Consider the following 72,089-nt stretch of genomic DNA (forward strand, 5'->3'; position numbering starts at 1 on the left):
GAAGCCCTCAAAAGATGAAGCTAAAAAAGAAAAGGCCAGTGATAAATTGCCCAAAAAATTGGCAATTGGCATAGATCTACATTAATTTTTAGTAAATACGTTAAAAAACAACCCTAGGGGCAGAGCGATGCTGCTGAAAATGGAACAAAAATTATATTTCACTGGTAATAATGAATTTCCATGTAAAAAAATGGCCCCAATAACATCTTACCATAGGATGTTATTACAGAGTAGCTGCTTACTTTGGATTAGACCACAGTGTTGATCAAGAGTGGGAATATAAGAATACCTGATCAGAAATTTAATGAACATATTAAGGATGATAGAGGTGAAGACTTTAAAAAATGATATATCCTTAAGAGAGAGAACTCTAGCTTTGACAAAGATGATAACCAGATGAAAATACATTTGAAAGATAAGAGAGGTACATCTATAGAAGAAAGAAGAGTACCAGAAAGCTAGAGACTGAATATTTTTCCAAGATTCCTGAGACAGGAGGGTTGCACAGGTTCAAAGCCAGCCTCAGCTACGTAGTGAGGCCCTCTGCAACTTAGTTAGACCCTGTTTCAAAATAAAGAATAAAAAATAGGGCAGAGGGTGTAGCTCGGAGGTAGAATGCCCCTGAGTTCCATCCCCACACCTGCAAAAAAATAATAATAAATATAAGCTTATTTAATCTACAGATAAAGATAATTTCAGTTCTTTTCCTATTTATATTCCTTTGATTATCACTTTAGCTAGTTTCCAGTACAGTCGTGGAAATGAACGCTGACAGTGAGCATCCTTGTCTTGATTATGATTTTAAAGAGAGCTCTTGCAGTTTTTTCTTTTTAATATGATGTTGACTTTGAATTTATTGTATATTGCCTTTATGAAGATAAGTTACTTCTATTCATATTTCCTGTAGTGGTTTTGATATGAACAGATGTTGGAGTTTATCAAATGTTTTTGCAGCATTTTGAGATAATCCTACACTGCTCATCCTTAATCCTACCTATGTGGTGAATTACCTGCATTGATTTGTGCATGTGGAACCAGCCTTGCATCCCTGGAATGAAACCAATTTGGTCATGATGTACAAATTTTTTTAAAGATAATTTTTATACTTTATTGGTTAATGTAATATACTCATAATGAGATTCAAAGTGACACAAACATATACATCACTTGGTATGCTTTTCATTGTACAAAATACTTCCAGAATAATTTTGTTTTCAGTTATCTTGTTGCATTTTGAGTGATTACATTAAACACTGCATTGTAGTCATACATCTTAATGAAGTACAAGATGGTAGAGGCATACACGCATATATCACCCAATTAGCCCTTACCCAATTCCCACTCATTTGTGTTTTTTTATTTTTCTATTTTATTTTTTTGGTCCATTTTAGTCATACATCTTAATGAGATAAAAGACTTGTGGAGACATACATGCACACATCACCCAATTAGCCCTTACCTGATCTCCACCCCTTTCCCTCCCCATCCCTCCTTCCCATGCTTGCTTAGTGGTTGACTTTGATATGTTTAAGTACATCATGTGCTTTAGAGAGTGTCCCTCTTCCCCCTCCCATCCCCTCAGTTAGGTTGCCTTATTTGCTCCTCTATAGGATCTCCTTCTTCATCTAGAGTTCCTCCTGTTACTCATTTCTCTTTAGCTTTTGCATATTAGAGAAAGCATCCGATTTTTTATTTTTTTGTGACTGACTAATCTCATTTAGCATAATGTCCTCCAGTTGCATCCATTTCCCTGTAAATGATGTAATTGTGTTTTTCTTTTTTTAAATTTATTTTTATTGGTGCATTGTAATCATACATCACATTGGAATATAAGACTTGAGAGGATATACAAGCACACATCATCCAATTAGCCCTCATCCAGCCCCCATCCCATTCCCTCCCCTCCCTCAATCCCATGCTTGTTTGGTGATTAACTTTGATACATATGTTTATGTACCTCCTGCTTTTTAAAGAGGCTCCATCCTCCCCTATTCCATACTCTCTGATTGGTCACCGTAATTGCTTCACTATAGAGCCCTTTCTATAGCTCGACCACTTCCTGTTGCCCCTTTCCTCCTAATTATTGCTGATTAGGGGAAGCATCTGGTTTTAATTTTCTGCGATATTTCTCTGTGCATGCTGCGTAAGTACCGATCTCACTCTTGATGGCCCCAGTTGTGGCCTGGCTACCCGGTGGACTGATCCAGACCTCACTGGCTCAAGCAGCGGCCTTGCCTCATGGGAGGCCCCGGTTCTGGCCTCACTGGCCCCAACACTGGCCTAACCCCTCAGCTGGCTCCAATTCCGGCCTCAGAGACCCCAGTTCCAGCCTTCCTCACAGCAGGCTCCGATGTTAGCCGATGGCCCCGGCACCGGCCTAACCCCTCGGCAGGCTCTGATCCCAGCTTCGGAGGCCCCAGCACCGCCCTTGCCTCATGGCAGGCTCCGGTCCCGGCCTCGCTTGCCCCAGCACCAGCCTAACCCCTCAGTAGGCTCCAATCCCGGCCTCGCTGGCCCCAGTACTGGCCTAACCCCTCGGCAGGCTCCGATCCCAGCCTCAGAGGCCTCAATAGTGGCCTTGCCTCATGGAAGCCTCCGATGCCAGCCGTTGGCCCCGGCACCAGCCTAACCCCTCGGCAGGCTCCAGCACCGGCCTTGCCTCACGGCAGGCTCCGATCCCAGCTTTGCTGTGTCTGTCGCCGGCCTCAACCCTCGGCAGGCTCTAACCCAAGCAGCCTCTTCTCCCAACTATTTGTCCCACGTTCTCGAGGGTGTGTGGTGGTGGTAGCATTCTGCCTCTGGGGTCATTACTTCAAAGGTTCCAGGTGTAATGCATCAGATTTCTGCCTCCCCTGAGTACTGGCCACTGCCATTGCCATTGCCTCCACCATTTCAAATCTTTCCCAAGCTCTTTTTCCACTCTGAATGTTGTCCAGTCTTCCTAAGCATGCGTGATGGTAGCATTCAACCTTTGGTGTAATTTCTCAAAAAAAAAAATAAGGTTGGTAGGCTCCGATTTCTGCTCTTCCTGAATACAAGTCTCCACCGCCAACGCGGAGACCACTTTCAGCACCGCCTTTCTCCTTGGTCTCCACTAAAGTCTCTCTCTTTACAGGTGATGTCCAAGATTCTTAACAGTGTAGAGAAGAAACAGTCCTCCTTAGCGGGGAATTTTTCCAATAATTCCAGTTCATTTGGATAAGTTTTGTCTGCATCTCCAGTATCCTGGCATCTGCCACCTCCTTGACCCCTCTCCGATATTTTCCTTTTTTCTTTTTCTTTTCCTTTTTTACAGGGTCCTTCCAGGTGGAAAGGGGGTCACCTAGGGGTGTCCCACCAGCGTCTGCCCACCCGCCCAGGGTCGGGGCCCGGGGGCCCGGACCACGGGGTCCTTCCGGGTGGAGAGGGGGGTCGCCTCGGGGCACCCCGCCAGCACCTGCCCACCCACCCAGGGTTGGGGCCGGGGGCCCGGACCATGGGGTCCTTCCAGGTGGAGAGGGTGGTCTCCTAGCTGTGTTTTTCTTTAGTATGATTTTAAACACCTATCATAAATATTTTGTTTAGGGTGTTTGTGTCTATGTTCATCAAGGATATTGATCTGTAGGTTTTTTTCTTTTTCTTTTTCTTTTTTTAGTTATTTTATTTGCCTTTGGTATTAAAGTAATACTTGTTCCAGAGAAAAAGTTTGAAATAATCCCATATTTATTTCATGGAATAATTTGTGAAAGATAGGTTTAGTTCCTTTGTAAAGGTTTTGTAGTATTCATCTGGGAATCCATCTGGACCTAGACTTTTCTTTAATGAAAAACTGCTCATTGCTGTTTCTATGTCTTAACTTGCTACTTGTCCATTTAGATTTTCTATACCCTCTTGGTTAAATTTAGGAAAATTTTATGTTGATAAAAGTGGGTGTGACTACATTTGGGGCATAAATGTCTACTATCATCTTCTTTTTAGATAATTTCTTTTATCAGGGGAGAGATTATACCATTCTGTGCTTGGGGGATAGGGGCTGAATTATTTAGCCCCAGGGATACCCCTGCTGCTCTGGAAAGCTGTGATCATGTTATACCTTGTTCACCATGGTGCTGTGGTGCCTGCAAAGTAAGAGTTCATAGCCTTACGGCCTGCAACATAATTGGCTAAGTCATTTCATCCCTCAGAAATTACTTCTGACAATCCTACAGTAATCACTGGAGACTGCCTCAGAGTAGGGTGGACTGCTGAGTTTAGGTCCTCACTGAATGTCCCTGGGGACAGTCTGCTAATTATTATTTCTGGTATTTCTGATTATAGTCCCCACCCTCACCTCTAGAGGAATGGTTTGTAAACTCACAGATTTCACAGGTTTGATCTTTACCACACATGCCGCTGAAGCCATGAAGGCTTCCCCTGGTATAGTCCCAATAAGTTCCATTGTAGCTGTTTGGATCCCTGTAAGAAGGGTCTATACTTTATCAGTGCTGACAAGGTCAGATACAGCCCCAGGAGTTCACTAGGTGAATTGACTGGATAGTCTAAAGACTTACATTGGTCATGATGAGTTCTGTTGTAGCCACTCAACTCCCTGAAGGAAGGATGTATAGTTTCTCAGTCATGACCAGTTCACCTACAGCCCCAGGAGTTAGCTGGGCAGTTTGGCTGGGCAGTCTGAAGGTTCATAGTCTTGAAGTATTCAGTGTAGAGATGAGAATGTGATTGCATTTTCGTGTTGGTTTTCTACAACTACTGGCTGGACAGGATTTGGCTTCTTCCTTGCTGAAGTTTATCTCTGTAGGCCAATGGATTTCAGCAGCTTCTGGCTCCGGCACAGAAGCACCAAGATGCCGACTGCCTCAGCTCTTGGCTAACCAGTTGAGATGCATGGAGCTCTTTTCAATCCTCTTCTCTCTGCCTCTAATTCAACCACATTTTGACTGTCTTTTTTTTTCTGTTGAGTTCTAACTGCTTTTCTTCTTTTGCCAAAAAGTAGTCTTTTTTTTTTTTTTTTCAGTTCAGGGGATTGAACCCAGGGGCATTCTACCTCTGAGCTACACTTCCAGCCCTATTTTTTATTCATTTTGAAACAGGGTCTTGCTGGGTTGAAAAGGGCCTCACTAAGTAGCTGAGACTGGCCACAAACCTAAGATACTCTGGTCTCAGCCTCCCAAATACTGAGATTACAAGCATGTTCTAAGAAGCAGTCTTCCTGCTGGTTGAGTCCCAATCTCGGGGCAACTGAAACATGCTCCCACCCTCTTTTCCACCATCTTGAATCCTTTAACTATGTTTTCATATGCATTATCTACCCTGTCAGTATCCCTCCACCTCCCTCCACCTCCCCTTCCCATCCTCTAGTGACCTCTTTTCTATTCTCTACATCTATGTACTCAATACTCTTCAGCTTCCAAAAAAATAGAACATATAGTACTTGTATCTCTGCCTAGCTTAGCTCACCTAACATTATGTATTACAATTATCGCAAATGACATGATTTCATCATTTTTAGGGATGAATAATGTTCCACTGACTATGTATGTATGTATACATTTTTGTCCTTTTCTTTATTTTTAAATTTTTATTGTTTTATTATAATTATACATTATAGTGAGATGCATAATGATATATTCATATAGGCACATAACATTATTAGAGTTGTTTTCCTCCATATCTCTCCTTTCTACCTTACTCCACCAAGCCCCTTCTACTACTATATTCTTTTTTCTCCTAATTTTCATGAAATTACTTTTCTTTCTTTTTCTCTCTCTCTAACATCTACATAGGAGAGTAAACATGAGATCTTTGATTTCCTGAGCCTGGATTATCTCATTTAGCATGAAGTTTTTTCCATTTTTATTCATTTTCTTTCAAAAGACAAGATAATTTTGTTCTTCTCTACAGCTGAGTAAAACTTCGTTCGTAAATATAGCACATTTTCCTTATCCATTTATATATTCACTGGCATCTAAGGTTGGTTCCATGATTTGATTATTGTGAATTGTGCCACCATAAACATGAGTATGCAGGTATCACTATAGTATTCTGATTTAAATTCTTTGGGAAAGAGCAGAAAGAGTGGTGTACCTGGGACATAGGGTAGTTCCATTCCTAAGCTTTTGAGCAAACTCCATATTGGCTTTACTAATTTATAATCCCAACAGTAGTATATAAGTGTTTCTTTCCTTCACATACTGGTCAAAATTGTTGGTTTTATTTTCTAAGTCTTGGGTATCTTATTGAAGAAGTTCTACCCGAGCCCCTATATTGGAGGGTTGGTCCTATGTATTCCTCTAGTAATGGCAAAGTTTCTTGAATAATTTCTAGATCTTTAATCCACTGTGAATTAACTTCTGTGCTGGGTGGTAGACATGAACATAGTTTCATTCTTCTACAAATGAATATCCTGTTTTTCCAACACCATATGTTGATAAAGATACCTTTTCCCCAACATATGTTTTTGGCAACTCGGTCTTTGCTGCTGTCTGTAACTGTAGTTTTGTCTCTGAAACTTTTATTCTATTTCATTTGTATATGAGTTTGTTGCTATGCCAACACCATGCTTTTTTAAAATATAACTCTGTAGTGTAATTTGAAATCAGCTATTGTGGTGCCTCTAGCATTGTTCTTTTTTTTAATTGGTACACTGTAATCATACATCTTAATGAGATACAAGATGGTAGAGGCATACATGCACACATTACTCAATACTCATTTAGGACTTTCCCAATTCCCACCCCACTCCCTCCCCCCTCCCTTCTTCTCATGTTTGTTCTTTATTTTATTTTATTTTATTTTATTTTATTTTATTTATTATATTTTTGGTGGTACTGGAGGTGAAACCCAGAGGCTTCTAACTCCGGGTTATACTCCCAGACCCATTTTATATTTTATTTGGAAACAGGGTCTCTAAGTTGCTGAGAGCCTCACTAAGTAGCCGAGGCTGGCTTCAAACCCGTGCGATCCTCCTGTCTCAGCCTCCCAAGCGCGGGGATTACAAGCGTGCACCACCACGCCAGGCTTCTTCTCATGTTTGACTTATTGATTGACTTTTTATTGCTCAGAATTGCTTTGGTTATTCTGTGACTTTTGTCCTTCCATATGAATTTTGGAACTGTTTCATTTTTAGTTTGGTGATGAATGTCATTGGTATTCTGATAGAGACTGCACTGAATCTATAGATCACTTTTGACAACATTTAATCTCTTTATCCAAGATCATAATGTTTTGAAGTATATGTGCATGATGGCATGGCTAAATCTAGCTATTAACATATGTATAAATAACAATTATCATTTCTTTATGGTAAGAGCACTTATCAACAATTAAGCATTCTTCAAAATACAACATAATGTCATTAACTGTATTCATCATTCTCTACAATAGATTTTGATGATATCTTTTGTGAACCTGTAATTTTGCATCCTTTAAAAAACTTCTTGCCATCCAGCTCTCATGCCCAACTTTCCCAGCTTATGGTGTCTGCCATTTTACTCTATTTGTATAAGATCAACTTTTTAGATTCCACATATGAGTGAGACCAGGTAGCATTTGTCCTTTTTTCCTGCTTATTTCATTTGACATAATGTTCGCCGGGCTCATCCACACTGTTACCAGTGATGGGTTTCCTTCTTTATTTATTGCTAAGTAGTATTTCATTGCACAGTACACTGTTTCTTTATCTATCCACCCACTGATGGTCAATGATTTGTGCTGCAATAAACTACTGTGCCGATATCTTCTTGACATACTAACTTTATTCCTTTTGGATATATACCATGTAATGGAATTTCTGGGAAATATAAATAATTCTTGTTTTTTCTAAATTAACTTGGCCATTCCTAATTTAAAGATTAATTTGGAATCATATTTGGAAAATTTTCCCCAAAACAACCACTTAGTGTAATTACTTAAGTTTATGTATTGTTTGGGGAAATTATATTAAACCACTATAATTGTAAGTGAATTTACTCATCCATTATATTTTTGGCAAGTTTTGCAGATATAGAAGAAAAATCTTGACTTTTTTTTTATCATTTTTCTCTTCTTTGGATCAACTCTTGGGAACTCTTAAAATTGTGTTACTTTCATGGTGGTTGCTTCTGACTTTAAATTTCTGGGATCTTTTGTGCTGGAAAAGACAAACAAAATCAAGATGTAGATTATGCATATATTTTGCATTATTGAAGACAAGTGGACCTACTTGCCAGCTTTATAACCCAAGATTCCCTAGATGTTGGCACTATTGTGCATGGAAAGACCTTAGAATTGGAGCATAGCTGAGAAGAAAGTGCTCACTATTAATACTCTCGCCATTGTCTTTTTAGACATTTGGCCAATGATACACTTGAAAACAAAGGGAGAATCAAAATTTCTAAGGATTGTCTAATTCTTCTTTTAAATATTTTTATTTCCTAATTTTGATCTCCCCAAGTTTTCCCTTACTTATAGCAATATATTTTGTTAGATCTTACAAGATTCATTTCCTTTGGATGTGTTGTCATCTTTGCAAGGAAAATTGTTCTGTGTTTCAGTTCCGTAATTTTTTTCTTGACCAAAGCAATAATCAAGTTTGTATGTATGAGGCAAGTACACTTCCTTCCAATAATATATCAAGTATTCATTGATATAGTGGATGATAAAACCAGAAGTATGCCAGGTGTAGTGGTGCACGCTTGTAATCCCAGCACTTGGGAGGCTGAGACAGGAGGATTGTACGGGTTCGAAGCCAGACTCAGCTACTTAGTGAGGCTCTCAGCAACTTAGTGAGACCCTGTTTCCAAATAAAATATAAAATAGGTCTGGGAGTATAGCCTGGAGGTAGAAAGCCCCTGGGTTCCACCCCCAGTACCATAAAAAAAAGAAGTATAAAAATGGGACAATTGAGTTTTAGCTTACTTCTGAGAAAATATCAAGACCAGTTGTCTGACATGAAATAGACACATTGTTTATTGCCATAAAGGCAATTAAAAATATGTGACATTCATAAAAGGCCTAATTTTGGCATTTTTTGCTCCAAAACTTACTGATTTGAAATAATCTGTAGGTTATAAAGAGACTCACAAGATGTCATACAGCTTTGTGGGTAGTGTTGAGGCTGCCACTGAACAAAGGACAAGGAAACAAATAGCCACAATGTGAGCTTCCCTGAAGGACAGAGGGCACCAAATGGTCATCTACTTCATCACTGATTTACAGAACACAACCGCTTCCTATCTGGGTGGTCATTAAAGGATTCACTTACTATTTTTCCATATCTTGGATGGTGTCAATAAGGGGCTGGTTTCTGGTTTCTGGAAGATAGAAGACAATTAGGCCGGCAAGGATGGCAAAGACTGCATAGAGAATCCATGGCAGGTGGGGAAAATGCACCATTAACATCATCAGGAGAGAAGCCAGTACTGCCCCTATCCTACCAAACATTAAAGTGAGTCCTCCAATCGTTGACCTAAGGATGAAAAAAATGCAAAGAAAATCATGTACAGGTCTGTTTATGTAAGTTTTTGTTTATCATTTTCATCTCATTTTAAGGGACAATATAGCAGTTGTTAAATACATAGGCGTTGACACCAAGCTTTCTTAAAAATTTTTATTGGTGCATTATAATTATATATAATATTGGTATTCATTATAGCATATTCATATATTTACAAACCATGATATGGTCTATTTCATTCACCTGTACCCTCCAATGACCTCACCTTCAACCTCACCTATTCCCTGTCCTCAGGTCTACTGGTATCACTTCAATTTTCATGAGGTCCTCTTATTTTCTTTCTTTTTTTCCTCTCTACCTTCTACATGTGAAAGAGAACACATGACCCTTGACTGCCACAAACTCTGGTTTATCTCACTAGTATGATGTTCTTCAGTCACATCAATGTGTTTTTCTACAAAGGCAACAATTTGATTCTTTTTTATGAACATCAAGCTCTTAATTATCATCTTTTCCTTTACTGATCATAACTGATCACTTTCATTATGACTAAAATTAGGATGCTCATAACACCAATCCTATAGAGTGGTTCTTAAGATTAAATGCATTAAAGGAATTGGCACACTGCAAGGCATAAATTTTGTTTAATAATTGTTGGCCAAGAACTACTGTTCTAATTTTCATTATGATGTATTTCTTTGACACCTCAATAATCTCAGTTTTACTTCCAGAACATATGTAAATGAGTTCAAAAAGTCTTGTTTGAAAACCAGACAGATGGTCTTTGAGCTCTTGTACCTGAATATGGTGGGGATGATCTCATTGTGGTGGAAAGCACAACCGCTCATGGCAGCAGAAATCGCCCCGGTCCCTAAAACTGCTATGGTCACTCGCAGAGTCTGCATTTCTGGAGAGGGGAATACCAGGAAGAATCAGAAAATTTTGGCCGGCGAAATCTGTTCACCCCAACTAATTGTGAAAAGATTCTCTTGTAGTTAAGTGATAAACATGTGGTTGACAAATTGCAACCTACCAGAGAGGATGTTTGACAAATTACAACCTACTAGAGACTATGATTGGTGAATTGGTGGATACAGGACCTAAAAATTGAATGAAAGGCTCTAAATCAGTTGCTCCAACTGTCTGTGTATATATGAATATTGCCACTAATCGTGTGGGTAGGGAGAGTCAGAAAACATTTGTTTGTTCTGTCTAATCTTTTCTTGTTACTTTCTGAATGGCCTAGAGGTAGGTGTGTGTGTGTGTGTGTGTGTGTGTGTGTGTGTGTGTGTGTGCGTGCGTGTGTGTGCATGCACACATGTGTGTCTGTGTGTGTATCTGTATGTATATATATATATATATATATATATATATATATATATATATATACATATATACATATATAATCTGAGAAGTTTATAATCCTTTTCTTGAGTAGTTTAGAACTAAAAGTTCCACCATGTAGTAACAAAAGGACTGGATTTATTTAGGAGTGGATAATGTGAAGAGATACAAGTTCTAGATAATATTTCAGAATTTAAAAATATAATATTAAGGTACTTATTTAAAAATAAATAATATATCAGAAATCACCAACAGTGAAATTCCAACCCTCATATGTAGAACCTAGAGAGAAATTGGAACTACATACAAAAGAAAAGAAACCTTACTGGAGTAAAGAAGAATAAGAATAAGAATAAGAATAAGACCACCTAATTAAGGAATATGGAAAGAGGAAGGAAGTCTTGAAGAGGGAAACACCTCAATGCTTATGATAAACATACACAAACTTATCAAAAGTAATTCATGTATTGAACACTGGGAGGTGGGAAGGGAGAAAAAGTAGGGTGGGCCCTGGAAGAGGGCTCAAAAAGTACTGTGCATATATGTTTCTATTGCCCTGAACTTCCTGGAATTAAGCAAAAATAAAGATATAACATATCGGACTTCTGGGAAGATGGCAACAGAGAGAAGCAGTGCTTATGAGTCCTGCTGACACTGAATCTCCATTGCCTCAGAAAAAGGGCTTTACATAACTAAAAAATATTATCAGTACAGGAATAAAAACTGTAAATACAAGGGACATAAATACAAGGGATAGAGAAAAAGAAGACTAGAAGAACAACCAGGGAGCAGAAAAGAAACCCCCCCATCTTGCAGTAGTGGGCGCCATGCCAGCACCATCTTGCCTCATGGCCCCATACTTCAGAGGCAAAAAGAAAAATGAAGCAGAAGTGAGCAGTTGCAGATCAGTCAGTTGTAGTTAATCAGTTCTTCCTGCGCAAAGATCGGCTAAAACGTCCAGCAACCAAGCTCACCATGCCCTCCAGGGATCCAGAGCAGAGGTCAACACCAGAAAAAAGAAGAAACCTCCAGCATCATGACCAAGGGTGCCACAGTGGTGCCATCTTGCCAGTGGCGGCCAAGCTCACCATGCTTGCCAGAAATCCAGACCAGTGTGCACCAAAATCATAAGTGAAACTGTGGTTCCACAGGAGAACTCCCAGCGCCATGCCCCCAGGGACTTGCGCAGCTGTGATAAACTCCCTCAGTCTGAGATCTTGCAGTTCAACCCAGTAAAGGAGTAGTTGTGGCAGGGATTACCACACCCTCTCGGAGACCCAGAGTGGTGCTTATAACACTTTAAATTAAGTCGCAGTTCCCCAGGGGAAAATGCCCAGCCTGGCACCCTCAGGGTCTCCCGCAGCCATAATTAACTCCCTAATTCTGAGACTTTGAGATACAACCCAGTGAAGGAGTAGTGGCAGCTGAGATTACCACATCTTCCAGAGATCCAAAGTGCTGCTCAGTAACACCATAAGTGAAGTCACGGTGACCCAGAGAAGAACCCAGAGAAAGTGGGGGTGAAATCTGCTGTTGGACATATAAGCTCAAACACACCCAGGCTCTGATCAGTGGAAAGTGTGGAGAAAGACCTACATTTAACACTAAACCCAATTAGTAGAACCTCCAAGAACACCACAGACCTCCGAATCGTGGTGAACAGGAAGAAGTCAAACTAGCCCAGCCCTAGATGTGGAGAACAGAGACTCCTACATTGAGTTCAGTATCAGAGGCATACACCACTAACAGAGGCAGGCAGAGACTGTGGAAAGCATGGAGGGTGACCTTCACTCAATACTAAATCCAGCTCCATTGATACCATCTACATAAACTGAGAAAGACTCAGAGAACCAGACTCACAGTGGGAAAAGTGCCAATGGAACTCAGCATCTACATAGAGAGAGACTGCAGAGGATCTATCTGCTGAATAGTCATTTATTTGTAGAGTTGCATTAATTTGTTATTGGGGTTGTTTTGTTCTTTGTGTGTGTGTGTGTGTGACAATGTATGCCTGACTGTTTTGTTTTCTTTTGTTCTTTTGGTTTTTTTTAACCCTTTTCACAAACCCTCTCCCAAGCTTCTTCCCTTATACATAACTACTCTCTTCTCTCTATCCCTTTTCTATCATTTCTCTTCTTTTTATCACTCCATTGTCTTGTATTAAATCCTCTTCATATCACTATACCAGAAACTCTACATTGGTTACTATAATGCTACTACATTTGTACTATCTCTAAGCTCTAGTATATAGTACCTTACCAAACTCATATACTCATACTATTCGACTCTAGCTGAGACCTTACCCTATTCTTCCATTTACTCCTTCACTTCCCTCCTTACTCAACCCTCACTGTTGAATACGATACAACTTCCTCTTGAATATACCAGCTGACACCTAGAGACTTAGAGAAATCTAACAAAAGCAACAGGTACAAACTTCTGAAATCATGGGAAGGAGGAGCAATGAGCTCCCACAACCTCACAATATCAGAACCTGATAACACAGAAATGCAGAGATCTCCAGAAGATCAAATCAGGAATGTAACTGTAGAAATAATACAGGACTCCTGAAAATAACTTAGAGGGAATCTGAATGAAATGAAGAGGGCAATCACTGCAATAAAGGCATAAATTCAAACTATAAACAATTAGACCACATGGAGAATAGAATCTTGCTCCTAGAAGATGATCACTCCAAAAACGAATGCATAGTTTATAACTTAGAAAAAACAATTCAACAGCAGGAATTGGACATTGAAGAAATATGGGCCCATCTTAAGAGAGCTAACCCAAGAATAATTGACATAGAGGAGGGAAAAGAAGGTGAAACCAAAGGTATCAACAGTCTCTTTAAAGAAGTAATAGCAGAAAATATTCCAAACATAAAGCAAGAGATCAATACATAGGTTCAGGAACTTACAGAACTCCCTTTAGACTCCCTTTAGAACTCCCTTTAGACAGAACTCCTATATCAGAGAAAAGGTTCCCCATGCCACATAATAGTCAAAATTACCTTTATAGAAGCTAAGGAGAGAATCTTAAAGGCAACAAAAACAAAAGGCCAGTGACATTCAGAGGCAAACCAATTAGAATCACTCCAGACTTCCCAAACCAAGTCATAAAATCCAGAAGGGCCTGGAGTAACATATTCCAAACTCTGAAAAAAAAATTCAGACAAAAGTTTCCTACCCAGAAAAACTATCTTTCAAATTAGTCATTTTTTACTGGTGAAAGGAACAATCCAGCAAGAGGAAATAATAATAATCAGCATTTATGCCCCATATGTACAGGTAATTTCATAAAACAAACTCTTTGTGATATTAAGTCACACATAAATCCCTATAAATAATACTGGGAGACTTCAACACACTTCTCACAGAACTAGACTGATCTTCTAGACAAAAGGTCAGTAAAGATACCTCAGAACTAAAGAACACCATTAATCAAATTAACCTGTTGGACACATATAGAATATTTCACCCAACTATAGCAGAGTTCACATTTTTCATAGCTGCTCATGTAACCTCCACCAAAATAGATCACATCCTGGGCCACAAAGTGAGCACTAGCAAATTCAAAAAATGTGACATACTTCCCTGTGTCTTTTCAGACCATAATGGAATGAAACTAGAAATCAACTATAAGAAGACCCAGAGAAACAGCATAAACATGTGGAGACTGAACACCACACTTCTGAATGAAGAATGAGTCATAGAAGATGTAAAAGGTGAAATCAAGAAGTTTGTAGAAACAAAAATAAAGATACAACATATCAAAACCTCTGGGACACTTTGAAGACAGTATTAAGCGGAAGATTTATATCACTGAGTGCCCACATAAGAAAAACAGAAAATTATCAAATAAATAACCTAATGATACACCTCAAAGACCTTGAAAAACCAGAACAATCTAACCCTAAAGCCAGTAGAAGACAGGAAATTATTAAAATCAGAGCAGAAATTAAAGAAGTAGAGAATAAAAAAAAATATACGGAACATCAACAAAACCTAAAGCTGGTTTCTCAAAAAAAATTAATAAGATAGATAAATCACTAGCCAACCTAACTAAAAAAGAGAGAATCAATTTAAATTATGAAGATAAAGAGATGAAAAAGGATATTACTACTGACAGAGCAAAAATCCAGAGGATTATCAAAAGCTACTTTGAAAAACTGTACTCCAACAAAATGAAAAATCTGGAGGAAATTGACAACTTTCTAGATATATACAACCTTCCTAAACTAAGTCAAGAAAATACAGAAAATGTAAACCAACTAATATCAATCAAAGAGATTTAAACAGCAATAAAAAGCTTACTATAAAAAAACAACCCAAGACTAGATGGTTTCCCAAGTGAATTCTATAAAACCTTTATAGAAGAGCTAATCCCGATACTCCTCAATCTATTTTGTGAAATAGAAAAAAAGGGACTCTCCTAAATACATTCTATGAAACCAACATCACATTAATACCAAAACCAAATAAACTCAAGTCAATGGATGAGAACTACAGGCCTATATTTTTGATGAAGTTGGATGCAAAACTGCTAAACAAAATACTAGCAACACACATTCAAAACCACATCAATGACTATGACCAGGTAGGGTTTATTCCAGGGATGCAAGGTGGTTCAACATATGAAAATCAGTCCATGTAATTCATCATATAAATAAAATCAAAGGCAAAAATCACATGATAATTTCAATAGACATTGAAAACCATTAGATAAAATACAAAATCCATTTATGATAAAAGTGCTGAAGAGAATCAGAATAGATGGAAGATATCTCAACATCATATAGGCAATCTACAATAAACCTACAGCCAACATCATATTAAACTTTGAGAACTCCCTCTAAAAACAGGAACAAGACAAGGATGTCCATTATCATCACTTCTCTTCAATATAGAACTCAAGACAATAGCCAGGGCAATAGGAAAAGGAAATCAAAGGAGTACAAATAGGAAAAGAAGAATTCAAACTTTCACTATTTGCAGATGACATGATACTATACTTAGAAGACCAAACAAACTCAACATAAAGGCTTATAGAACTGATCAACAAATTCAGCAAAGTGTCTGGATACAAAATTAATCTTAAAAATCTGAAGCTTTTCTGTACACCAACCATAAATCCACTGAAAAAGAAATTCAGAAAACCTTTCCACTCAGGATTTCCCACAAAAAAATAAATAAAATACTTAGAAATAAACTTGACCAAATAGGTAAAAGTCCTCTACAAAGAAAATTATAAAACATTGAAAAAAGACATCAAAGAAGATCTTCAAAGATGGAATTTTCTTTCATGTTCATGGATAGGCAAAATAAATATCATCAAAATGGCCATACTTCCAAAAGTGATCCACAGAATCAATGCAATGCCCATTAAATTACCAAGATTATTCCTCACAGACATAGAAAAATCAGTCCTTAAATTCATTTGGAACAACAAAAATCCTAGAATAGCCAAAGTAGTTCTCAGCAACAAAAACCATGCAGGAGGAACACAATAGCTGACTTTAAACTATACTGTAAGGCTATTGTAATAAAAACAGCATGGTACAGGCACAAAAACAGATACATAGACCAATAGAGCAGAATAGAAGACCCAGAAAAAAATCCACACACCTATAGCCAATTGATTTTTGACAGAGGGGTCAAAACATACACTGAAAAAAATATAGCCTGTTCAACAAATGGTATTGGCAAAACTGGTTAACCATATGCAGAAAATTGGCAATTAATCCCACTCTCTCACCCTGCACAAGAGTCAATTCCAGATGGATCAATGACTTGGAAATTAGACTAGAGACTTTGAGGCTCCTTGAAGAGGGCACAGGTCCAACACTGCAACACATAGGCACAGATAAAAACTTTCTCAACAAGACTTCAAAGGCACAAGAAACTAAAATGCAAATCAATATGTGGGATTGCATGAAACTAAAGAGTTTCTGTATAGCAAAGGAAACTCTCAAGACCCTCAATCAAGAGCCTACAGAATGTGAGAAGATTTTGCCACCTACTCCTTCCATAGAGGACTAACATCTAGAATATAACAGAGAACTCAAGAAACTCAGAAACTAAGAAAACAAATAACCCAATAAAAAATGGGCAAGTGAATTAAATAGACACTTCAGGAAAGAAGAAATTCAATGGCCAATAAATGCATGAAAAAATGCTCAACATCATTAGCAATCAGAGAGATGCAAATCAAAACTACCCTGGGATTCCACCTAACTTCAACTAGAATGGCAATCATTCAAAACACAAACAACAACAAATGCTGGCGAGAATGTGGAAAAGTGGGGACTCTAAAACATTGTTGGTGGGACTGAAAATTAGTGCAACCACTTTGGAAAACAGTATGAATTATCCTCAGAAGAATGGGATTTAGTTCTATTTTCTTCTGTCATCCCCTGGTCCTGTCTTCTTCCAAATGAGTCAGTTAAGAGGTTTTGTCTGTGTGTAAAAATGAGAACTGCCTGGCTCCCTGTCTCCATGGACCACTGGCTATGGGAGAGTAAGGAAAGGAAAAGGAGAATACCTAAGTCCTTCTCCCTTCCCACATTCTACCGACTGCAGACTCACTCGATTAAGGGGTGGAGACAAGCAGCGGTCTCTTCTTTCTGGACAACACTAGACTGGGAAAAGTCTCTGCCTTAAAGATTCATTTAGCAAGGGAAGCACCAGTTTCTGAGGGAAAGGAAAATCACACTCTCTCATTAGTAAGGGAGAAAAGAAAAGAGCCAGTCTACAGTTCAGAAGGTTGCTTGTGTGGCTTTCCTCCTGTGAATAAGATTTGTAAAAAGACAATTTTGGCTGGGGCTCTGCATTTCATCTCTATGATCAAATAAAAACAAGCCGGGCGTGGTGGTGCAAGCTTGTAATCCCTGCGCTTGGGAGGCAGAGACAGGAGGATCATGCAGGTTCAAAGCCAGCCGCATGCGCTGGCTTAGGAGACCCTGTTTCCAAATAAAAATGTAAAAATAGGTCTGGGAGTGTAGCCCGGAGGTAGAAGGGCTTCCAGGAACCTCAGTACCACCAAAAAAATAAAATAAAATAAATAGATAAATAAATAAAAACAAAGTGCTTCCAATCACCCCAGCAATCCTCACCTGTGGAAATACCTGCCTCTTGACCCTGTTAGCATCTATATAGAGATAAGGAAAATAACAAAAGTATGGATGGTAAAACAAGACTGTTAAACTTTTCTAAGAGTTGTGAGAAGTGCCCCAAATCTCTAGAGCAAAATTTCCAGGCATATTCTGATATGAAGCTGCTTTAAAAACACTGATTTGACAAAGAGCCTGGACATTTAAAAAAATTGGTGAGTAAGAGGGGAAAGTGACATTAACCCTCACAGCTAAATTATGTTCCCTTTAAAGTATGTAATGCCTAAAAAGAATCAACACTAGAGCAAACATGTTTTGATTGGCTGCCTCCGCAAAAGTATCCTAAAAAAAGAGCTCCCGCTTCAGCCCTGGACAGAAGTTGACAGTGAATACTATTTTATCCCTCTCATATGACAAAACTTGCTGTACAAGTTAAATTTTCATCTACTCTTTTCACCTGAAAAGCAGTGCATTATTTGCAAGTACTACTGGAAGATGTACTCTGGTCCTGGGTTTTGTTTACCAACCAGTAAAGAAAAACTACTCACTTTAGGGGAAGTCTTTGGAAAAAATAAGTAGGGCCAAATGAGACAATGGGAGCCTATCTAATGGGACAATAGGTCAACACTATCTCAATCAGTAATTACTTAAGGAATAGCCTTTCCTAAAGAGACATAAGTCATTATGTCCCAAAGAGTCATCTTTAGGAAAATGACATTAGCAAAGATCCAGAGTCTTTCGTGAAGATTTTTAAAATATAAGTTGATTAACTTTGTCCATTCCCCTATACCCTCCTGACTGGTGCCAGGTAATTATGGCTAGTTTACAGTACTTGACTTAAAAGTTATATTCTTCTGAATCATACTTAAAAGGAGTTTCATTTTAAATATAACCTCCCAGTATTGATGGGCTATTTTATATCAGAGATTTAAAAACTTCTCTGCTCTGTTTAATAAAAACCTACTGAAGGACTGGAAAAGTTGCAGCTGGACCATGGAGTTCTTTTATAATATGTAGATGACGTGCTTATAGCCAACCTAGATTATGAACACAGCTTTCAATAGAAATGCCCTTCTACTGGTACCAGGCAAGGAAGACTGATATAATTTCTAAAGAAAGAGGAAAACCATACTCCTACCATTCTCACCTTGGGACAAATAGGTGTTGATTAGAATGGAAACTGCGACTGTGAACAGGAACAGCATCTGGCTTGTTCGACGACCCATATGATTCAGTGTAAAAAGGGCAAAAAATCTGCCTATGATCATGATCAGTCCAAAGAGAACCTGTAACAGGAAGATATTGCTTCCCAGATGCTGCAGGTTGAGTACCAGGCCAAAGAAGGGTACAGTGGCTGCCATTCTGAAGTAAAAAGAGTGAGAATAAGAATAGTCAATAAGTTTCTGAACCTAAGAAACACCCCTAACGTTTTGAAGATGAGTACTACAATGGATGATAATAGTGGCTCAGGTGACCTGTGATCAGTGTTCAAAAAAAATGGTTTCTTCTGTTTTATCAATAGTTCTTTGTAATACAACATCCTTAAATTGCTATAAAATTATTGTGGAACATGATGCTAAAACGGGCATTCTATTGTCAAAGTTTTAATAAGACCAAAGGGAAAGGAAGGTTGAAAATACATACATACTCCATTAAAAGTATTAAATGTACCCATGCCAGAAAAGGTAATTTGAAATCTGAGTTTACTATGCAATTGGAGGGTGTTACCAATGCTGAGACCTCATCTTCCTATTAGCTCCTCTTACCCTGCTCTAAGTAGATAGAATTCGGAAACCTGGCCTACAGGTTAGAAAGCAGAGGTGAAATACAACACAGTTAAATGAAGACACTACCAACAATATCTTCTTCTTGTCACCCTATAAAGCCACACAGCTGCCAAGGCAGGCCAGAACCAGAGAATCAGTGAAGCTCTTTCTCTGAGTAAAAAACCTGAAGTATCATGTTTGTCCTTGTCTGAAATACACTATTTACTAACATGAAGCCATTCACGAGAGTGAAACAAGGGGAGATTTTTATTACTGAGAAGAGTAGATGTCATATGGTTTATTGGAGGTTTCATCCAGGCATGGGGAAAGAATCACAGATCAGATTTAAAAGAAGAATGGGGAGGGATAAAATAAAGATTATAATTTTTAATGATTATACCCTATATAATTTGATTATTCAATATGAATTTTTGTGATAAAACTCAGATAAAATTTAAATAAAAATGCAAATTTTAGAAAATACTATAATACATACATAAATTTCATCAATATGAAAGGATACCGCATACTACTTATACATCACCACCAGGGTAGCAAGTTATAATGAAAAGATTGTGAATGAGAAAAATCTCTGGAAAAGAGAAATTAATATGTTTACCAAAAAAAAAAAAGTTCTCTTTCCTTGTTTAGATCATTTTTTAATCTTGGTAATGAGTGTATAGATGTTTACTTCATTGTTGTTATGATAGACTTAATATTTTATATGCCTTAAATAATGTATGCCAACCAAATTAAAAGTTTATATGGAGCCAGCATATATAATGGGTAGTCTTGATTCTTTTTTTATCGATGCATTGTAACTCTACATTGTAGTAATATATATCAAAGTGATATAGTCACGCATGCATACAACATCCCTTCCTGTGTTTTCCTCTGCACCCCTCCTGGCTCACTCCTCTATTCCCATGCATGCTAGTGAGGTTGGTAGCAGTGTGTCTACAAATGAATATGACATTATGTGGGCTCTTTCCTTCTGCTCTCCTTTTCCATGTCTCCTATCTATCCCCTAATCCACATCAATTTGTTTAAGTTGTCTCTCTCCTCATTTTCATGAAGTCCTATTTTATTTCTGTTTTCTCTCTAGCTTTATTATATTATTAAAGTCATATGACCCTCATTCCCTGAGACTGGCTGATCTTAGTATAATGTTCCTTAATTCTGATTATTTTCTTGAAAATGTCATCATTTTGTTCTTTTTTTTTTTTTTTTTTGGTAGTACTAGGGGTGGAACCCAGGGGCTTTCTACCTCCGAGCTATACTCCCAGACCTATTTTATATTTTATTTGGAAACAGGGTCTCACTAAGTTGCTGAAAGCCTCACTAAGTAGCTGAGGCTGGCTTCGAATCTGTGCGATCCTCCTGTCTCAGCCTCCCAAGTGCGGGGATTACAAGCATGTGCCACCACGCCCAGCATAATTTTGTTCTTTATAGATGAGTAAAACTCTGTTGTGTATTTTCTTTATCCATTCATCTGTTGATGAACACTTAGGTTGGTGCCATATTTTGGCTATTGTAAATTGTGCTACTATGAACATGGATATGCATATATCACTATAATACTTTTTCTAATTTTTAATTTTTTGGAAAGATACTGAGGAGAAGTACACCTGTGTCACATGGTGGTTCCAGTTCTAGTTTTCTGAGGAACCTCCACACTGATCTTCATGGCAGTTGTACTAATTTACAGTTTTACTTAACTGCATACAAGTGTTCTTTTTTCCCTAGATCCTCAGCAGCATTTATTATTGTTTGTATTCTTTGATTTTCTTTCTTTTTTTTTTTTGGGTATTGAACTCAGGGACATTCTACCTCCAAGATACACCCTTAGGACTTTTTACTTTTCACTTTGAAATAAGATTTCACTAGCTTTCGCAGAGTCTTGGTTCGCTGCTTAGGCTGGCCCCAGACTCACGATACTCCATTTTCAGCCCCTAAATACTGAGATTAAAGGCATGTCCCGCTGCACCTGGCTTGTATTCCCGATTATTACCAGTCTAACAAGTTAGATGAAATCTTAGTGTAGTTTTGATTTACAAAATCATGATTGCTAATTATGTTGGACATTTTTACATGTTTGTTGGCCATTTGTATTTCTTCTTTTGAGAAATATCTATTCAGCTCAAGTGGAGTCAGAAATGAACAACCACAATGACAAACTAAATATAGCATTAAACACTAAGTATCAATTATGACATCCACACTAGTCACCTCAACAACATGAATGCTATGGGAAGATATTTTATAAATCACATCTTTTTTGTGTGTGTGTGTGGTACTGGGAATGGAACCCTTCTACCTCCGGGCTACACTCCCAGACCTATTTTATATTTTATTTGGAAACAGGGTCTCTTAAGCCAGCTGTGGCTGGCTTCGAACCTGCGCAATCCTCCTGTTTCTGCCTCCCAAGCACAGGGATTACAAGTGTGCGCCACCACACCCGGCTAAATCACATTATTTTAAAAGATTATAAATATATAGTTTGTTAACAGAAAACAAAATGGGAATGGAAGGCAAAAGAAAGGTGAAAAGAGAAAAATCAGAAAAGAGGTAGCAAGTGAAGCCCATAAAAAAGGAAGACAAGCCGGGCATGATGGTGCATGCTTGTAATCCCAGCATTTGGGAAGCTGAGACAGGAGGATCATGGTTTGCAGACAGCCTCAGCAACTTAGGCCCCAAGGCTGAAGGTGTAGCTTGGAGTTAGAATGCCCCTGGATTCCATCCCCAGCACTGCAAAAAAAAAAAAAAAAAAAAAAAAAAAAAAAAAAAAAAGTAAAATAAAACTAAAAGGAATCAAGAAAAGGAAATACAGAGAGAGAATTCTAGACTTTGACTCTTAGAAGGAAAACAAGATGTGGCAACAAAAAAATTCTACTAGCCTATGAAGAACCCACTAACAAATAGTACCAGAACAACAACAAAAACATCCTCCAAGAAAGTCAGACCACGAAGGTGGCTGCAACTTGAGATGAGGACAGATATTCACTTCCTATGCCGGATTCCTCTTCGTTGAATTTCTTCTTGGGCTACGCATCCCAAGAGAGAGTAAGGGTTGAGAATATTAAACCCTTCCTGCTTTTGTGTTGATCACAGGGCTGCCACCTAGAATGGAGTGTAACTGAAGCTGGCTGAAATGGTGCCCAGCTTCCCTGCTCACCAGGTGAAGGTAGGATGGAATGAAATTCCCTGTCTTCTGCAGTTTTGTCCTGACAGACTAGGTCCGTGTACTCAAAAGTGGCACCGATGCATAGTTCTAAATGGGAATTTTCATATTATGGTTTAACCCACTGAACCCTTTAATAATTTAAAGGGATTAACTGGGTGATAATTAGGCCAGAGAAGTGTGGCTGGATGAGATAGGTCACTCAGGTGTGGTCTTGGGGACTATATCTGTCCCTGGTCACTTCCTCTGGTTTCTGGCTCTTGTGAGATGTGCTCCTGTCTCCTCCCACACACCATGCCTCCGTGATGCCTGCCTTGGAGTCAGCTGACTATGGGCCGTACCTCTGAAAACATGGACAAAGGAACATTTCCCTCTGTATTGTCTTTGTTCAGATATTTTTGGTGACAGTGACAGAAATGCTGACTAAGACATTCTAGCACCTCAGCTCTAACTCTGACCAGAACCTTGCTGTGTGGAGTTTCTTCTGGAGAGATTATATCACACACCCCAAGAGATGTGCACATGCAGATCACTGTGGGGCATCTGGATCTCAGATACCTCCTAAGGATTGTACTAGTTGGAAAGAGTAATCAACTACTACTCTGTGTGGAAGGGGCATGGTAGGTCCTGTGCACTGCACAACCCATTGACTATGGCCATCTGAGGCTCAGTCTCCAAATGTAATCAAGCCTTCCTGTTTGGTTTCCTGACCCTCTTCAGCTGGTTGCAAAAACCACCAAGTTCGGGTGTATTCATTTGAGTCACCCCTCCATGCCAGTCTGGTATGGAGCTGTACCTATCCTCTCTGTATTTCTATCTTTTAAGAAACTTCTTTAAATCTAAAACAACACCAAGTTCAAAGGAGAAGTGAGTTGCATTCCACTCTGTATCTCTGACCTGAATGCCCCCTGGGTACAATCTTCTTTGTGCCTATTTCAATGGTGTGCATCCTAGGCCATACAGTAGGTGCTGGCTGGGAATGTGTGATATGTACTAATATCTCCTGGGCTCTTGAGGCAGGAAAATCTGGCATGACCTCACACAAGATGGCTACTCCTTTCATCTTTCTGCTCATAAAACAAGAAACATGAAGCACCTTATAAACATGAGCTTCCTGTGCACCTCTAGTTAGATAAATTGATGCCATCTCTCTATTCTACATGTATCTGTCTCTCTGCCAAAATTGTCTGTTGTGTTTTTCTCTCTCTTTCCTTTTGTATTACCTTTCCCTCTGAAGTGACCCAGTGCTGCTGCTGCCACCATCTTAGTGAAAATGTGCTCTTTCTTGTTTGAAACACAAGAATGTCTGGGTCTCTCTGAATTTATGACTGTTCAATATTGCATTTCAGTGAATTCCCTCAGTCACCTACCTTGCAGACAAGGACTCCCACCACTTCAGTTCTGATCTGTGGAGAACCTGAAGAGTGTGCCTTCTTTCTTCTCCACAGTATTTGTTCCTGATGACTGTTTTTTGAAAGAATAAAAGTGGTTGCATCTCCACCAAATTGAACTTACCTCATAAAGCATATGGCACAGATTCTCAGACACAGTTTGGGTACATATAACAACTGAAAAATTGATGTTCTGATTTGGACTGCATCCAACTCTTCCTGCATGGTGGATTTCACAAACTTCAACAAAAACAGGCATGTATGAGATGTCAATAATGTGCCAGGTATAATGGTATGTGCTCAGAATCATATAAATATGTTCACTATTCTCAAGGAAATCTCTATCTAGGGAAGACACTGAATAATTTATATTATATAGGGAGACCTAAACATGTATAAGGATAAATGGGAACTCAGAGGAATTATGAAGGAACAAAGCCAGTTTAAATATTGAGCTCACCAGAATTAAAAAGTACTAACAAAAAACTTACCCTATAAATAAAAAGCAATGAAAGATATTTATTCAAGTGTTCTGGGTTTTGTTCCTTTCCACTGGGAATGAGAGATTTGTTTCTCTCTTGTTATAATAGGAATTTGCATCTTTCTATGTTAATGACTTTTCTGAAAGTTAGGTATATTTTATGATTTGGTTCTGAGCAATCTTTTTCTAGGCATAACAGGAATGTGGTGCCTCCGCTCATTATGGGAGTGCACAGTTAAAGGCAGGAAAATTATTTATTGATCATTACTTGCACCTAAATCAGATGACATGACAAATAAAAAATAGATAAAATTCCAAAGGAAATATAGTTGGGAAGAGGTTAAGTTTGAGGTTACACAGACCTGGTATCAACTTTAGACCTGCCACTTAGTATACTACTTTATACCTCAGGAAAGATTGTTCAATAGGTACCAAATTATAGTTAGATAAAAGAAGTAAAATTTGATGTTCTATTGCACTGTTTCTTATCTATTGATAAATGATAGCATATTGTATACTCCAAAAAACCTAGAAGAAAGAATTTTAAATGTTCTCACAGCAATGATAAATGTTTGAGGTAACAGGTATATATATGTACACTGATATGAAGATCACAATTTATTTTTTTAATTTAATTTTTATTTTTTATAAGTGGAACATATTGAAAATGGTGTACATTTACATTGTGCTTCATGCCCTTCCCCCTCCCTTCCCCTCCCCCCCAATAGAGAGTGTCCAGGTTAATCATGTTGTATTTATGCTATTACACATATTCGTATGTAGCTCCTCCATTGAACAAACTCAGCTTTCTTTCTCTCCTATCCTTCATTCAAGCTTTGCTGAGATTTCCCCTCCATCATCTGGAGTCCCTCTGGTATTACCACTACTCCCTAGCTTGAACATATTAGAGAAAATATATGCCCCTTCTCTTTCTGTGCATGACTAATCTCACTTAACATAATTTTCTCCAGTTCCTTCCATCTTCTTGAAAATGCTATTATTTTATTTTTCTTTATAGCTGAACAGAATTCCATTGTGGGTATTTCCCATAATTTTGCAATCTATTCATCTGTTGATCTAACCCAAATCAGAGTGGCAAACATAAAGAAATCAAAGAACAACAATTGCTGGTGAGGATGTGGGGAAAGAGGAACTCTTTTACACTGTTGGTGAGAGTGCAAAGTAGTTCAGCCACTATGGAGATCAGTATGAAGATTCCTGAGAAAACTTGGAACAGATCTACCATTTGATCTGGCTATACCACTCCTGGGTATCTTTCCAAAGGGGTTGAAACCAGAGAACAACAGTAACATCTGCATACCCATGTTCATAGTGGCACAGTTTGTAATAGCCAAAATATGGAACCAACCTAGATCTCCCTCAACAGATGAATGAATTGAAAAATTATGAAGATCACAATTTAATGGCTCTTCTAAGGGGCTATAAATGTATTTTAAAAATGGTGAAACACTGGTGGTGGTGAACTACCATTATAGAGACTATTATACTGAGATCAGCCAGTCTCATAAAGTGAAGAAAGGTCACATATTTTTCCCTCATATGTGAGAGCTAGAGAGAAATTGGAAAATAAAACAAACTCCAGATTAAAAAAAAAAAAGACCCAGTGGAGCATTGGAGGGGTGCTACCGCATCTCATGCAGATCTTGAGAAAGCTCAATCAGGGGATCCGCAACGGCATAGATCCCCCATGAAGAATGTCTAGCATTTTTTTCTTCATAAAATTATTTTAGGATTATTTGGATTAATATGTATAATTGGAATTTTATGTATAAACATTATAACTAAAAACTGATGGGCAGCGGCTTGTGAGAGACTCAGACAGCAAGGATTTTTTCCCAAGGATGAAGGTATTTGGTCACACAAATAGTTTAAACTGACCTTAGTTAAAGCCACTGTATAAAATTAAGATTGAGACAGCCTTGTGAAGTGAGACAAAATATATTATGTCCAGCACTCTTGCCCTAAACTTTATAAAAAATAATAACTTTTACAGTCCTTGACAATCCTGCTTGCATGACTATGCTCTTGCTTTTCTGCCAAAAAATAAAGTATAAAAACTGTAACTAATCCTGAATAAAAGGGAGAAAGATTGAGGGAGAAGATTGATCTCGTGTGGCAATTCTTTTCTCATTTCTACCTCGGCTCTTTTCTCACTGGCACACGGACCTCGACTCTTGCTAGGGCTGGACCCCGGCAGAGGGGTGTCTGAGGAATGAAGTGGTGGAGGAGGAGATTTGATGAAGGAAACACTTAAAATAAAGCTATGTATATGTACAAAAATTGTCAGTGCCAATCTCAATAACATGTAGGGGGAAAGGAGGAGAGTGGGGTGGGATCTGGAGGGAAACTCACCAGGTGCTGTGTGCGTTCATGTTCCTATCCCTCTGAACCTCATTGTGATGTGTAATTCACCAATACTGAATTGGAGAACATTATGCCAAGTGATTTTAGTCAGTCAAAGAAAGTAAAATATAGGATGCTGTCCCTAATATGCAGAAGCTAGAGAGAAAAAGGGTCATAGGAGGAAATCTAGAAGAAGGAGAAATCATAGATGAGCAAATAAGGTGACCTAACTGAGGGGGATGAGAGGGAGTAAGAGGAAAACTCCGTAATGTACATGATGTACATTCACAAGCATATCAAAGTCAATCACTAGGCCAAACATGAGAAGAAAGGAGGGGGAGGAGGAATTAAAGGAGGTGGGGATTAAGGAAGGGATAAACGAGTGATGTGTGCATGTATGCCTCTACGATCTTGTACTCCATTAATATGTTTGACTACAATGCACCAATAAAAAAAATTAAAAAAAAGAAATCCATGCATGGTGGTGCACGCTTGTAATCCCAGTAGTTGGGAGGCTGAGACAAGAGGATCATGAGTTTGTGGACAGCCTCAGCTACTTAATGAGGCCCTTTGCAACTTAGTGAGAACTTGTTTCAAAATAAAGAATAAAAAATTATGCTGGGGGTATAGCTCAGAGATATAATGCCCCTGGGTTCCACCCCCAGTACTTCAAAAAAAAAAAAAAGATTACATGACATATTTGTGCATAAAAAGAATTATTAAATACGTGTATGGAAGGGAAAATCATACTTCTATTGCCATCTTCTGTACTGTCATTTAATTGTTTTTTCCATTGGTTTTCTTGTTTCCCCAAAAGGGATCCTGATTCATTTAAATACAGGAAAAAACTGTGTTTTGATTACTTTCCATTAAATTCTGTCAGTGAACTGCGATATCTATATTCAGATCCTTGATAAATGAAAAGATAATTTTTTCAATGACTCTCTTTCTACAATAATGAATCCATTGGAAACCAGGACAAAGATGGAAGACATCATTCACAGAATTCTAATTTTGGGTTTAAGTCACCCCAGAGGCCCAGTCTATTGTGATTGTGAGATTGTGTCATTTCATCTTAGTAACCAGTTGCCCATTCCACATTACCTCAATGGTCAAAGTCTCTTCAGTCTTTCCTTTTCCATTGATGCGTGCAACTCTTCTAAGCTCCCTTAAACACTTATCTGGCTGATTTTGGGTAATTAGCCACCGAGCAGACTCCACCAGCTTCCTGATAAAAGAACAAACTGTAGGTATAGTAAATGCTCAAGTACTTATTTTCTTATAACTATTACTATGAGATTTCTCTTCCCTTCCAGTTAATGTAGGTTTTTATAACTTATACTACAGTAATTTCTTACTAATTCTGCCTCCTCCACTGGACTGGTCTTCCTAAAAGGAGGTATGTATCTGGCCATTAATAAGTGTTTGTTAAAGCAATTATAGAGAATAGTGAGTAATTAGGAAGTGATATAAATCATCCATTTGCATTTTCTTTCTTTCTTTTTCTTTTTTTTTTTTTTTGTGTGTGTGTTACTGAGGATTGCAACCAAGCGGCATTCTACCTCTGAGCTACACACCCAGCCCTGTATTTGAAATAGGGTCCAAAATGTGAAGGGGTTCACTAAGTTGCTGAGACTGGCTACTTGCAATCCTCTTGTCTCAGCTTCCCAAATAATGAGATTAGAGGTGTAAATCACCACATCCAGCTCATTTTCATTTATTGTTGAAATGTAATCATAGGTACATAAAATTAATATTTTTAAAGAGTGTCTTGTCATACTCAGTGGGAAAGACTGAAACATTTTCTTCTGAGATAAAAGGGCAAGGATGTCCACTTTGACCAAGTGTACTCAACATAGTACTGAACATTATTGCCTGAGTAATTAAGCAAAGACAAGAAATAAAAGGCATCTAAATTGGAAAGGAAAAAGGAACAGTATCTTTTTGCTGATTAGATGACCTTCTGTGTGGAAAATCCTGAAGATTTCACAAAAACCCTCCAGAAATAATAAATAAATTCAGCAAAGTAGCAGAATGTAAAGTCAACCTGCAGAAACCAGTTGCATTTCTACGTGATAAAATGAGCAATGTGAAGAAATTTTTAAAATTCCATTTACAATAACTTAACAAAAAACAGTTATGAATGAACCTAACCAAATATTTGAAAATTAAAACTACAAAACATTGCAGAAAGAAAAAAAAAGACACAACAAAGGGAATATTCCATGTTCATTGGTTGGAGGACTTAATATCATTATGAAAGCAATGCTACCCAATGTGATCTACAGATACAATGTGATCCCTTTCAATACACCAATGATGATGTTTTTGCAGAAATAGAAAAACACATTCTAAAATTCATATAGAATCTCAAAGGGCCCTGAATAACCAACATTTTTTTTTAAATGAACAGCATTAAAGATAAACAGAGGATTCATACTTTGACTTGAACATTTATGGCAAAGCTACAATAATCCAAATGTGTCACTGTCATGAAGACATTCTTGTAGGTGTAATAGAAGATATATTCTAGACACAAATCCTAACATATGTGGTCTATTTTTGACAAAATAAGATCCTTCAATAGGAAAGTGACTGTCTTTTCAACAACTGGAAGAATTGAATCTCAAGCAGAAGAATGAACCTGGGTTTTTGCCTGATGCCATATACAAAACTTAAATTGGATTAAAAACTTAAATTTAAGATGAAAACTATAACACTTTTAGACAAAAAATAAAAATTTCCATGTCACTGTATTTGTCCAAGATATCTTGGATATTAGAACAAAGGCACGAGCAACAGCACCAAAAATATAGGTGAATTAGACTTCTTGATAAAGTCTTAATTTGCACATCAAAGGAGTCTATTGATAAAGACAGTCTACAAAATGACATAAGATATTTTCAAGTCATATATTTTAGAGAAATAATAATCTAAGTATATAGAGAATGTCTAAAAGGCAACAGCAGCATACACCAAAAAAAAAAAAACCAGCCTTATTTTAAAAACTGGGCAAAGATATTAAATAGACATTTATCCAAGGAAGATATACAGGCACCTGAAAAAATATCTATTTATAGTCTTTCCAAATGTAGATTTCTTTGTTGACAAATTTTTCTTTCACCTTCTCAGTGTATAATTCCACTGCCTCTGGCCTCTATATTTTGTAATAGAAATCAACTATTGAGGACTTATGAGAAGATGGCGATGGAGAAAAGCGGGGCTTATGAGCCCCGCTAACAACCAATCTCTATTACCACAAAATCAGTGCCTTTCATAGCCAGAAAACACCATCAGCAGAGAAATAAAAAATGTAATTGCAAGGGACAGAGAAAAAGAGGGCTTGAAAAACAAGACACCAGAAAGAAACCAGACCGCAGTGCTGCGGCCAGAGCCACAGAATGGAGTGGGGCAGGCGCCATCTTCTCTTGCAGCATTAGGCCCCAGAGAGGAGGGGTACTCAGAACGGAGCTCAGAGCCAGAGAGGAGATACGCCGGCCTCACGCCCGAGGACACGGCAGCAGCGCCTTACTGCCGCCGGTAGCGGCGAGTTCACTGGATGGCTCCAGGCCAATGCACTCAACAGCCCACCAGGCTCCAGAGAGGAGCGGCGGGCAGTGAGCCGAGGTGAGCCGCTGTGGAACAGCCAGGCGGAATCGGCAGATTTTTCAGAGCAGGGAGCATCTAAAGCTCCCAAGGGCTGGACTCAGCACACCCTACAGGGACTCAGAGCAGAGCTCAAAACCAGAGAAGAAATACGCCAACCTCACAGCTGAAGGCGCAACAGCAGCACCATATTGCCACTGGTGGCAGCAGCAGCGAATTCACCAAGTCCACTACAGCTCCATCAGCGCACTCAACAACAGTGAGTCAAATTGCAGCCCCTAGAGAAGAAATCCCAGTACTGCACTCCAAGGGACTTGACCCAGTAGGGGAGTGGCGGTGGCAGAGATATCACACCATAGGAGAACGTGCAACCTGGCACCCCCTATAGTTTAAAGCAGCCTCTATTGATTCCCTGGGTCGGAGACTCTGTGATACAACCCAGTAAAGGAGTAGTGGGGTCTGAGATACTACTGACTCGAGATCCAGAGCACCTTAAGTGAAGTCATAGTGACCCAAGGGAAGAACCCAGAGAAGGCACAAACTTCCGAAATTATGGGAAAGAGGACTAATACTGGAGCAATGAATGCCCACAACCCCACAACATCAGAACCCGATAAAACAGAAAATCAGAGATTTCTAGAAGATCAAATCAGGAAAATAACTGTAGAAATAATAGAGGTGCTTCGAAAAGAACTCAGAGAGAGCCAAAAAGAGATAAAGGATGCAATTAATGAAGTAAAGGCCTCAATTCAAAGCACAAACAACCGATTAGACCACATGGAGAACAGAATCTCGCTCTTAGAAGATGATCATTCCAAAAATGAACGCATAGTTTCTAATCTAGGAAAAAATATCTGACAGCAGGAATCTGATATTGAAGAAATATGGGCCCATTTTAAGAGAGCTAACCTAAGAATAATTGGAATAGAGGAGGGAAAAGAAAGTGAAACCAAAGGGATCAACAATCTCTTCAAGGAAGTAATAGAAAATTTTCCAAACATAGAGCAAGAGGTTGATACACAGATCCAGGAAACTTATAGAACTCCCTTTAGACAGGATCAGAAAAGAGGATCACCACGCCAGATAATTGTCAAAATGACCAATGTGGAAGCCAAGCAGAGAATCTTAAAGGCAACAAAAACAAAGGGCCAAGTGACATTCAGAGGCAAACCATTTAGAATCACTCAAGACTTCCCAAACCAAGTCATGAGAGCCAGAAGGGCTTGGAGTAACATATTCCAAACTCTGAAAGAAAACAACTTCCAGCCAAAAATTTTCTACCCAGCAAAACTTTCTATCAAATTAGATGGAGAAATAAGAAGCTTCCATGACAAACAGAAACTGAAGGAATTTATGTCTTCAAAACCAGCGCTAGAGAAAATACTCAAAGAGATGAACTACAAAGAAGAAATAGGTAACACACACCAGAACCAGAGAAACAAGAGTTTCCATCCAACAGACAACTAAGATTGGTTATCTGTGGAGATTCATTATTTATGTTAGTCTTTTACCTATCTCTAAATTGTATTGTTTGCTTTTATTGTTGCTAATTTTTAGGATTTCTAGTTGGAATATTAATATACCTTCAGATATAGCATTTGGAAATATTTTATCCCATTCTATCAGTAACTTTTAACTCTGTTTACATTGTCTTGGATATACATTTTTTTTATTTTTTAGGGAGTTTGTATACTCTTCTGTTGCCTGTGCCATTGAAATCATATCTAAGAAATAACTGCCAATTTCAATGTTGTGAGGTTTAATGACCCAGATTTTCTTCTAAAAGTTTATAGTCTTAAGATTTATATTTAGGTCTTTTATCTATTTTGAGTTAATATTTGTATATGGTGTTAGGTAAGGGTCCAATTTTATTCTTTTTCATGTAATTATTATTTTTAAACCATATTTAGTTAAAAGATTATTATTTCCTCCACCAAATGTTTGTGGAAACCTTGTCAAAAATAACTTGACAATATATGGAAGAATTTATCTCTAGGATTTTATTTAACTCCAATGGTTTATATATCTGCCTTTAGAACAGTACTACACTGTTTCAATTATTGTAGCTTTATATGGTTTGAAATCAGAAAATATACATCTTCTAGCTTTGTTCTTTTTCGAGATCATTTTGGGTATCTAGAGTCTATATTCCATATTAGGATAGATTTTTTTTCTGAAAAATAAATGTATGCTAGTTTCACTTAAAAAAAGAAAAAAGAAAGAAATATTCTCTGGTAAGAAAGAAAGCAAAAAGATATATTGAAATGTTATCTTTAAGTCATCGAAAGCTTGGTATCAGACAAATGAAACTGTTATGTGAGATTATCATTGGTAATTTTGGATAAATTGCTATAATACTAGATGTCAACCACTAAGCCAAGCATGGGAAGGAGGGATTGGGAGGGAACAGGGTGGGGATTGGGTAGAGGCTAATGGGGCGATGTGTGCATGTATGTCTACAAAAGTTTTTTTCTTTTTATCCCATTATGATGTATAAATACAGTGCGCCAATAAAAAAAAGACAAGTAAAAAAAAAAAGAAATCAACTATTAATCTTAATGAGAAGTTCTTGTCCTTGATCATTTTTTTCTCTCTTGCTGATTTAAAAAATCTGTTTGGATTTTGGCATGTAATTGTGCTATTTCTAGGTGTGGACCTTCTATCTGATTTGGACATTTTTGATTTCTTGCATGTGTAATGCTTCTATTAAATGAGTGTTTGGGTACTCAGTTTTCTGAATACATTTTATTATCTTATTCTTTGCCCTCTGCTGATATTTCCATGATACATATGTTGTTATACTTTAAATAGTCCCACAAGTCTGTTCATTTTACTTAATTCATTTCTGTTTCTTTACTTAATACTTTTTTTTTTTTTTTGCAAGTCTGGGGATGGAACCCATGGGCATTGAACATCCGAGCTACACCCCCTGTCCTGTTTTTTATTCTTTATTTTGAAACAATGTCTCACTAAGTTGTGAAGGGCCTCACTAAGTAGCTGAGGCTGTCCACAAACTGTGATCCTCCAGTCTCAGCCTCCCCAGTGCTGGAATTACAAGCATGTACCACCATGCTCGACCTTAATTCATGTTGTTTGTTTACTTAATTCATTTTTGTTTACTTAATGCATTTTCAATGAAACTATCTTCATATTTACTGCTTAAGTTCTATCTGCTAAATTTTGATCTTTAGACTCTCCAGTTAATTATTTACTTAATACATTTTAATGTCAATTTTTTTCCTTAACAAGGAATCAAAGAAGATCTTCGAAGATGGAAAGATGTTCCATGTTCATGGATAGGCAGAATAAATATCATCAAAATACCCACATTTCCAGAACTGGTCTACAGATTTAATGCAATGCCCATTAAACTACCAAGATTATTCCTCAAAGACATAGAAAAATCAATCCTTAAATTCACTTGGAACAACAAAAAACCCAGAATAGCCAAAGTAGTTCTCAGCAACAAAAACCATGCAAAAGGAATCACAATACCTGACTTTAAACTATACTACAAAGCCATTGTAATAAAAACAATACGGTACAGGCACAAAAACAGATACATAGACCAATGGAGTAGAGTAGAAGACCCAGAAACAAGTCCACACACTTACAGTCAAATGGTTTTTTTTACAAAGGGGCCAAAAACATACACTGGAAAAAAAAAGATAGCCTCTTCAACAAATGGTGTTGGCAAAACTGGTTAACCATATGCAGAAAATTAGAAATTAATCCCAATTTCTCACCCTGCACAAGAGTCAGTTCAAGATGGATGAAAGACTTGGAAATTAGACCAGAGACCTTGCGGCTCCTTGAAGAGGGCATAGGTCCAACACTACAACACATAGGCACAGATAAAAACTTTCTCAACAAGACCCCAAAGGCACAACAAAATAAAAGGCGAATCAATATGTGGGATTGCATGAAACTGAAGAGCTTCAGTTCATCAAGGGAAACTGTCAAGAACCTCAATCAAGAATGAACAGAATGGGAGAAGTTTTGCCACCTACTCCTCCAATAGAGGACTAATCTAGAATATACAGAGAACTCAAGAAACTCAACACTAAAAAAAAAAATCCTATAAAAATGGACAAGCAAACTAAATAGACACTTCATGAAGTGAAGGAATTCAAGGAAGAGATTCAAATGCATGAAAAAATGCTCAACATTATTGGCAATCAGAGAGATGCAAATCAAAATACACCGAGATTTCACCTAACCCAAACTAGAATGGAAATCATTCAAAGCACAAACAACAACAAATGCTGGCAAGGATGCGGAGAAGTGGGAACTCTAAAATGTTGTTGGTGGAATTACAAATTAGTGCAACCACTTTGGAAAACAGTATGGAGAATCCTCAGAAGAATGGAAACAAATCTACCGTTTGATGTTTGATCCAGCAATACCATTTCTGGGTATCTACCCAAAATAAAGTAAACCAAACTACCAAACTAATGCATGTGTATCTGTGTTCATAGCTGCACAATTCACCATTGCCAAACTGTGGAAACAACCAACATGCCCATCAACAGATACGTTGATTACAAAACTGTGGGATATGTACACAATGAAATTTTACTCAGCCATAAAAAACACACAATTACATCATTTTCAGGGAAATGGATGAAACTGGAGGACATTATGCTAAGCAAGATTAGTCGGTTACAAAAAAAAAATAAGACATTGAATGATTTCCCTAATATGTGAAAGCTAAGAAGAAATTGGTCATAGGAGGAACTCTAGATGAAAAAGGAGATCCTAGAGAGGAGCAAGCAAGACAACCTGAATGAGGGGATGAGAGGGGGGAAGAAGGAAATTCTCTAATGCACACAATGTACTTAAACATATAGAAGTCAACCACTAAGCCAAGCATGGGAAGGAGGAATGGGGAGGGAATGGGGTGGGAATTGTTTAGAGACTAAATGGGCAATGTGTACATGTATGTCCACACAAGTTTTTACCCCATTATGATGTATAACTACAATGCAACAATAAAATTTTTAAAAAAGAATAGTAATGAAACATCCACATAACCCAGATATACCATTCCTTTGTATCTTTCCCCCCAAAATTTAAAAGTCAGAATGCTATAGCAATACATACATATCCATGTTTATAGTAGAACAATTCACAATAGCTAAATTATGAAACCAATCTAGGTGTTCATCAACAGATGAATAGATAACAAAATGTGGGATATATACACAATGGCATCTTCTCAGCCATGGAGAACAACAAATTGTCATTTTACAGTAAAATAATGAACTAGAGACTGTTGTACTAATTGAGATCAGCCATACTCAGAAAGTCAAGGGGCAAATGTTTTCTCTCATCATATGTGAATGCTAAAGAGAAAATATGAAACAAAAGGACTTTAGATAATTGAAGAGAGTGACCAGTAGAATATTGTAAGGAGATTAGGGGTAAAATGTGGGTAGGGGAAAAGGAATGATGATGAAATAAATAGTTCAATTAGGCTCTTCTCATGTACATCACTACCAATCCTATTTTGTATGGGGAGGGATGAGTAGCAGGGTGTGACACAAAAGGAATCATACCAAGACCTATATCCATGTTTGCTTGCATAACTTTGAACCTCACAATTATGTATAATTACAATGCATCAATATAAAGTAAAAAACCAGGAAAATAATTGAAAAAATGAGTAAGTTTTCATGTTGCATGGTAACCATAACAATGGAATGTGGCCAACTAAATGACATATGTACATTTACAAAGAAAATAAAAATTAGTTTATGATAATTCTGATCTGTATGATAACTCTGTCTCTGTATTTATTTTATGAAAATTCTGTTCCAGTATCACAGACAAAGTGTCATTCAATTCCCCTTTTTGCATCTTAGGTAGCACAAGGGGTAGTAATGTAGGCATAGCTCAAGACCAAGACTGGGATAATACAGATGTCATATCCCAAGTGTCAGTGTTCTTTTTGTTCTCATCTTAGACTCCCTTATAGACAAAGAACATAGAGATTTTCCATACCTGGAGAGCACAAAGAGGATAAACAAGGGTATAGATACGGTCAGATGCAGTATGTGCCAGTTTCGAAAGGCAAAAGCCAATCCGCCCAGAAGTATCTGGCCAATGTTGTAAGAGCTCAACATCAGCATTATGCATATAGAGCGATGTTTGGCTCCTGTCCACTCTATCGCTAGAAGAAAACATATACATAATTATCATGGATGCAATGGGTAATATCAGGGTCAATTTAATGCATGGAGAAAGTAAGAGTCTCAAATGATTGACCTACCGAGAATAAAAGAATTTATCAAAAGAGATGAGGTGGAGACTCCGGCCAAGAAACGCAGTAAACAGTAAGTGGAAAAAGTGGGAGCAAAGGCCACAAAGGTGTCGGCAATGGCCAGCTGGAGTATACATCCCGTGTAGGTCACCTTTCGCCCAAACCTAAGAATATAGGACCGGATTAGATTATTTGGAAACAAAAATAATTGAAAGCAACAAAAGATAAAATCTTGAAATTTAAGATAAGGTTTAATAAGTAAAACATTACACTTGAGATCTGGTGAAATCACTATATTAGTCAACTGCTAAAATCAGATTAACCCTACCCGTTGTTCAGTGCAATCTCAGGAAATCACCTGGCATAAGAGAAGGACTTTTCGGCCATTTGAAACTATACAAAAGAAAATAAAATTGGGGAACGTGTAACAATTGTTTGTCATAAAACATTTGCATTTAGGATAGTAGATTTGTGTTTATAGTAATGAGGAGGAAAAGCAAAAGATTTGTACTTGGGTCTGTGCACTATTTTTTTAATATATATATTATTTTAATATATATTTTTAATATTTTAATTATATATATTTAATATATATTTTATATATATTTTTAATATATATATATTTTATTCCTTATTTTGATTTATTTTTTTTATGGGTGCATTGTATTCATACATCATAGTGGGATACAGACTTTTGTAGACATACATGCACACATCGCCCAGTCAGCCCTCACCCGATCCCCACCCCATTCCCTACCCATCCCTCCTTCCCATGTTTGGTTTAGTGGTTGACATCTAGTATTATAGCAATTTATCAAAAAAAAAGATAATCTCACATAACAGTTTCATTTGTCTGATACCAAGCTTTTGATAACTTAACGATAACATTTCAATATTTCTTTTTGCTTTCTTTCTTACCAGAGAATTTTTTTCTTTTTTTTTTTTAGGTGAAACTATCATATATTTATATATTTATTTTTCAGAAAAAAAATCTATCCTAATATGGAATATGGACTCTAGATACCCAAAATGATCTCAAAAAAGAACAAAGCTAGAAGATATATATTTTCTGATTTCAAACTATATAAAGCTATAATAATTGAAACAGTGTAGTACTGTTCTAAAGGCAGATATATAGACCATTGGAGTTAAAAGCCTAGAGCTAAATTCTTCCATATATTGTCAAGTTATTTTTGACAAGGTTTCCACGAACATTTGGTGGGGGAAATAATAATCTTTTAACTAAATATTGTTGAAAAATAATAATTACATGAAAAAGAATAAAATTGGACCTTTACCTAATCCCATATACAAATATTAACTCAAAATAGATAAAAGACCTAAATATAAATCTTAAGACTATAAACTTTTAGAAGAAAATCTGGGTCATAAAACCTCAAAACATTGAAATTGGCAGTGATTTCTTAGATATGATTTCAATGGCACAGGCAACAAAAGAGTATACAAACTCCCTAAAAAATTAAAAAAAATTGTATATCCAAAGACAATGTAAACAGAGTTAACAGTTACTGATTGAATGGGATAAAATATTTCTAAATGCTATATCTGAAGGTATATTAATATTCCAACTAGAAATCCTAAAAATTAGCAACAATAAAAGCAAACAATACAATTTAGAGATAGGTAAAAGACTAACATAAGTAATGAATCTCCACAGATAACTAATCTTAGTTGTCTGTTGGATGGAAAATCTTGTTTCTCTGGCTCTGGTGTGTGTTACCTATTTCTTCTTTGTAGTTAATCTCTTTGAGTATTTTCTCTAGCGCTGGTTTTGAAGACATAAATTCCTTCAGTTTCTGTTTGTCATGGAAGCTTCTTATTTCCCCATCTAATTTGATAGAAAGTTTTGCTGGGTAGGCAATTTTTGGCTGGAAGTTGTTTTCTTTCAGAGTTTGGAATATGTTACTCCAAGCCCTTCTGGCTCTCATGACTTGGTTTGGGAAGTCTGGAGTGATTCTAATTGGTTTGCCTCTGAAGGTCACTTGGCCCTTTGTTTTTGTTGCCTTTAAGATTCTCTGCTTGTCTTCCACATTGGTCATTTTGACAATTATGTGGCGTGGGAATCCTCTTCTCTGATCCAGTCTAAAGGGAGTTCTATAAGTTTCCTGGACCTGTGTATCGACCTCTTGCTCTATGTTTGAAAAATTTTCTGCTATTACTTCCTTGAAGAGATTGTTGATCTCTTTGGTTTCACCTTCTTTTCCCTCCTCTATTCCAATTATTCTTAGGTTAGCTCTCTTAAAGTGGGCCCATATTTCTTCAATGTCAGATTCCTGCTGTCGGATTTTTTTTCTAAATTAGAAACTATGCGTTTATTTTTGGAGTGATCATCTTCTAAGAGCGAGATTCTATTCTCCATGTGGTCTAATCGGTTGTTTGTGCTTTGAATTGAGGCCTTTACTTCATTAATTGCATTCTTTATCTCTTTTTGGCTCTCTCTGAATTCTTTACGAAACACCTCTATTATTTCTACAGTTATTTTCCTGATTTGATCTTCTAGAAATCTCTGAATTTCTGTTTTATCGGGTTCTGATGTTGTGGGGTTGTTGGCATTCATTGCTCCATTGTTATTCCTCTTTCCCATGATTTCAGAAGTTTGTGCCTTCTCTGGGTTCTTCCCTTGGGTCACTATGATTTCACTTAAGGTGCTCTGGATCTTTAGTCTGTGGTATCTCAGACCCCACTACTCCTTTACTGGGTTGTATCGCAGAGTCTCAGACCCAGGCAGTCGATAGAGGCTGCTTTAGACTATGGGGTGGTGCCAGTTTGGGCGTTCTCCTATGGTGTGATATCTCTGCCACTGCCACTCCCCCACTGCGTCAAGTCCCTGGGAGTGCAGTACTGGGATTTCTCCTCTGGGGCCCGCAATTTGACTCACTGTTGTTGAGTATGCAGATGGAGCTGTAGTGGACTCGGTGAATTCACTGCTGCTGCCGCTGGTGGCAATATGGTGTTGCTGTCACGCCCTCGGCCGTGAGGCTGGCGTATTTCTTCTCTGGTTTTGAGCTCTGCTCTGAGTTCCTGCAGCGTGTGCTGAGCTCAGCCACTGAGAGCTTTAGATGCTCCTTGCGCCGAAAAATCCCGCCCAGCTGTTCCACAGCGGCTCACCTCGGCTCTCTGTAGCCGTCCAGTGAAGTCGCCACTGCCGCTGGCAATAAGGCACTGCTGCCGCATCCTCGGGCATGAGGCCAGTGTATTGCCTCTGTGGCTCTGAGCTCTGTTCTGAGTCCCCTTCCTCTCTGGAGCCTGGTGATTTTTTTTGTTTGTTTGTTTCTCTGGTGATGGTATTTTCTGGCTATGAAAGGCGCTGATTTTGTGGTAATGGAGATTGGTTGTTAGCAGGGCTCTCAAGCCCCGCTTTTCTCGGTTGCCATCTTCCCGGAAGTGGTCTGTGCACTGTTAAGGGCTAAACTTGCTTGAAAGGAAAACTGAGAAGAGAATAAATCAAAGTTATATGGGTTGAATAACAGCCAGCCTTATGTAGGCTCAAAGGCCTTGGAAATTATGTTTAAACTTGGAGAGAAGATAGCCCAAAACTTTCAGTATAGAAGCTGATAGAAAGTTCACAGAGGAGAGGGGGAAAAAAAAGAGAATAGGAACAAATAAGGGGCAGATAGACAAAAATAAAAGGAACATGTTTGTATTATGGAGTGGCAGAAAGGGGGCCCAATCTGGAGTTGATGTGGACAAGATTTCATGAGCTGATACTAAATTCTCAGTAATAGTGACATATGAACAAAATCTTAGTTTTGAATATGCTTCATAATATTAGCAGAGAATTTGTCATTAAAAGCAATAATAAAAGGTCCAAGGGTGTAGTTCAGTGGTTCCTAGCACCAGCAGAAAAGAAAATCACAATGTCACAATGTTGTTAGGTGTTGTGGCATATGCCTCTAATCTCAGTATTTGACAGGCTGACACAGGAGGAGTGCAGGTTCAAGGACATCCTCAGCAAGTAGTGAAACTCAAATAAGCCTAGTGAGAACCTTTTTTCAAATAAGAGATAAGATCAGATTGGGCGTGATAAATAATTAAAAACATTTAAAGATATTGAAATGTTAAGCACACTTCCTTGATCAATAAACCCACCATGCATGTATCAAATTTTCACAGTAGCCTCCATAAGTATATATGACCAAAATAATAATCAAAAGAAAGTTCCTTTACTATCTTCTGAAATATCTTTTCCTATGGATCTTATACCTCTTATAAATCTGAGCCATGAGACTTGAAACCCTTCATCTTATAACCGGTCTCTGGCTATAACTATTTCCTTCTACCCAATTATCCTCCTAATCCAACTATTCCATCCCCACTATAGTTGCAGCCCTTATTAATAACTTTATTGAGATTTAAGTTATATACAAAAAAGTGCACTCAGATGTTTACAATTTTAGAAAATGAATGCACCATTTAACCAATTTTACATGAAAACAGAACACTGCTTACATATAGGAATCCCATCTCAGCCTCTCTTCTGGCCACTGGGCTCTCCATCTAATATTTTACTATTTCATAGCATATGTTACTTCTGTTGCATTAATCTATATAAAAATTGGAATCAAGCAGCATGTAATCCTGTGTCATGGAGTGTTTCCCCTATGTTATTGCATGTGGCAATAGCTTGTTCCATCTCATTGCCAACTAGGAATTCATTTCAATACAACATATAATTATTCATTATAATGGTGGTGGATATCAATCTAAATGTTTGCTCAAAGAAAATTTATTTATGCATATTTTTCATTAGAGTGTTTCATTAACTTATTCTGCAGCATGAGTTAGTAGTACAAAGGCCTGAGTCTGAAAATTGTGGAAAATGAAATCTCTGATCCAGAATTCATATACATAACAATTAACAGTGCTAAATTGAAAGTCACAATTTTTAACTAAGGCTAAAGATGACTTTGAGCATCCACACTGCATTCAGCATTCTTGTGAGAGACATACCTGAGTGACAGCCATGACTACAGCTGGCTACTCTTCCAGAAGAAGCTATATGAGGACATCAGAATCTTCTCACCTCCAAGTCACAACAGCTAAGCTCTTGATATCATTTACCTTTTCCTCTTGCAAACATTACCTTTTAAAGTCATTTTACGCCAAACCTGGGGGCACACACTTGTAATCCCTGCACTTGGAAGGCTGAGACGGGAGGATCACGTAGGTTCGAAGCTAGCCTCCACTGGCTTAAGAGACCCTGCTTCCAAATAAAAAATATAAAATAGGTCTGGGAGTGTAGCCCAGAGGTAAAAGGCCCCGGCTTCCATCCCCAGTACCATCAAAATAAAAAAAGTAATTTTACAAGGACCAGTAGTCAGGTTACAGGTCCAGTGTCTTATTGTACCATCAGGTCCATGGTGTTACACAACCCACACACTTTATCATGATGACAGTCCACTAGACTTGTGTTATGAAAATACAACCAGTCCAAATATGTCCAATATCTTTCATCTTACATATTCTGGGTGTTTTAGAATATTGCCAAGGCCAATAAAGCAGTTTCACAATTTTGTGCACTTAAACATACATATACCTTCCACCACAAAGCTTTGCCTCTCCCCTCATTGAACTAATTCCTACTCATAATCCTCATATCCCAGAATCTACTCTGAAAATCACTTCCTGACTAATATGATTTGGATGTCTTTTTATGTCCTCCATCATGTATCACAGTGAATTTATCACAGTGAATTAAAATTTTAAGTTGATGTACCAAGCTCTCCTTTTAAATAATTTTATTGGTGCAATATGAGCATATATTATAAATACATTCAAAGTGATACATTCATATATGTACACAATATCTCTTGGTTTGGTTCCCTCCTAACCCTAACCCACTACCCTCTCCTTCCTTGCAGTTCATGTTAATAAGGTTGTTATTCCTGCATATATGGACATAATATCAACTGATCTGTTTCCTTTCTCAAGCCATCTGTTTTGCCTCCTACACTCTCTCCCCTAATCTCCTTCCACTCTTCTGCTGGTCTACTCCTTATTATTATGTTATTATGAAGTTTCTTTTTTTTTTTTTAAGTTTCTAATCCTACCTATTTTCTCTTCAGCTTCCACATATGAGGAAAAACATGGAACCCTCGATTTTCTAAGACTGGCTGATTTCACTTAACATAATATTCTCTAATTCTATCCACTTTCCTGCAAATAACATAAGTTTGTTCTTCTTTATGTCTGAGTAAAACATTATTGTGCATATTTACAATATTTTTATCCATTCATCTGTTCATAGACAGTTAAATTGGTTCCATAATTTGGCTATTGTGAATTCTGCTGCTACTAATTTAAAGAGGCATGTATTACTTTAATATTCCAACTAATTGTTTTAGATTGATACCTGGGAATGGTATAACTAGGTAAAATGGTGGTCACACTCCTAGCCTTTTGAAAAACTTTCATACTGATTTTTATAATGGTTGTACTAATTTACAATCCTACCAACAGATGACAGACTAAAGAATAGATAAATTGAAGAAGTCTTTAGAAGATGGAAAGAACTCCTATATTCTTACATAGGTTACAAAATACTGTCAAAATAACCATCCTGCCAAAAGCCAAACTACCAAAAGAAATTTACAGATTCAGTATAATTCCTATCAAAACACCAATGTCAGTCTAGAAAAAATAATCCTAAAAATCATGTAGAAGAAGAAAAGACCAAATATACCCAAAGCAATTCTGAGCAATAGGAACCACGCAAGAGGCATCACAACCCCTGATTTCAAGTAATACTACAGAGATATAGTGACAAAAACAGAATATTGGCATTAAAATAGATTCACAGACCAATGGAACAGAATATAAAAGACAGATCCATTGCCAGGCATGGTGGCACCTGCTCGTAATCCCAGTATTTGGAAGACTGAGACAGGAGGATTGCAGGTTTGTGGCCAGCCTCAGGTATTTAGTGAGGTCCTCCACAACTTAGTGATAACCTGTTTCAAAATAAAAGTTCTAGAAATATAGCTCAGAGGTAGAATGCCCCCTGAGTTCAATCCCCAGTACCATAGGGAAAAAAGAATATAAGATACAGAGATAAGCAGGCTTACTCAGCTATAGTTCCCTGGAATCCGGCATAGAGGTCACAGTATAAGTATAAGCACATTTAAAAGCACACAATACTCTGCAAGTATTTCTTAAATATAGAAATGAATACTTCACTCAATCAACAGCCCAAACATAATTGAGGTGATACTCACCTATCTGAAAAACAACCACTGATCAGGCTTCCCAATAGTGCCCCAGTCATAAATATGGTTTGGGCCACTGATTTTGATTGCTGAGATTCACAAACCAGGTCCCACTGGAAAAGAATACAAGTACAGCAGAGTGTTAGGAGAGTTTAAGCCTTTGCTGGAAACTAACTCTAAACTCTTATATAGGATGCATATGGTCCTAAGTGGATCCCGCCTTCCTCTCCAGCTTCATATATGCCATGCTCCTCTGGTGGCTCAGGCCCTACTCATTTCACCCTTTCAAATGCAGCTGCCTCTCTCTATATCATAACCATCTAGTTGTCTGTGGCCATGTATCTATATGTCTTTATTCATTTTCCCCCCTCAGACCAATTCCCTTCATTTCAGTAACTTTTATACTTTCTTTAGGTACCACAATTTAAAATATATAAAAATCACAATTTAAAGAAACTTCAGAGACCCCTGGAGAAACCGGGCCCAGTAAGTAGCTGGGTTCTGGGCGGGGGTCACGCGCAGGGCACGCCAGCCGGGGCCCGGGTCGCGGGACTCTGGGCCCCGGGCCGAACTGCGCAGCACACCAGACCCCTGGAGAAACCGGGCCCAGTAAGATGCTGGGTTCTGGGCAGGGGTCGCACACGGGGCACGCCAGATGGGGCCCGGGTTGCGGGACTCTGGGCCCCGGGCGAACTGCATGTAGCACGCCAGACCCCTGGAGAAACCGGGCTCAGTACCCTGGGTTCTGGGCAGGGGTCGCGAGGAGCACACCAGCTGGGGCCTGGGTCATGGGACCCTGGGCCCCAGGCGGAGTAGGGCAGATCAATCTGGACCCATGGGGAAACCGACAAGGGTTACACTGCTACTGAGTGCCTGATCCCACTACCTCCTCAAACCACATATACTGTCTTCTCTTATTAAAAAAAAAAAAAAAAAGGAATAGAAAAAGAAAAAGAAAAATATTGGAGAGGAAAGCCGTTATGGATGCCAGGACACTGGAGATGCAGACAAAACTTATCTAAATGCACTGGAACTTATGGAAAAATTCGCCGTGAAAGAGGACTGCTATTTCTCTATATTGTTAAGAATCTCAGACATCACCTGTAAGGAGAGAGTTTAGCAGAGACCAAGGAGAAATGCGGTGTTGAAAGAGTTCTCCGCGATGGTGGTGGAGACTTGTATTCAGGAGAAGCAGAAACCGGATCCTACCAACTTTGTTTTTTTGGAGAAATTACACCAAATGTTGAATGCTACCATCATGCATGCTTAGGAACACTGGACAACATTCAGAATGGAAAAAGAGCCTGGGAAGGATTTGAAATGGTGGAGGCAGTGGCAATGCCAGTGGCCAATACTCAGGGGAGGCAGAGATCTGATATATTACACCTGGAACCTTTAAAATAATAACCACAGAGACAGTGATCAGAACCTGCTGGGGGGTTAGGCGGGCGCCAGGGCCAGTGGCCGACATCGGAGCTTGCTGTGAGGCAAGGCCACTAATGAGGCCTCCATGGCCGGGATTGGAACCTGCCGAGGGGTTAGACCGATGCTGGGGCCAGCGAGGCCAGCATTGGAGCCTGCCATGAGGCAAGGCTTGTGCTGGGGCCTCCGAGGTCGGGTCCAGAACCTGCTGAGGGGTTAGGCCAGTGCTGGGGCCAGCGAGGCTGGCATCGGGGCCTGCCGTGAGGCAAGGCCGGTACTGGGGCCTCCGAGGCCAGGATAAGAGCCTGCCGAGGTGTTAGGCCGGTGCTGGGGCCAGTGAGGCTGGGATAAGAGCCTGCTGAGGGTTAGGCCGGTGCTGGGGCCAGCGAGGCCAGGATAAGAGCCTGCCGAGGGGTTAGGCCGGTGCTGGGGCCAGCGAGGCCGGCATTGGAGCCTGCCATGAGGCAAGGCCGGTACTGGGGCCTCCGAGGCCAGGATAAGAGCCTGCCGAGGGGTTAGGCCGGTGCTGGGGCCTCCGAGGCTGGGATTGGAGCCTGCCTTGAGGCAAGGCCGATACTGGGGCCTCCGAGGCCAGGATAAGAGCCTGCCGAGGGGTTAGGCTGGTGCTGAGGCCTCCGAGGCCGGGATCGGAGCCTACCTTGAGGCAAGGCCGGTACTGGGGCCTCCGAGGCCAGGATAAGAGCCTGCCGAGGGGTTAGGCCGGTGCTGGGACCTCCGAAGCCGGGATAAGAGCTTGCCGAGGGGTTAGGCCAGTGCTGGGGCCAGCGAGGCCGGCATTGGAGCCTGCCATGAGGCGAGGCCAGCATCGGAGCCTGCCATGAGACATGGTCAGTGCTGGGGCCTCCTAGGCCGGGAACGGAACCTGCTGAGGGGGTAGGCCGGTGCTGGGGCCAATGAGGCCGGCATTGGAGCCTGCCGTGAGGCTAGGCCGGTGCTGGGGCCTCCAAGGCCGGGTTTGGAATCCTGCCAAGGGGTTAGGCCGGTGCAGGGGCCAATGGCCAGCATCAGAGCCTGGCGTGAGGCAAGTTCACTCCTGCGGCCTCCAAGGCTGGGACCAAAGCCAGCTTAGGGGTTAGACCGGTGCAGGGGCCAACGAGACCAGAACTGGGGCCTCCCATGAAGCAAGGCCGCTGCTTGAGCCAGCGAGGTCTGGATCAGTCCACTGAGTAGCTAGGCCACTACTGGGACCATCAAGAGTGGGATCGGTACTTGCAATGCAGCATGCACAGAGAAATACCACAGAAAATATAAATCAGACGCTTCTCTTAATCAGCAATAACTAGGAGGAAGAGGGCAACAGGAAGAGGTTGAGCTATAGAAAGGGCCCTATAGTGAAGCAACTAATGTGATCAATCAGAGGGTATGTAATACTGGAGGACGGAGCCTCTTTAAAACGCAGGAGGTACATAAACAAATGTATCAAAGTAAATCACCAAAGAAGCGTGGGATGGAGGGAGGGGGAGGGAATGGGATGGGGGCTGGAGGAGGGCTAATTGGATGATGTGTGCTTGTATATCCTCTCAAGTCTTGTACTCCAATGTGATTGATATATGACTACAATGCACCAATTTAAAAAATAAATTATTAAAAGAAAAGAAACTTCAAATTTCCTATTTTATTAAATCCCCATTTTTTCTAGGAAGGACTCTTTCATCATGTGGGTGACATAGGGTTCTGACTCTGGCTTTTTCCAGCCCTCCATACCTCAACTATAACTCTCATCTTTGGCCACATGTTAAATCACTTCAAGAGCATCAAGAAACTGATGTCTCAATTCTCTGTCCAGAGCTTTTAATTTACTAGATCTCTGCATCCTTTTTACAATAAGGATTAAGAACCATTTGCCTAACACTTCCCTAACATTGTTTCAATTACATTTAAAATGATAGGACTTTGTCACTAGATTAAATGATGTAATAACAGGTTTACTTTTAGTTGGTTCAATTCATCAACCTCATTACTGACATACTTATTGTATGTTTTACTGTATACAGTATAGTACTGTAGTGTAGATAAGTCTTCATTCTACCTGATTAAGGAATGAAGAAAGGGTTGACTACAGCATACATAGGAGGACTAAATATATAAAGCCAGTCCACTTTTTGTGTTAACTCCAAACACGTTGATCCTATAAGCAGAAGGTTAAGAGGCAGCTTCTTACCTCAGTTACAATGGTGGAGAGGAAGGAGCTTCGATCATACACCCAGCCATCCACACAGGGCTCTGTTTGTGGCTCACCAGTGTTGGAGGAGGTCTCATTCAGGTTAAGGAGATGCCACTGGGGATGTACGAAGCGACGACACTTCTCTGGTTTCAAGTTCAAGTCCAGTGGGATGGAGACCCTCACGAGGGCTTCTTGACTGAAAATCCCAGTGTGATTACTAGAGACAGTGTCATTGTCCAGGATGTGGACCCAGCAACGATGACCAGGGACAGCTGCAGTGAAGTTCTCCAGTAGAACATGAGAGTATGTTAAGATGATGGTGATGCAATGGAAAACTAAGTGAAGGATTTGGAATCTCCCCGGGCCTCCAACTAGATCCAGAAGTGTATCAAAGCCCATTGAGGCTGATTTGGGGGATCTACAGAGGAAATCACAGTAACTTTATGGAAATAAGTTTAGAGAGAGAAAGTGTTCCTACTCATTAAGTTCAGTAATGTGTTAATCCTGACCCCACTTTCTGCTCTGTGGGTTCTGACTTACCACTGCAGGCAGAGTTTTCCAAAGTCCTTTGAGTTTAGCCAGCCAGATAGTTTCAACAAAGTTACAGATATAATCAGTTGACAAGGAAACTTCTCACTGTTGACACAAGAACCTTCTTAAAAGATGACTCTGAACAATCCTGAACTCCGAGCTTCCTGAAAAGTCACAGTGGACCATCGGGTGGATGTAATCTCCATTCAACCTAAAATATGCTTTTTCAGTGGTCTGTCATCCTTTTCAGAAAAAAAGATGTTGGAGATTCCAAAGTGAATTGCTTTATGATGCTCCTTTGCAAAAAACAGAGGCTTTTTCTCATCTAAGACTGCACTTTGATAAAAGTTAATCAAAAATATTCTTAGTTAAAGTACAGCAAAATGGAATGTTGAGTGCAAATGCTGATGGTTTTCAACTAAAGTTCTGCTTCACTTTGTCAGTGAGAGTGATTTTAAGCTCTTTCAAAGAGGGAATTAAGGATAAGGGGTACAGAGAAAGGAAAGAGTAATCTTATGTAATGTTTTATTTCACCAGATTTATTGAATCATTTCATTAGCATTTGAACTTAACTTTCTCATGTTATTAATACAAATAACACAATATTACATTAACATATGTACAGGAATACTTATATGCCTATTTACAGATTTGCAAATAAAATGAAAAATCAATGTTATAAGGTCTCATATTTCACTTAATAAGGTTTTATATTCCACTTAAAATTTAATTTTATAAGGTCTCAATTCCACCCTGATTATGCTTTCTTTCCCAGTATAGACTTTTAATGTTTTAACATTGGTGTGTGTGTGTGTGTGTGTGTGTGTGTGTGTGTGTGTGTGTATGTTTGGAGATTAAACCCATGGGCATTCTACCTCTGAGCTCCACCCCCAGCCCTATGTTTTATTCTTTATTTTGAAACAGGGTCTAAGTTGCAGAGGGCCTCACAAGTTGCTGAGGCAGGCCACATACCTGTGATCCTCCTGTCTCAGCCTCCCAGATTCTGGGATTATAGAAATGCACCACCACACATGGCTGGTTATTATTCATTTTAGTGAAGTAAAATTTACATTTTAAATTTGTATGTATTTAAGGTCTACAGTTTAAATATTTGATACACATTATGAAACTTTTGCCACAATTAACTAACATGTCCATTGTCTCACATATTCTCATTTTGAGGTGACAACACCTCAGATCTACTCTCTTAGCAAATTTCAAGTAAACAGCAGAACATTATTAACAATAATCACAAGTTGTTGCAAATTGCATCTCCATAATTCATCTTACATAACTGAGACATTCGAGATCTTGACCCACATCTTCCCATGCCCTCCTGCCCCCGACCTGGTGACCATTATTCTAATCTCTATTTCTAATGAGTTTGACATTTTTTGATTCCTTGGATAGGTGGTATCATGCAATATTTTCTTCCACATGTTTAACTTTATGCAGTGTCAGACTTTATCATTTTTAAAGCATGTTGTTATCTTAAATCTCCTAAAATCTATTCAAATAAATGTATAAAGTAAATATTAAGTGAAGTGATTCAATAATATGTCACACTAAAACTACTTTTTTGTTTATTTGGGGGGAAAACGAATGTTTGAAAGTTCTTTCAGAAGGAACAGGGTTAACATTTTTTTAATCAAAAAGAGAGAGAAGGTTGGATGTGCCTATAATACTTGGGAGTCTGAGACAGGTCAACCCCAGGTACAAAGCCAGCCTCAGCAATTTAGTGAGGCTCTCAGCAACTTAGTGAGACCCCATTTCCACATAAAAGATACAATAGAACTGTGAGTGTAGCTCAGAAGTATAATGCCCCCAGTACAATCCTTATAGCATCACAAAAAAAAGATTTTAAAATTGTGAGTATATAAAATATGAATCTGCCTTGAGACCACTGTACTAAATATTCCTTCAAATAAGAGCTCCTTCTCTTCCCCTGAATTACTTTATTAAAAATTCAGTGTTTATTGTAAGTATTTAAGGTACACAACATGGTGTTTTGGTGGGCCTATATTAATGACATGATTACTATAGTTAAGTAAATTTATATAGCCCTAATCTTTTTAGGTACTACTTTTTGTGGTAAGATCGCCTTTTGATGGGTACCAGGCAATAAACCCAGGGGCATTTAACCTCTGAGCTATATGACAAGCTTTTTTTATGTTTTACTTTGTTTTGTTTTGTTTACATTTATTTTTTATGTGGAACATATTGAAAATGGTATACATTCAAACTGTGCTTGGCACCCTCCTCAGCTTCCCCTTCCCCCCTCCCAACAATGAGTGTCCAGGTTAACCATGCTATATTTATATTTTTACACAAATTCAGATGTAACTCCTTCATTAATTAACCTCAGCCTTCTTCCTCTACTATCCTTCCATTCTAGCTTTGCTGAGGTTTCCCCTTCATTATCTGGAGTCCCTCTGGTATTTCTAATACTCCCTAGTTTGAGCATATTAAGTAAAACATATGTCCCTTCTCTTTCTGTGCTTGGGTGATCTCACTTAACATAATGTTCTCCAGGTCTTTCCATCTTCTTGCAAATGACATGATTTTGTTCTTCTTTTTTTATTTATTTATTTTTATTGGTGCAATGTATTTATACATCATAATGGTATAAAGAAAATACTTTTGTAGACATAAATGCACACACCACCCAGTTAGCCCCTACCCAATCCCCACCCCGTTCCCTCCCCATCCCTCCTTCCCATGCTTGGCTTAGTGGTTGACATTTAGTTTTATAGCAATTTATCCAATATTAACGATGATAATCTCACAAAACAGTTTCATTTGTCTGATACCAAGCTTTTGATGACTAAAAGATAACAGCTCAATATTTCTTTTTGCTTTCTTTCTTACCAGAGAATATTTTTTTCTTTTCTTTTTTTTTAGGTGAAGCTATTATACATTTATTTATTTATTTATTTATTTTTCAGAAAAAATCTATCCTGATATGGAATATGGACTCTAGATATCCAAAACAATCTCGAAGAAGAACAAAGCTAGAAGATGTATATTTTCTGATTTCAAACCATATAAAGCTACAATAATTGAAACAGTGTAGTACTGTTCTAAAGGCAGATATATAAACCATTGGAGTTAAATAAAAGCTTAGAGATAAATTCTTCCATATATTGTCAAGTTATTTTTGACAAGGTTTCCATGAACATTTGGTGGAGGAAATAATAATCTTTTAACTAAATATTGTTGAAAAATAATAAGTACATGAGAAAGAATAAAATTGGACCCTTACCTAACACATATACAAATATTAACTCAAAATAGATAAAAGACCTAAATATAAATCTTAAGACTATAAACTTTTAGAAGAAAATCTGGGTCATAAAACCTCACAACATTGAAATTGGCAGTTATTTCTTGGATATGATTTCAAGGGCACAGGGAACAGAAGAGTATACAAACTCCCTAAAAAATTAAAAAAATATTGTATATCCATAGACAATGTAAACAGAGTTAAAAGTTACTGATAGAATGGGATAAAATATTTCCAAATGCTATATCTGAAGGTATATTAATATTCCAACTAGAAATCCTAAATATTAGCAACAATAAAAGCAAACAATACAATGTAGAGATAGGTAAAAGACTAACATAAATAATGAATCTCCACAGATAACCAATCTTAGTTGTCTGTTGGATGGAAAATCTTATTTCTCTGGTTCTGGTATGTGTTACCTATTTCTTCTTTGTAGTTAATCTCTTTGAGTATTTTCTCTAGTGCTGGTTTTGAAGACACAAATTCCTTCAGTTTCTGTTTGTCGTGGAAGCTTCTTATTTCCCCATCTAATTTGATAGAAAGTTTTGCTGGGTAGGATATTTTTGGCTGGAAGTTGTTTTCTTTCAGAGTTTGGAATATGTTACTCCAAGCCCTTCTGGCTCTCATGACTTGGTTTGGGAAGTCTGGAGTGATTCTAATTGGTTTGCCTCTGAATGTCACTTGGCCCTTTGTTTTTGTTGCCTTTAAGATTCTCTGCTTGGCTTCCACATTGGTCATTTTGACAATTATGTGGCATGGGGATCCTCTTCTCTGATCCAGTCTAAAGGGAGTTCTATAAGTTTCCTGGACCTGTGTATCGACCTCTTTCTCTATGTTTGGAAAATTTTCTGCTATTATTTCCTTGAAAAGATTGTTAATCCCTTTGGTTTCAACTTCTTTTCCCTCCTCTATTCCAATGATTCTTAGGTTAGCTCTCTTAAAATGGGCCCATATTTCTTCAATGTCAGATTCCTGCTGTCGGATTTTTTTTTTCTAAATTAGAAACTATGCGTTCATTTTTTGAATGATCATCTTCTAGGAGCAAGATTCTATTCTCCATGTGGTCTAATCGGTTGTTTGTACTTTGAATTGAGGCCTTTACTTCATTAATTGCATCCTTTATCTCTCTTTGGCTCTCTCTGAATTCTTTTTGAAACACCTCTATTATTTCTACAGTTATTTTCCTGATTTGTTCTTCTATAAAACTCTGAATTTCTGTTTTATCAGGTTCTGATGTTGTGGGGTTGTGGGCATTCATTGCTCCATTGTTATTCCTCTTTCCCATGATTTCAGAAGTTTGTGCCTTCTCTGGGTTCTTCCCTAGGTCACTATGACTTCACTTAAGGTGCGGATCTCGAGTCTGTGGTATCTCAGATCCCACTACTCCTCTACTGGGTTGTATTGCAGCTTCGCAGACCCTGGGAGTCAATCGAGGCTGCTTTAGACCATGGGGGGTGCCAGGTTGGTTGGGCGTTCTCCTATGGTGTAATATCTCTGCCACCACCACTCCCCCACTGGGTCAAGTCCCTGGGAGTACAGTACTGGGATTTCTCCTCTAGGGGCCGCAATTTGACTCACTGTTGAGTGCACAGATGGAGCTGTCCTGGACTTGGTGAATTCACTGCTGCTGCCCTCTGTAGCAATATGGTGCTGCTGCTATGCCCTCGGCCGTGAGGCTGGCGTATTTCTTTTCTGTTTTTGAACTCCACTCTGAGTCCCTGCAGGGTGCGCTGAGCCCAGCCCCTGGGAGCTTTAGCTACTCCTTGTGCCGAGAGATCTGCCGAATCCCGCCCGCTGTTCCGCAGTGGCTCACCTTGGCTCGCTGTCCGCCGCTTCTCTCTGGAGTTTGGTGGGCTGTTGAGTGAGTTGGTCTGGTGCCATCTGGTGAACTCGCTGCTGCCGCCAGCAGTAAGACACTGCTGCCGCTTTCTCGGGCGTGAGGCCGGCGTATCTCCTCTCTGGTTTCTGAGCTCTGTTATGAGTTACCTTCCTCCCCGGAGCCTGGTGCTGCAAGGCAAAATGGCGCCCGCCGCTTCACGCCACGGCTCCGGCTGCAGCACTGCGGTCTGCTTTCTGGTGTCTCGTTTTTCCAGCCCTCTTTTTCTCTGTCCCTTAAAATTACATTTTTTTGTTTCTCTGCTGATGGTGTTTTCTGGCTATGAAAGGCGCTGATTTTGTGGTAATAGAGATTGGTTGTTAGTGGGGCTCGTAAGACCCGTTTTGCTCTGTCGCCATCTTCCCGGATCCTCAATTTTGTTCTTCTTTATAGCTGAGTAGAATTCCATTGTGTGTATTTCCCATAATTTTGCAATCTATTTATCTGTTGATGGAGACCTGGGTTGGTTCCATATTTTGGCTATTACAAATTGTGCTGCTATGAACATGGGTATGCATATGTTACTGTCATTCTCTGGTTTCAACTTCTTTGGAAAGACACCCAGGAGTGGTAAAGCCGGATCATATGGTGGATCCATTCCCAGTTTTCTAAGGAATCTCCAAACTGATCTTCATAGCAGCTGAACTAGTTTGCACTCCCACCAACAGTGTAAAAGAGTTCCTCTTTTCCCACATCCTCACCAGCATTTGTTCTTGTTTGAGTTCTTTATGCTTGCCACTCTGACTGGGGGTAGATTGAATCTCAGCATAGTTTTGATTTGCATCTCCCTAATGGCTAATGATGTTGAACATCTTTTCATGTATCTACTGACCATTGTATCTCTTCTTTTGTGAAGTGTCTATTCAGTTCAGTGGCCCATTTCTTGATTGGGCTATTTGTTTTACTAGTGTAGAGTTTTTTGAGCTCTTTGTATATTCTGGATATTAGCACTCTATCTGAGTGGTGGCTGGTAAAGATCTTCTCCCACTCTGTAGGCTTTCTCTTTAGGTTGTTTGTTTGTTTGTTTGTTTGTTTTTGTACTGGGGATGGAACCAGGGGCCTTCTACCTCCGGGCTATACTCTCAGACCTATTTTTTATATTTTATTTGGAAACAGGGTCTCACTAAGTTGCTGAGAGCCTCACTAAGTAGCTGAGGCTGGCTTCAAACCTGTGTGATCCTCCTGTCTCAGCCTCCCAAGCGCTGGGATTACAAGCTTGTGCCACCACACCCAGCTACCTCTTTAGGTTTTTGATGGTTTCCTTTGATGAGAAGAAACTTTTTAGTTTGATGCCATCCCACTTTTTAATTCTTGATTTAATTTCCTGTGCCTTGGAGGTCTTGTTGAGAAAGTTACTGCCTGTGCCTATATGTTGGGGGGTTGAGCCTATGCCCTCCTCTAATAACTTCACAGTCTCTGGTCTAATTTCTAAGTCTTTTTATTGTGTGTGTGTGGTACTGGGGTTCCTGGAAGCCCTTCTACCTCCGGGCTACACTCCCAGACCTATTTTTACATTTTTATTTGGAAACAGGGTCTCCTAAGCCAGCGCGTGTGGCTGGCTTTGAACCTGTGTGATCCTCCTGTCTCTGCCTCCCAAGCGCGGGGATTACAAACGTGCACCACCACGCCCGGCTAATTTCTGTCTTTAATCTATCTCGAGTTGATTCCTGTGCATGGTGAGAGGTAAGGATTTAGTTCCATCTTTCTACAAATGGATAGCCAGTTCTCCCAGCACCATTTGTTGAAAAGGCTGTCTTTTCTCCAGCATACAAATTTGACTCCTTTGTCAAAGATCAATTGACTATAGGTGTGTGGGTTTGTTTCTGTATCTTCTGTTCTATTCCACTGGTCAATCTGTCAGTTGTTGTGCCAATACCATGTTGTTGTTGTTGTTTTTTTTACTACTATTGCTCTATAGTATAATTTGAAATCCAGAACTGTGATGCCTCCTGCCTGATTTTTATTGCTGAGGATTGCTTTGGCTATTCTGGGTCTTTTCTTTCTCCATATAAAATTCATGACTGATTTTTCTAGGTCTATGAAGAACATCATTGGTATTTTAATAGGAATTGCATTGAATCTATAGATCACTTTTGGCAGAATGGCCATTTTGATGATATTTATTCTGCCTATCCATGAGCAAGGGAGATCTTTCCATCTTCCAAGGTCTTCTTCAATTTCTTTCTTTGACGTTTTATAGTTTTGTTGTAGAGGTCTTTTACATCTTTGGTTAGGTTTTATTCCTATGTATTTTATTGGTTTTGAGGTTATAATGAATGGAATTGTTTTCTTTATTTCTTTCACTGGCGATTCATTGTTGGCATAAAGAAAAGCAACTGATTTCTTTAGATTGTTTTGTATCCTGCTACTTTGCTTGATTGATTAATCAATTCCAGGAGTCTTTTGGTTGAGTTTGTTGGGTCTTCTAAATAAAGGATCATGTCATCTTCAAATAAAGATAGTTTTAATTCTTCTCTTCCTATTTGAATTCCTTTGATTTCCTTCTCTTGTCTTATTGCTGTGGCAAGAGTCTCGAGGACTATATTGAAAAAGAGTGGTGATAGTGGGAATCCTTATCTTGTTTCCTGATTTTAGAGGAAATTCTTGCAGTTTTTCGCCATTAAATATGATGTTGGCTTTGGGTTTATTGCATATTGCCTTAATGATGTTGATATACATTCCTTCTATTCCAATTTTCTGTAGTGTTGTCTAAAAACAGGAACAAGACTAGGATATCCATTATCACCACTTCTCTTCAATATAATCCTTGAGACTCTAGTCAGAGCAATGGGCAAGAAAAGGAAATCAAAGAAGTAGAAATAGGAAAAGAAGAACTCAAAGTTTCACTATTTGCAGATGACATGATACTATACTTAGAAGACCCAACAAACTCAATCAAAAGGCTTATAGAACTGATCAACAAATTCAGCAAAGTGTCTGGATACAAAATCAATCTTAAAAAATCAGAAGATTTTCTGTACACCAACCACAAATCCACTAAGAAAGAAATCTGGAAAACACTTCCACTCAGGATTGCACACACACAAACAAAAAAAAACTTAGAAATAAACTTAACCAAGGAGGCAAAGGACCCCTACAAAAAAAATATAAAGCATTGAAAAAAGAAATCAAAGAAGACCTTAGAAGGTGAAAATATCTTCCATGTTCATGGACAGGTAGAATAAATATCATCAAAATGGCCATACTTCCAAAACTGATCTACAGATTCAACACAATACCCATTAAATTACCAAGATCATTCCTCACAGACATAGAAAAATCAGTCCTTAAATTCATTTGGAACAATAAAAAAACCCAGAATAGTCAAAGTAGTTCTCAGTAACAAAAATCACAATACCTGACTTTAAACTATACTATAAAGCCACTGTAATAAAAACAGTATGGTACTGGCACAAAAACAGATACAAAGACCAATGGAGCAGAATAGAAGACCCAAAAACAAATCTGCACACTTAAAGCCAATTGTTTTTTGACAAAGGGGCCAAAAACATACACTGGAAAAAAGATAGCCTCTTCAACAAATGGTGTTGGCAAAACTGGTTAACCATGTGCAGAAAATTGGAAATTAATCCCACTCTCTCACCCTGCACAAGAGTCAATTCAAGATGGATCAAAGACTTGGAAATTAGACCAGAGACTTTGAGGCTCCTTGAATAGGGCATAGGTCCAACACTGCAACATATAGGCACAGATAAAAACTTTCTAAACAAGACCCCAAAGGCACAACAAAATAAAAGGTGAATTAATACGTGAGATTGCATGAAACTGGAGATCTTCAGTTCAGCAAAGGAAACTGTCAAGAACCTCAGTCAAGAGTGAACAGAATGGGAGAAAAGTTTTGCCACCTACTCCTCCAATAGAGGACTAATATCTATAATATACAGAGAACTCAAGAAACTCAACACTAAAAAAACAAATAATCCAATCAAAAAATGGGCAAGTGAACTAAAAAGACACTTCACCAAAAAGAAATTCAAATGGCCAATAAATTCATGAAAACATGCTCAACATCATTGGTAATCAGAGAGATGCAAATCAAAACTACCCTGAGATTTCACCTAACTCCAACTAGAATGGCAACCATTCAGAACAATCAACAACAAATGTTAGTGAGTTTGTGGAGAAGTGGGAACTCTAATACATTGTTGGTGGGACTGCAAATTAGTGCGACCACTTTGGAAAACAGTATGAATAATCCTCAGAAGAATGGGAACAAACTTACCGTATCATCCAGCAATACCACTTCTGGGTATCTACCCCAAAGAAAGGAAACCAAACTCCAAACTAGCGCATGTATATCTATGTTTATAGCTGCACAATTCACCATTGCCAAACTATGGAAATAGCCATGAATCAATTACAAAACTATGGAATATGTACACAATGGAATTTTACTCAGCCATAAAGAAAAACACAATTACATCATTTGCAGGGAGATGGATGCAACCAGAGGACATTATGATAAGATTAGTCAAATACACAAAATAAGCAATCGTATTATTTCCCTAATATGCAAAAGCTAGGGAGAAATGGGTAACAGGATAAACTCTAGATGAAGAAGGAGATCCTATAGAGGAGCAAATAAGGCGACCTAACTGAGGGGATGAGAGGGGGTAAGAGGGAAACTCTCTAAAGCACATGATGAATGTAAGCAAACATATCAAAGTCAATCACTAAGCAAGCATGGGAAGGAGGGATTGGAAGGGAATGGGGTGGTGATCAGGTAAGGGCTAATTGGGTGATGTGAGCATGTATGTCTCCATAAGTCTTTTATCCCATTAAGATGTATGACTACAATGGACCAATAAAAAACAAAAACAGCCTTCAAAGTATCCCATAGATTCAGGTATGCTGTTTTTGTATTTTTATTTAATTCTAGAATATTTTTATTTCTCCACTTATTTCTTCTATAATCCAGTGTATTATACAATCTCCATACACTTATGTAATTCCTTTGTGTCTTCCTGTTATTTCTACTTTCATTTCATTAAGATCTGAAAAGATAAAAGAAATTATATTTTTTTAATTTGCTAATACTTGCTTTCTGGCCAAGAATATTGTCTCTCTGGGAACAGCTTCCATGAGCAGCTGAGAAGAATGTGTATCAGCTATTTTTGGTTAGAATATTCTGTAAATCTTGGCCAGATGTGGTGGTGCACACTTGCAATCCCAGCATTTGGGAGGTGGAGACTGGAGGATCATGGTTTGCCGACACACTCAGCTACTTAGTGAGACTCTTCGCAACTCAGTGAGACCCTGTCTCAAAAATTAAAAAAGACTAAAAAATAGGACTGGGGGTGTAACTCAGAGGTAGAAATGCCCCTGGGTTCCATCTCCAGTACAAATATATACATATATATAAAGTCTGTAAATCTCTGTTAGGTGCATTTGGAGTGTGGTCATCTTTAAGTATAAAGAGTCTTTACTGAATTTTATTGGGAAGGTCAATCTAGTGGTGTGAGAGGTGTATTGAAGTCTCCTATGTTACTGTTTGGGGGTCTGAGTTTTAATGCTCTGAAAAGATTGTTTTATAAAAGTGCATTTATCCATTTTGGGTAGATGGATGCTTACTATCATTGTATCTTCTTGTTGAGTAGTTTCCTTTACCATGACAAAATGACCTGCCTTATGTCTTCCGATGTTTTTACTTAGGTATGCTTTGTAGAATATGAGAGCTGCTACTCCTGCTTGTTTACAGTCTCCATTTACATGGAATATCTGTTTCCATCCTTTCACCTTTATCCTATGAATATCTTGGTCTATAAATTGAGTTTCTTGCAAACAGCATATGGTTGGACTATGGTGTTTAATCCACATTTCCAGTCTGTCTTTTTTTTTTTTTTTTTTTTTTTGGTGGTACTGGGGTTCCCGGAAGCCCTTCTACCTCTGGGCTACACTCCCAGACCTATTTTTATATTTTTATTTAGAAACAGGGTCTCCTAAGCCAGCACGCGCGGCTGGCTTCGAACCTGCGCGATCCTCCTGTCTCCGCCTCCCAAGCGCGGGGATTACAAGCGTGCGCCACCACGCCCAGCTCCAGTCTGTCTTTTAATTGGGGAGTTTAGATATTTGACATCCAATATTACTGAGATATGGTTTTTGTTTTCTGTCATTTTGTGTTTTCTTTTTTATATAGTGTTGCTTCTAGTTTAGTTATGTGCTCTGGCAGATTCATTTTTCCCTCTCATTCTGGTGTTTATTTTTGTTTCTTCTTAGTATTTTATTTCTAGAAATACTTTCTCTAGTGCTAGCTTGGAAGTCATGAATTTTTTAGTTTCTGCTTATCTTGGAAGGTTTTGCTTTCTCTGTCAATTTTAAAAGATATCCTTTTCTGGATCCAGTCTTGGGTGGAAATTGTTTTCTTTCAGGTTTAGAGTATATTATACCAGGACCTCCTGCCATTGATGATTTAGGTTGAAAAGTCCAGAGTAATTTTTAATATTTTGTCCCTCAATGTCAGCAATCCTTTTGCTCTCAATGTATTTAAGATTCCCTTCTTAACCTCCATGTTACTCGCTTTGATTGGTATGTGGCATGGAGAAGTTACTCTTTAATCTTTTCTTATTGAGCTTCTGAATGTCCCCTTTATGTGTATATCCATTTTGTTTTTCATATTTAGAAAATTCTCTGATATTATTTCTCTGAAGTGTTTCTAAAGCCCTTGTTTTTTGTTTCTAGACCTTCAATGCCCATTATCCATAAATTGAGTCTTTTCATATTATCTCACATTTCTTGAATAATATGGTGATTTCATATAGTGGGTTTTTTTTTTTTTTTGGTGGTACTGGGGTTCCTGGAAACCCTTCTACCTACAGGCTACACTCCCAGACCTATTTTATACTTTTTTTTTTTAAACAGGGTCTCTTAAGCCAGCACAGCTGGCTTTGAACCTGTGTGATCCTTCTGTCTCTGCCTCCCAAATGCGGGGATTACAAGTGTGTGCCACCATGCCTGGCTCATATTGTGTTCTTTATATCATTGTGTGGTCAGTTTTAAATGAGCTGTCTTTTAAGAGTGAGACTATATTATCCATGTGATCTAATCTGTCAGAGGTAGCTTCTATTAAGGTCTTTATTTCATTTATTTTTTCCTTTATTTTATCAGGGTCTCTTTTTTATTCTTAATTAGGGCTTCAATTTTTTATTGCCATGATCTCTCAGATTGTATACATTTTCTCTGATTTTGTTTCTAAGATCTTTGGTCATATTAAAATTAAAACTCTAAATTCTCCTTTTGAAATTTTCTGAAGCTGTATATTGATGATCTCCCTTGTTCTAGAGTTGTAGGAAATTATTTTTCCTCAGTGGTCTTCATTTTTATGTTTTCCAGGTTCTTTGGTTTGTATCTCTATTATCTTGGCATCTTCTTGATCTTTGTTTTGGATTCTTGTGCCCATTTGTTTTCTTTTATAATATATCCTATGCTGGGAGTAAATATTTGCCTCAATGAATCTGCCTTATAATCAGAAGTTTGAGTTAGTTCCCCAGAACCTTCTGCACATTTCACTGGTCCTCAGATTTAGACACAGATGTGGGGAAAATGTCATATTGTTATGGAGGCAGAGACTGAAGAAAGGAGTCTACAAACCCAAGTAATTCCAAGTATTATGATCCACAAAATACAAGAATAATCAAATATGCCATAAAGTGATCAAAGAGGGGCCTAGCCTACTGACATCTGGATATTAGTCTTGTGGCTTCAAGAAGTGTAATACAATGCATTTTTATTAGTTTAAGTAATCCAAGTTCATGGTGATCTGTTATGGAGGCCCTGGGAACCTAACATAGAGAGCCTGATCACATTGGTAATGATTGAGGTTTAGACTGAGTGAAATGGAAGGCAGAAAGTGGGACTGAAAGAACATCTCTAAAGTTGGAAAATAATTTCTAGGCTTTACATAGAGATTGAGGACAAAGGTAGAAGGTTCTGAGATAATATGGTGGTTTTTACAAAAAGAGGGGTAGCAAAGAATGATTAGATTATTGGTATTTTTGAAAGCAGAGCTTATAAAATTTTCTTAGAGATGTTAAGTGTAAGAAAAAAGAAAAATTCAGGAATAATACAAATTTTGCCAGATGTAGTGGCATATGCCTTAATACCAGTATTTAGGAGGCTGATACAGGATAATCACAGGTTTGAGGCCACTCTTGGCTATTTAGCAAGACATACAGCAACACATTGATACCTTGTTTCAAATAAAAAATAAAATAAGGCTGGGGTTATAGGCTTAGCCTATACCCCCAGTGTTACAAAAAAAAAGATAATAATGGTGCAAACTTGTTTTATTTAAGCAGCTGGTAAAGAGTTATTACTTATAAATGGGGAAAGAATGTGGGAGAAATAAGTATTGGAGTTTGGGGTTTGGCATTAGATGTGTTCAAATTAAAAGAGAAGTTATATGTTGTAGGATCCAGAGGAAAAACCCACTGAATGTTGTGTGCATTGTCTCTGTCACTCTGAAACTTACTATGATGTCTATTACAATGCACCAGTATTTTTAAAGAGAGCAGGTATATATCAAAGTACACATTTTGAATGGCCTTCAGCTGTATACTTCTAGAGATCAGGTGAATATTTTGGATGAAGAAAATAAATTTGTAATTCATCAATAAAGAAAACTTTCAAATTATAAGGAAATGAGTTGAAAAATAGTTCAGTCTCTAGATGCTAAGTATACTGTAGTTACAAAATTACTCCGAATTCTTTTTTGAATGGACATCACTGTACATATATTTTTGTTTTTTGGTGGTATTAGGGGTGGAACCCAGGGGCTTTTATACCTCTGGGCTATACTCCCAGACCTATTTTATACTTTGGAAACAGGGTCTCACTAAGTGGCTGAGAGCCTCACTCAGTAGCTGAGCCTGGCTTCGAACCTGTATGATCCTCCTGTCTCAGCCTCCCAAGTGCAGGGATTACAAGTGTGCACCACCACACCCGGCTCACTGTGAATCTTCTATTCTCTGAACCTAAATTGTTTTTCTCACTATTTTACCCACATATTCTTTGCCTCATTGAGTCATTTTTAGTAAAGTGACTCAAAATTCACTTATTAATAAAACCTCTTGTGACCTGTTCCATCTTCACAGACAGCATTAAATATTTCTTTTCAAGTTGGGTGTGGTGGTACATACCAGTAATCCCAGTACTTGGTAGGCTGAGATAGAAGGATCACAGGTTCAAAGCTAGCCTCAGCAATTTAGTGAGATCTTGTTTCCAAATAAAAAATAAAATCAGTCTGGGGGTATAGTGCCAGAGCATCTCATGCTGACCTTGAGCCAAAGTTCAGTCAGGGGGCCCACAAGAGCCTAAGCCCCCCATGAAGTATGAATAGCATCTCCTTCTTCAAAAATTATTTTAAGATTATTTTGATCAATATGTGCAATTGGAATTTTATGTAAGCATTATTAACTTAAACAGGTGTGAAATGGCTTGTGATAGACTCAGTCAACAAATAATTTTTTCCAAAGGACAGAGTCTGGGCCAAAAGATTAAGTTCAAACTGACCTTAGTTTGGGCCAACATATAAGATTAGTTTCAAGCTGACCTTGTGATATGAGACAAAGCTTACTTTCTATGATTCATTAAAAGTCTGGCACTTCTTGGAGTTGTTTTGGGATTTGGGGGGATTTTAGGGAGATTGTTTTGTTTGGGGTTTTTTGTTTTGTTTTGCTGTTTGCTTCTTGTTTACTTTTCAGTTACTTATTTTTAATTTTTAATTCTAAGAATCATTGTAATGATTTATTTCTGGTTAACCAACAGGAATGATTTCTGTCTCCCTCATTAGAACCTGGCAAAGAATCAGAGATTTTCAGTGAACATTATACTTTGCTCGACTTTAACCTGATAGCTTCCCTAAATTTATATAACAACAAAATCTAACCAAGCAGCTGACTCAAGCTTTTTATTCCCTCAAGTGGAAAATCCTATGTTTTTCTTTAAAAGAAGAAAAACATAGACAGTTGAAGAAAAATAGGAAGAATAAAGAAAGAAAGAACTTGAGGTGTAGCACAGAGATAGAATGTCCCTGCATTCAATTCTTAGGGAAAAAAGGAAGGAAGGAAGAAAGAAAGGAATGAAGGAAGGAAGGGAGGGAGGGAGGGAGGGAGGAAGAAAATTTAAAAATAAATCACATATATTATGAAACATTATTCAGTATTTGAAAGGGAAATACTTTAACTGACAACAATGAAGAGTGTGAACTATATACTAAGTGAAATAAACAGACACAGAAAGAAAAATACTGCATTGCCGGGGTCCAGCCCTAGCAAGAGTCGGGGTTCGTGTGTTGGTGAGAGGTCGTGTATTGAAGTCGAGGTCATGAGAGAGACGCTGACACAGGAGACCAGCTGTAATCTTCTCTAACTTTATTCAGAACTTACTACAATCTTTATACTTTATTTCATGCAGGACAGACAAAACCATAGTCACGTAAGCAGGAAACTTCAAAGACAGAAAGATTCTTTAACAGACCTCAGGGCAGGGTGCCAGACTTTTAATGAATCATAGAAAGTAAGCTTTGTCTCATATCACAAGGTGAGCTTGAAACTAATCTTATACGTTGGCTCAAACTAAGGTCAGCTTAAACTTAATCTTTTGGCCCAGACTTTGTCCTTGGAGAAAAATTTTTTGCTGACTGAGTCTCTCACAAGCCATCGCACACCTGTTTTAGTTAGTAATGCTTCTACATAAAATTCCAATTACACATATTGATCCAAATAATCTTAAAATCATTTTTTTGAAGAAGGAGATGCTATTCATACTTCATGGGGGGCTTAGGCTCTTGCGGGCCCCCTGACCGAGCTTTGGCTCAAGGTCTGCGTGAGATTTTCTAGCACTGCATGATCTCATTTATGAGTAGAACTTAAAGAAGGCAAATAAGTCAAAATGAGTGTAGAAAGTTGGTTAATATAGGAAGCAAGATAAAAATGGGAGAAAGTAGATCAAAAGATACAAACTTGCAGTTGTATAAGATGAAGTCTAGAAATCTAATGCACAGTATGAGGACTAAAATTAATAATATATTAAAAGTATACTAAAAACTTGCTAAGAACATACAATATATGTTAAGTGCTCTTGATGCACACAAAGTAACCACAAAAGACAATGTAAATGTTAATTTCCTTGATTATAATAATCACTTTACGCTGCATATCAAAACATTATTTAGGTACTTGGTAGGTTGAGACAGAAGGATTACAGGTTCAAGAATAAGCCGGGCGTGGAGGCGCACGCTTGTAATCCCCGTGCTTGGGAGGCAGAGACAGGAGGATCACGCAGGTTCGAAGCCAGCCGCGCTGGCGTAAGAGACCCTGTTTCAAAAATATAAAATAGGTCTGGGAGTGTAGCCCGGAGGTAGAAGGGCTTCCAGGAACCCCAGTACCACCAAAAAAAAAAAAAAAAAGAACAGCCTCAGCAACTTAGTGATACTCTCAGCAACCTACCAAGACACTGTTTAAAAACAAAAATAATACTACACCAAAAAATTAAAAAAAAATAAAGAGAGCTGTGGGTGTAACTCAGAGGTAGAATACCCCTGATTTCGATGCCCAGAACTGCATAAAAATTGAATAAATAAATAAATGGTAGGACTGGAGTGTAGTTCAGAGGTAAAGTAATACTGAATTTAATCTTTAGTACTGAGGTAGTATAGAAGAAATAAAAGTAATACAAAGAAAGGAGACAAACAGAGAAAAACAGGAAGACCAGATTTAAATCTAAAACTTACACAATGGCCCTCATCTTCACCCTAAAGATTTGTTCTCCAAGCCAGGCTTAGTGGCGCACACTTGTAATCCCAGCATTTGGGAGTCTGAGACATGAGGATCCTGGTTTGCAGACTGCCTCAGCTACTACCTAGTGAGGCCCTCTTCAACTCAGTGGGAGTCTGTTTCAAAACAAAAAATAAAAAATAGGGCTAGAGTGTAGCTGAAAGGTAGAATGCCCCTGAGTTTCATCCCTAGTACTAAAAAAAAAGATTTGTTTTCCTTAAGAATTAAGTTCCTAAAAGGTCCAGGAAATAAGTTTAGTATACATTAAAGCACTATACAGTTAATTGGTGTGTATAGTTTGTTAGCCTACTGAATATATGTTAGACTAATAAGAGCAGTCTAGTCCTAAATTCTTACAAGGTTGAGTATCAAGAGAAACAAGTAGATTCCTCTCACATATTTGCCATTTGTCTTCTCTCTCCTCTCTCCCCTCTCTCCCCTCTCTCCCCTCTCTCCCCTCTCTCCCCCCTCTCCCCCCTCTTCCCCCTCTCTCTCCTCTCTCCTCTCCTCTCCTCTCCTCTCCTCTCCTCTCCTCTCCTCTCCTCTCCTCTCCTCTCCTCTCCTCTTCTCTTCTCTTCTCTTCTCTTCTCTTCTCTTCTCTTCTCTTCTCTTCTCTTCTCTCTCTCTCTCTCTCTCTCTCTCTCTCTCTCTCTCTCTCTCTCTGTTTCTCTTTCTCTTTTCCTAGGCAAGACCTGCTCCTTTTAGTAGATTAGTGCTTATTATAAAGGCACCAAAGACAGAACTTAGAAAATGAATGCTCATTCATGAAAGCACTGAAGATTGGGGACTCCATTGTAGGCTAACATACCTCATTTCTGGGTCAGAAAGAACACAAGTCACTAATCCAGAAAAATATATATGAGGAATTAGTCTCCCATCATTTTGAGCACCTCATGTTTTCATGAAATGCAAGGTCCTTCCAAGACACGTCTTGAAGGGAACCAACCTTGATTCAAGAATCAAGGGAGCTGCCTTCACTAAGCACCACATATTTAGAAGTGACACACTTTACTAGCCAATTTTTTGACTCCATAAACTTTCTTTTCATAAATGTGAGCTCTAAACTGTCTCTGTGCAGTCACATGTTTTGTGCTCCAGCTAAGCCAATATGCCCTACGTTGTTATCATCAGTGAGGGAACATTGTGTGTGTGTGTGTGTGTGTGTGTGTGTGTGTGTGTGTGTGTGGTGCTGGGGACTGAACACATTTTTATGACATTGTTTTAACTGAAGTGTAATAAAGTGAGCCTAGGCCTTAGCATCAGTAATGCCATGATGTTACCCTACGTGACTATAAGATGTATTTTGTTATCTACCTAACATTTTTTAAACTAGGAATGCCTCCAGATACTCTTAGGACTCTACACAAGGTTTTCTGTCATCATTATCATAAAGTTGTAAATTCTTAAGTGCACCTAAATCACTTGAGATTTCAGAAATTTTTTTATAAGAAACTTTTTATTCTGAGAAACCTTAGCTGGCTCAGAGGACCCAGTAGGAACTAATAGAGCACCCTGAGAGCTATGGCTCATAGAACACCCTGAGAACTGCATACTGGGGTCAAGGATGTTTGAATAACCAATAATTTTCAGAAGGAATGAGGAGGCGATGCTCATTCTTATTGAGCTGCAACTCCATGGCAGGGATGTCTGGGAACAGGTAGATTGTCAGCATGGAACAGCGAGAAAGTCTGATCCTAGTAGACACACTGAAGACACTCAAAGTGCTCTTCTTATTTTTTTTTAGTATATCATAAAAAAATCTCTTAAGACATACAAATTACAAAATCATGGGTAATTCAATATCTATCCTTGAGAACTTAGCTCTTGGTGGCAAGGCCTGAGTCCCTTGAGCTGTTTGACAAGGTCCCAGAAAGAGGAGGACTCCTGCAAGGCAGAAAGATGGTGACTACTCTCACAGTGACCCTGTTTTGTACTGTGTCCTAATTGGATTATTAATGAACCAAAATGACCTGGGTGGTCTCAATGAGACATATTGTTCTTTGAATATGAAGATGTTACAGAAAAAAGGAGATGTTAGGTTTGTGCGGTAAAGAGATGAGAGAGACCAGGGAGCACGGAGCCAATTTTATTGCAGTCCTCTCAGGGATGGGGGGGTGGACAGTCCCGAAGATCTGCAGGCCCATCTGAGGCTAGAGGGAAAATTCCTCTCTTTTTAAGGTATACATCTTGGGGTTGGGATTATGCGTGGTAATGCCACTTCTCTTGTGATATCGCCTGCCTCATGATTTCACCTGCCCAGCAGCGTTTCCTCCTCCTTCCCCAGGGTTCCGCTTCCTGCGGGAAGGGGGAGGGACCCAACTTGTCATCCTGGCCTTTTGGTACTAATGGGTGGAGATTCGAATCTTAAACTACTTCCTGCTATCAAGGGGTGTCGTAAGGGGGCTCCTCAGCCAGGAGAAATCGGGTCCTCCAGAAGTGGGCACGTAGGAGTATGGCTGCAGCATGAGTCGGAGGTTACCCTGGACAGCTTGGTGATGTGTGCTCAAGGAGACTTTAGCAGATGAGGAATTATGACAGTATGGCATCTGAAGAGGGAGAGCACCATAGTATTTGAACAAGTGGACCTGCTAAAATAAAACATCAAAGAGAATTATTCCAAGAAAAATGAAGCTTAGTAGGCCCCAACACTGTGCAAGAGAATTTGTCATGGGACTGTTGTAACAGAGCCCTTTTTAGCCAGGTAAGATGATGCCAGTTGGGGTCCCCCAGCAGTTTGGCTGCGGTAGGTGTGGTGAGGATCACTGTGAAGGGCCCAGTCCACTGTGGTTGGAGATGTTTTGGTTGAAGTGACTTGAGGAGGACTTGATCCCCTGGCTTAAGGGCCTTGACTGCCAGGTGTGGAGCTGCTTCTTCAGTCCCGGTTTGGGGAAGATATCGGTCAGCATGTTCCCTAAGAAGGTGCCTGAGAAAAGACAAGTAGGGAAGATAGGAAGACAAAGGAGGGGGGTCCAAAGGGAGAGCGTGATTAAGCAGGAAAGGACAACCATATATCAATTCAAAGGGGCTCATAAAGGTGGGGCTTCGAGGGGTGGCCCTCACACGGGCCAGAGCTAGTGGCAGGAGTTCAGGCCATGATACTCGCAGCTCTAGAGAGAGTTTTGTTAGATAGTTCTCAAGGATCCCATTCATTTTTTTCTACTTTTCCTGATGACTATGGTCGATATGGGATGTGGAGCTTCTGTGAAATGCTAAGAGCTTGTGCCACCTGTTGAGTAACCTTAGAAATAAAAGCTGGTCTGTTATCAGACTGTAAGGAATTAGGGAGTCCAAACTGAGGGATGATGCCCAAGCATAGAACATTGGCCACCGTGCTGGCTGTCTCATCCTTTGAGGGAAAAGCCTCTACCCAACCTGTTAGGGTTTCGCCATGGCAAGAAGATATTTAAGTTTTTTGTGAGGTGGCATATGGGTGAAGTCAATTTGCCAGTCCTGTCCTGGCAAGTGTCCTCTCATTTCGTGGGTAGGAAAAGAGGGGCCCAGGCCTCCTTGGGGAGACACAGCAGCACAAGTAGAACAGGAGGCACTGACTTTACTAATCAGCTGCTGCAGGAGAGGAGAATAAAACAAGGGGCTTAGGAAATGCTCCAATGCCATAGGTCCCACATGAAGGGAATTGTGTATTAGGCCAATGACCTTTTCAGCCTGAGCCTCAGGCAGAGCAATCTTATCCTGTATCATGAGCCAACCATCCACTGTGCTGGACACCCCAAGTTTGACCAGGTGTTTTCATTCAGCCAGGCTGTAATTAGGTGCCGGGGTCCAGCCCTAGCAGGAGTCGGGGATTGTGTGTTGGTGAGAGAAGAGTCAAGGTCAAGAATGAGAGGAGACTCTGACACATGAGACCAGATCAAGCTTCTCCCACTTTATTCAGAATTTATTACAACCTTTATACTTTCTTTCTCAGCAGGGTAGACAAAACCACAGTCATGCAAGCAGAAAACTTCAAGGACAGAAAAAGTCTTTTACAGACTTCAGGGCAGGGTGCCAGACATTTAATAAATCATAGAAAGTATGCTTTGCCTCCAATCACAAGGTCAGCTTGAACTTAATCTTATATGTTGGCCCAGACTAAGGTCAGCTTGAGCTTAATCTTTGGCCCAAACTTTATCCTTGGGAAAAAAAAAGATCTTTGCTGACTCAGTCTCTCACATGCCACTGCCCATTAGTTATAATGCTTATTCATAAAATTCCAATTACACATATTAATCTAAATAATCTTAAAATAATTTTTTGAAGAAGGAAATGCTCATACTCATGGGAGATTTAGGCTTTTGTGAGTCCCCTGGCCGAGCTTTTGCTCAAGGCCTGCATGAGATGCTGTAGCAATTAGGTGCCATTGAAGGGAGGGTTAAAAATTGTACAGAGGCCAGTGGGCTTGGTTGAGCTTGTTGTGTCAGATGTCTTGCTGTATAATCAGCTTTATTGTTTCCTTTGGCCACTAAGGAAGATTCTGTCTGGTGGCCCCAACAGTGGATGATGGCCAGCTCAGATGGTAAAGAGAGGGAGTCTAGGAGCTTCTTAATCAAGGTGGCATTAACAATGGGTGAACCCTTGCCGGGGTCCAGCCCTAGCAAGAGTCAGGGGTCCATGAGTGGTGGGGTAAGGAGTGGCAAAGTACAGCAGAGAAACAGCACACAGACTCAGTGGAGAGTGAAGCTGCTCTCTTTATTTTTCATTTTTGCTTTCCCTACTTTTGGTTTGCGCAAGCATTTTATACTTTCTTTTTTGGCTACATTCTAATCTTACAATTTTTTTCAGAATTAATACATCAGTAAGTATACAAAGAACTAATACATTAAGGCAAGGTGACAGATGGTCAGTTTCTTAAGGGAACATTTCCTCTTACAAGCAACCATGGAAAAGATCAAAAGTTTATTATTAACTACTAATGTAATATTAAAATAATATCCTATATTAAGCATTATACTCTCTGACTGATATACATCATTGTTTTTTCATCAATAGGCACTACTAAGGAGAGGAAAGTTTCATACTTTCCCATGTCCCAAGATGTGCCTGGGTACCCATCTAGTCTGCTGCTGTCCACATACCCAGTGTACAACCAAGGGCATAGGGTCACTGGGGCATCAGTAGCCACTCTACCATAGCCTACCTCTGATTATATATGCTGGCTTCCCAGAACTCATGACGGTGGGAACAACTTGTCTTGGCTCTGTTTTAGGTTTATTGTTAATATTTGCTTGGGAAAAGCCTGGGGAGGATCGATTGCCTTTAAGACTTGTTCTGCTTGTTATTGTCTGAGTCTTTATAGAATTCTTGTTAGATCGGTCATTTGGAAATTTAAGTGCAACCCATACATAAATGTTAAAGCTTCAGGGAGTAAATCTTGAATTATTTTAAACAATTTGGGGCCATTAATAACATGTCTCAAGTATCTTTTTGGCAACAAGGCCAATTTAAAAAATCTCCAAACACCCATGCCTAGTACTGTTCCCCAGAAGGAGATGTCACATGCCCATTCCAGGGAATGTCTGCCATGCACCATTCCTACTAAAATGAGCCTTGCTCAATTTTAGACTTGGAAGAAGGCGCAGCAAACCCTTGGTGGAGAGAAATCCCTCTCTCTCCAAATTGAGGTATGGCAATGTGTTATCAAAAAGGAATATTTACCCAGGCATGGTGGCGCATGCTTGTAATCCCTGTGCTTGAGAGGCAGAGACAGGAGGATCACGCAGGTTTGAAGTCAGCCGCACTGGCTTAAGAGACCCTGTTTCCAAATAAAAAGTATAAAATAGGTCTGGAGGTAGAAGAGTTTCTAGGAACCCCAGTACCACCAAAAAAAAAAAAAAAAAAAAGGAATATTTAGAATTGGTATATATGTTTACTCGCTTGTTTTTTACCAGGTGTAGAGCTCGAGTAGGACAATCAGTTCAGCCTTTTGAGAGGTAGTACCATCCGGTAACCTGGCAGCCTCAATGACTTGAGTTTGGGTGACCATTGCATAAGCTGCCCTTTTCTTACCTCTGGCATCAGGAACAGAGCTGTCATCAACAAAATAAGTAACATCTGGATTAAGAAGGCGGGTGTCCTGGAGGTCCACCCAAGGTTTAGCTAAAACTTTAATCACATCTACATAAGAATGAACATCATTAGGTGAACATGAATCAGGGCCTGGACCCTGGCTCACTGGTAAAAGATTGACCAGGTTAAGGGCAGGGGAATGAGACAGTTTAACTTCTGGATTTTCCATGAACAACAAATAAAGTTGCTGAATGCGAGAAGGAGACAGAAGAGGGAGTGCTCGAGGAGAGAGCAAATCCTAAAGCCTATGTGGGGAAAAAACCTGCAGGAGCATCCGGAGACCAATTTTAAGTCTCTTTTGTGAGTGTGGCTGCTGCCCCCAGAGCCCTGAGGCAGGATGACCACCCACGAGTGGTAGGGTCAAGCTGTTTAGATAAATAGGCCACTGGTGCCTGGTTGGTCCCAGGGGTTGAGTGAGCACTCCTGTGGCTATCCCTTGCCTCTCATCAGTATATAACAAGTCCTTAGTGGGATTGGGGAGTGACAAGGGGGAGATTAAGGAGGGCTTCCTGGAGAGCCAAGAAGGCTCGGCGAATGACCGAGGGCGAAGTGAGGGGGCCAACCAGAGTTGCCTTAATTGCCTCATATAGTGGCTTAGCTAGAATGGCAAAGTTGGGGATCCAATGTCGGAAAAATCCTACAAAACCCAAGAAAGATTGGATCTGGTCAGCTGAGGTGGACGGCTACAAGTCTCGTAAGGCCTTGACCTAGTCAACAGTTAGTCCTCAGGTGTTTGGAGTGAGATGTAGGCCTAGATACTACACCTCAGGCACTGATAAATGGGCTTTAT

At 39.0% G+C, this 72,089-nt stretch overlaps 1 protein-coding gene across 1 annotated transcript; it reads right to left on the bottom strand.

Moving 5' to 3' along the window:
- Nucleotides 1-8,046: 8,046 nt before the first annotated feature.
- Nucleotides 8,047-48,150, bottom strand: LOC308260614 (steroid transmembrane transporter SLC22A24-like; the record flags this gene model as incomplete). Its single annotated transcript, XM_080692027.1, has 13 exons — nucleotides 8,047-8,107; nucleotides 9,221-9,424; nucleotides 10,211-10,319; nucleotides 19,015-19,229; nucleotides 19,725-19,744; nucleotides 22,597-22,677; nucleotides 23,776-23,881; nucleotides 24,330-24,445; nucleotides 28,155-28,278; nucleotides 36,660-36,828; nucleotides 36,928-37,082; nucleotides 44,154-44,257; nucleotides 47,749-48,150. The coding sequence occupies 13 exons, from the start codon at nucleotides 48,148-48,150 to the stop codon at nucleotides 8,047-8,049; spliced, it is 1,866 nt and encodes a 621-aa protein (XP_080548153.1).
- Nucleotides 48,151-72,089: the final 23,939 nt, after the last annotated feature.

The sequence above is a fragment of the Muscardinus avellanarius genome, assembly GCF_963383645.1.
Source record: "Muscardinus avellanarius genome assembly, chromosome: 1".
NCBI classification, from domain to species: Eukaryota; Metazoa; Chordata; class Mammalia; order Rodentia; family Gliridae; genus Muscardinus; species Muscardinus avellanarius.